At 42.3% G+C, this 69,520-nt stretch overlaps 2 protein-coding genes across 5 annotated transcripts in view; both read right to left on the bottom strand.

The window, feature by feature from the left end:
- LOC111980198 (smoothelin-like protein 2) overlaps nt 1–2,535 on the bottom strand; it is a 17,183-nt gene extending 14,648 nt beyond the window's left edge. For 3 of the 4 annotated variants that reach the window (XM_024010878.2, XM_024010880.2, XM_024010879.2), the window contains exons 1-2: nt 2,377–2,535; nt 1,434–2,295 (exon numbers count right to left, since the gene is read on the bottom strand). In XM_024010878.2, coding sequence (XP_023866646.1) covers nt 1,434–1,931 — 498 coding nt within the window. In that variant the 5' untranslated portion in view covers nt 1,932–2,295; nt 2,377–2,535. Of the gene's footprint in view, nt 1–1,433 lie in introns of all 4 variants that reach the window. The other variant, XM_070449332.1, reaches the window with a different exon arrangement.
- Nucleotides 2,536–19,296: 16,761 nt separating this feature from the next.
- Nucleotides 19,297–62,417, bottom strand: LOC111980169 (ceramide synthase-like). Its single transcript, XM_024010835.2, has 5 exons — nt 61,840–62,417; nt 44,767–44,853; nt 34,563–34,782; nt 30,158–30,253; nt 19,297–27,366 (listed from the first exon to the last, which is right to left on the bottom strand). Exons 1-5 carry the CDS (start codon nt 61,959–61,961, stop codon nt 27,019–27,021), a joined length of 873 nt encoding a protein of 290 aa, XP_023866603.1. The 5' UTR covers nt 61,962–62,417; the 3' UTR covers nt 19,297–27,018.
- Nucleotides 62,418–69,520: the final 7,103 nt, after the last annotated feature.

Here is a 69,520-nt window from a genome sequence, read left to right as displayed (position 1 = left end):
TGTGTGTGGATATTCATGAATATGTGTGTATACATAGACTATTTGAATTCGTTTTTTTTTTGGAGTGTCTCCAAATGCAAAAAGTGACATGTTTATATTATATCATTCAGGTAGAGGATGGGTAGCTTGCCCTTGTCCCATTACTGCCTAATGTAGTTACACGCAATTAGGGGTTCACCGTGAAGCTGCAGAAATGCTGTAAAACCTATTGTTATTCTTAGATAATTTTTCCCTTGACATGGTCAAATAACTCAAGCATAGATTGGTTAACTCTTTTTGTAAACTAAAAGCACGGATTGGCCCATAGGTGGCGTGCTATAAGCATTCTCACTTAAACCGTCAAATCCGCCGCCCCGTTTGATTAAGAGAGTCGAAGCTGTGTATGTACTGTAGGTGTCGTTCCTCATGCTAAACAAATGGTAAGGTGATTTCCCTGCATCATACAACACAATTTTCAGTCACCTTTAATGGCCCATTGTGCTAGACTTATTTTTTTATTTTTGAAAAGTGTGCTAAAAACAACATCCTGTCCTACTTGTTCGAAGGACAAGTGGCTAAAGAAATGCACGCCAAGCCCTGTAGCTGATTCCACTATTAGCAACAACTGGCTAATAGAACTGAACCGATGGACATGGGGCAATGACATGTGGCATGTAAACCTTTTGTATATGTCCTTAGAAGCTGTGTGAATATAAAGTCACTGCAACCTTAGATGACTGCAACAGACCAGTTGGTGGCACTAGAGAGGTCATTGGCACCAGTGGCACCATAGGATACTAGAGCAATAACTAGCAATCAAGTGGACTTTGTCTCACGCAAATGAATGTTAGATGAGATACAAATTATGCAGATTAACAATGTGAAATATTGCGATTAGTATATCTGTATAATCACATATTGTTGCCCTATTATGTGGTCTGAACGTAGTGAAAAGTGGATATTTTATTCTGCAAAATGAGAAACCGGAAGTCCTGCCACTTGCACAGTCAGTGTATTACAGCTGTGAAAGTGTATTGAAGTATTTTGGAACGCTAATGTGGATTGTACCAATTAAGATTCATATCAGCATGGTAATGCTTTCACTGATGCACATACAGGAAGATAGTTCCTACATGATAGAGTGCTTGCTTTGTTATCCAACTGATCTTGTGTCCTTTCTGTATCCTGTAAACCGAATATATTGCTGCTCACAGCTATATTTCATTAGTACCGCACTAAGATGAGAGCTTTAGAGTGAATGACCAGGGGCAACACTTTCCCCACTGAGAGACAATAGATTTACAACTTAGCATTGTCTCAAGCTCTCTTTCTCTCACACACACGCACACACACGAGCGAGAGGCTTTCAGATCTCCCAGATGACATTCCCTTGCATTCTACCAAATTATACTAAAATAGAACAATATCTTCTCCAGTAAAAAGGTAATACTCACATTAGACATGCTGATATCCCCCATTGGCTCCCTGCTGGAGAGAGAGGCTGATGTAGAACTAGAGGCATCAGAACCAAGACCAGAAGAACCAGACTCCGACAGTCCAGAGGGGACCGTGGTGGAGGGGCTCCCCTGGCTTATGTTCCCCGTCCCCTGGGACGAAGTCATGGGGATCCATCCCCTACCGGCCGTCTCCTCGAGGGCGCTTCTGTCCACCACTCTTCCCGTCAGACCCTCCATCAGGCAGGCCAGCACCTCCAGCTGGCTCCGGAGCTGCAGGTTCTCCTGCGTCAGCTGCTGAAGAGCCTCGTACAGGGGTCCCTGTGCCCGGCACACCTCGTCCACTCGCCGCTCCACACCCCGCTTGAAGGCGCTCACGTCCACATGCACCTTGCGCACCGCCGCCGCCAGTGTGGCTTCAAAGCGGCCCAGTGCCTCGCACACCGTCTTGTCACACAATTTGTCCCCGGCAGCCAACACAAGTGTAGAAGTGTCCATGTCCCCACTAGCAACAGGAACCCCCAGATTACAGGAAATTAAGTGGTGGGTAGGTTTAATGGACGGTGGTGCCAGCTCTACTGTTCTTTCCTCCTCTTCTCCGTCTCTCCCACGGTTTCTCCTGCCTGGACTGCTGAAAGGAGGTGGTGAAGGGAGGGATAGATAGGTCTCCCTCTTCCTCTGTTGTTTAGTCCACAGAGAGGTCTAAAAAGGGGGAGTTTTAGGTGTTCTATAACCGTTTCCCAGCACAGTTAGAAGGGTTTTAAAGGAATGTGCTGGAAGATAGATTCCTAAGCAGCCAAGCCATTTAAGCCCAATTAAACTCCATAGAGGACAAGAGCTGTTATTTATAGGCTCCGTGGCTCTGTTCAAAAAGAGAGGAGATGCAAAATGATACCCTGCAAAATCAAGTTATCATTTGAGGAGGTAGACATGTCAAACAAACCTTTTGGAGGGTACTGCTGAGTGAGAGGTCCAGTAGTGGAGCAGTCCTGTCCACACATGTGCATGTTTATATGAGTGTGTGTTTATGTGTTTGTGTGGAGTGCATCCACACACCTCTAATGTAATGTCATGAGACTTGCTCTAATGTGTGTGAGTGTGTTCTGTATGCTGTGCAGCTCTGCTTTAAACCACCAGCCTCGCGAGCAGGTTCATTTTTGTATCAGGGGAATAAGGGGGAGGAGGGAGTAAAAGGGGAGGGTACAGACTTCATGCAGCACCCCGCCCTTCTTCGCACTCTGCTTGAGAAAGTGGTGTGTGTGTGTGTGTGTAGGAAGAAGAGGGAAGTTTACATTGCCTTAATGTGCCCAATATAAAATAAGGGAATGGCAATGCGTGAAAATAAGGGAATGGCAATGCGTTCTGAGGGCACATGACTGTGCCCTCAGAACGCATTCACATACCATTGACTTTTTCCTCATAATAGTGTTTGACATTAATTTTAAATGACTATCATCTCTGTACCCCACACATATAATTATCTGTAAGATCCCTCAGCCGAGCAGTGAATTTCAAACATAGATTCAACCACAAAGACCAGGGACATTTTCCAATGCTTTGCAAAGAAGGGCACCTATTGGTATATGGGTAAAAAAAGCAGACACTGAATATCCCATTGAGCATGGTGAAGTTATTATTTTTATGGTGTATCAATACACCCAGTCACTACAAAGATACAGTTGTCCTTCCTAACTCAGTTGCCGGAGAGGAAGGAAACTGCTCAGGGATTTCACCATGAGGCCAATGGTGACTTTAAATGTTACATAGTTTAATGGCTGTGTTAGGAGAGAACTGAGATTGGATCAATAACATTGTAGCTACTCCACAATACTAACCTAAATGACAGTGTGAAAAGAAGGAAGCCTGTACAGAATAAGCCAAAACATACGTCCTGCTGGCAATAAGGCACTAAAGTCAAACTGCAAACAATTTGGCTGAGAAATGAACTTTTTGTCTTGAATACAAAGTGTTATGTTTGGAGCAAATCCAATACAACCCATTACTGAGTAACACAATCCATATTTTCAAGCATGGTGGTGGCTGCATCATGTTATGGGTCTGCTTATCATCGGCAAGGACTAGGGAGTTTTTGGGGATAAAAAAAAAACGTAGTACAGCTAAGTAGAGGAAAAATCCTAGAGGAAAACCTTGTTCAGTCTGCTTTCCAACAGAGACTGGGGAGACAAAGACACCTTTCAGGAGGACAATAACCTAAAACACAAGGCCAAATATACACTGAAGTTGCTTACAAAAACGACATTTAATGTTCCTGAGTGGCCTAGTTAAAGTTTTTAATTAAATCTGCTTGAAAATCTATGGCAAGACTTGAAAATGGCTGTCTAGCAATGATCAACAATCAACTTGACAGAGCTTGAAGAATTTAAAAAAGTATAATGTGAAAATATTGCACAATCCAGCTGCAATCGCTGCCAAAGTTGATTCTAAAATGTATTGACTCAGAGTTGTGAATACTTATGTAAATGAGATATTTCTGTATTTAATTTTCAAGAAATGTGCAGACATTTCAACAACAAAAAATGACTGTCATTACGGGGTTTTGCGTGTAGATGGGTGAGAGAAAAATATCAATTTCATCCAGGCAGGGATATGAATACTTTCTGAAGGCACGGAATAGATAGCCTCCCATGATTCCTACTCTTATCTGATGGGGCACATAGACATGAGTCAGAAGGAGAGTGCAATCTCACCACTGGGAATGAACAGGCCCCAGATATCACTGATCTCTGTAGGTTCAGCTTCACTGTGAAAGCACAATGGGATGTTATGGAGACAAACATTTTTTTTATAGCTATATCTAATGTTTCATATAGCCCTGATGTCTACCCACCAGGCCATGCCAAGTTCGCATATGATACAAACAAACGTGTATAGACATATCCCACGGGTGCATTAGGAGAATCACACAGTCAGGTAGATACACACTGGAGACACCAAAACACAGCTTCCTTTCATGTGCTGACAAACCGCTATAAAACGTGTCTATCAATGAAGGATTGATATTGGTGTCTGTTCTGTCTCAGCCATTACATAACGGTTGCCATGAGAACTCAAGGTTAAGCTCCTTCTCTGATATAATGAGTGAGATACTTTTGGCCATGTAGTGTATGTGGACACCTGCTCATCGAACATCTCATTCCAAAATCATGGGCATTAATAGTTGGTCTCCCCTTTGCTGCTATAACTGCCTCCAGTAGCGACTTTCCAGTAGATGTTGGAACAATGCTGTGGGGACTTGCTTCCATTCAGCCACAAGAGCATTAGTGATGTTGGGCGATGAGGCCTGGCTAACAGTCGGCGTTCCAATTCATCCCGAAGGTGTTTGATGGGGTTGAGGTCAGGGCTTTGTGCAGGCCAGTCAAGTTCTTCCACACCGATCTCGACAAACCATTTCTGTATTGACCTCGCTTTGTGCACGGGGGCATTGTCTATTATAGGCCTATTTCTATTTTGCCCTGTTTATCAAGTGTTGGATAAACTTGTCAATAATCAACTGACTGGCTTTCTATATTATTCTCTCAGGTATGCAATCTGGTTTCCGCTCAGGTTATGGATGTGTCACTGAAACCTTAAAGGTCCTCAATGATGTCACCATTGCCCTTGATTCTAAGCAATATTGTGATGCTATTTTTATTAACTTGGCCAAAGCTTTTGATACGGTAGACCATTCCATTATTGTGGGCCGACTAAGGAGTATTGGTGTCTCTGAGGGGTCTTTGGCCTGGTTTGCTAACTACCTATCTCAAAGAGTGCAGTGTATAAAGTCAGAAAATCTGCTGTCTCAGCCCACTGCCTGTCACCAAGGGAGTATCACAAGGATCAATCCTAGGCCCCATGCTCTTCTCGATTTGCATCAACAACATAGCTCAGGCAGTAAGAAGCTCTCTCATCCATTTATATGCAGATGATACAGTCTTATATTCAGCTGGCCCCTCCCCGTATTTTGTGTTATAGGCTCTACAAGAAAGCTTTCTTAGTGTCCAACAAGCTTTCTCTACCCTTAACCTTGTTCTGAACACCTCCAAAACAAAAGGTCATGTGGTTTGGTATGAAGAATGCCCCTCTTCCCACAGGTGTGATTACTACCTCTGAGGGTTTAGAGCTTGAGGTAGTCATCTCATACAAGTACTTGGGAGTATGGCTAGACGGTGCACTGTCCTCCTCTCAGCATATATCAAAGCTGCAAGCTAAAGTTAAATCTAGACTTCGTTTCCTCTATCGTAATCGCTCCTCTTCCAACCCAGCTGCCAAACTAACCCTGATTCAGATGACCATCCTACCCATGCTAGATTACGGAGACATAATTTATAGATCGGTAGGTAAGGGTGCTCTCGAGCAGCTAGATGTTCTTTACCATCCTACCATCAGATTTGCCACCAATGATCCTTATAGGACACATCACTGCACTCTATACTCCTCTGTAAACTGGTCATCTCTGTATACCAGTCGCAAGACCCACTGGTTGATGCTTATTTATAAAGCCCTCTTAGGCCTCACTCCCCCCTATCTGAGATACTGCAGCCCTCATCCTCCACATACAACACCCGTTCTGCCAGTCACATTCTGGTAAAAGTTCCCCAAAGCACACACATCCCTGGGTCGCTCCTCTTTTCGGGTGGCTCCTCTTTTCATTTCGCTGCAGCTAGCAACTCAAACTTGCAACAAACACTCAAACTGGACAGTTTTATCTCAATCTCTCATTCAAAGACTCAATCATGGACACTCTACTGACAGTTGTGGCTGCTTTGTGTGATGTATGGTTGTCTCTACCTTCTTGACCTTTGTGCTGTTGACTGGGCCCAATAATGTTTGTACCATGTTGTGTTGCTACCATGTTGTTGTTATGTTGCGTTGCTACCATGCTGTGTTGTCATGTGTTGATACCTTGCTATGTTGTTGTCTTAGGTCTCTCTTTATGTAGTGTTGTGTTGTCTCTCTTGTTGTGATGTGTGTTTTGTCCTATATTTATATTGCATTTATTTATTTATTTTTAATCGCCTGTCCCAGCAGGAGGCCTTTTGCCTTTTGATAGGCCGTCATTGTAAATAAGAATTTGTTCTTAACTGACTAGCCTAAATAAATAAAGGTTAAATTAAAATAAACACAAAATTAAATGGCACCGACCGCCACTGTTCTCATCGCATCAACCCTCAGAGAACCCGACAATGAGGACAGTATGCTCAAAAGAAAGCGGTGACGTCTAGCCGGTAGAACCTCATAAAAGTATCAGGGGACGACCAACAGCCGCATCGCATATCTGCTGTGGTGGAGTGAGCCCTCAGGCCCTCCAGAGGCTGCTATTATAGGTCACAATACAATGTGATAACCATTGACGAGAGAGCGTTCTCCCCTTGCAGGGAAGTGCCCAGCGTGAAATAATTCCCAATCGTTCTGATTGTGTTGTGGTTTGTGACGTCATGTTGTAAAAAATTTGCAGGGTGAAAATGATCCCAGTCAATAATTGCATGCTCATCTGTGTGGATGGCTGAGCTCGTGCAGATGTTTCTCACACCCTCTCACCCTTGATTTAGCTAGCTAACTAGCATAATTAGCTGTAAACTGGTCGAGATGGCTTCTTCTCAAAGGTGTGCAGTTTTAACTTGTTTGTATAGCTAGCTAATTAACTAACAAACCAACAAATATATGCACTGTCATTGTCATTTACGAAAACCTAGGGCCCAAGTCTTTGCAATTGCAAAATATCGCTCCTCACATCAACCCTCAGCACTTTGACGCGTGAGTCCGGGTATTTATATGCTGACCTCACGCCTCAACAAGCTTCTGATTGGTCAGAGTTAATAATCCTGGCCAGAACTGACTGGCAGATGTGTGAAGCAAATGCGGCTGTCCACAGAACAGTTTTTTGAGGTCGAGGGAGGGTGTGAGAGAAACATCCACACGAGCTCAGCCATCCACATAAAGAGATGCGCATGCAATTATTGAACTGGGAATATTTTCACACTGGGAGAAATGGACACAAACAGTGGAGATGCTTTTCTTCTGTAGAAGTGTAGGGTCGTGGGTGGAAAGCCACAATCTCCAAGGTGAGAAAATTGTATTTGTTGCTGAACTTAGGGATAAAGTCGGGGTTAGGCAAAAAGAAAACCTTGGAAAAACCCTGGGCAAACTGTAGGCACGAATGGTGAACTGACAGTGTGCAGCTCACTCATCCACTTTGCAGACGTAAGGGCGACTAGTAAAGCGGTCTTGACGGAGAGTTACTTCATCTGCACGCTCTCCACGCTTTGGTCACTCCGGCAGAGCTCCAGAGTTCCTTTGTGGTGATGGGAAAACCATCCAGAAGGACAACCATCTCTGCAGCACTCCACCCATCAGGCCTTTATGGTAGAGTGGCCAGACGGAAGCCACTCCTCAGTAAAAGGCACATGACAGCCTGCTTGGAGTTTGCCAAAGAGCACCTAAAGGACTCTCAGACCATGAAAAACATGATTTGCTGGTCTGATTAAACCAAGAATGGACTCTTTGGCCTGAAAGCCAAAAGTCACGTCTGGAGGAAACCTGGCACAATCCCTACAGTGAAGCATGGTGGTGGCAGCATCATGCTATGGGGATGTTTTTCAGTGACAGGGAGACGAGTCAGGATCGAGGGTTTTTCTTTATTTGTACTATTTTCTACATTGTAGAATAATAGTGAAGACATCAAAACTATGAAATAACACATAGAATGATGTAGTAACCAAAAAAGTGTTAGATAATATTTAAGATTTTTCAAAGTATCCACCCTATGCCTTGATGACAGCTTTGCACACTCTTGGCATTCTCTCAACCAGCTTCACCTGGAATGCTTTTCCAACAGTCTCGAAGGAGTTCCCACATATGCTGAGCACTTTTTGGCTGCTTTTCCTTCACTCTACGGTCCAACTGATCCAAAACCGCCTGGAGGTGTGTTGGGTCATTGTCCTGTTGAAAAACAAATGACAGTCCGACTAAGCGCAAACCTTATTTCATAGTATTGATGTCTTCACTATTATTCTACAATGTAGAAAATAGTAAAAATAAAGAAAAACCCTTGAATGCGTAGGTGTCAACTTTTTATTGGTACTGTATGTAAATGTGATATTTCAGTTTTGTATTTTATATACATTTGCAAACATTTCAAAAAATCTGATTTTGCCTTCTCATAATTGAGTATTGTGTGTAGATTGATGATGAAAAAAGCTATTTAATGTAACGTAACAAAATGTGGAAAAAGTGAAGGGGTCTGAATACTTTCCGAATGCACTGCATTTGCAAAGTTACCAACAGCAATTATTTCAATTCAACCCAGGGTTTAACTAAAAATAGACAATACATATAGGCCTAGCGTTTCAAGCTTTGGTTGATTTCAATTGTAATCTTCAAGTTAATAATTCATGTCTTCATCTCAACCAAAAATCGAAATGAAAAAATAGGACTAAATCAAATCAAATTGTATTTGACTTGATTTAGTCCAATCCAAGCAGAAGACCTTCAAATGTTGATGCAATTCAATATCCAGTTTGTCTACAAATTAATATTTGATATGCTGGATACCAAAAATCTAAGTTAAAGAATAGTTCCATCTATGCGACTGACTTAGTCTGGCTAATTCCAGTTTGTCTACAAATGAATAATATATATGTTCTATTCACGTCTCCATCTCAACCAAAAATCTAAGTTAAATTACAGGACTAAATCAAATCCAACTTTGAAGTACATTTAAAGTTTGATTTGATTGGATTTAGTCCAATTCTTTCAATTACATTTTTGGTTGAGATGGGGACGTGAATCCAACATATCAAATTTGGAATGAAATCCAAGCTAAGTCAGTGGGACGAAAGATACATCTCCTTCAAATATTTGTATTTGGTTGCATTGACAACCAGTTCACGAAAGCATAAAGATGCTGATGAACAAATACAGTACTGTACAGTATATGCTTTACATTTGGATAATAAAGCATTTAAAGCATTTAAGATAAAAGCCACCTGCATTTGTTTATTAGGCTACTGTGCAGTCTGACAAGTAAACATAGCCTACAATACATACTGTAGTAAACATGGGAAAGTGCCTAATTCCTTAAATAAGGGAGAGCAGGCCATTTCTGTACTAGAATGCGGGCACGTGGGAGACCGGGGTTCAATTCCCAGATGGGGAGGAAGGAGTAGGAAGTCCTTGTAAATAAGAATTTGTTCTTAACTGATTCCATATGTGCTATTTCATAGTTGTGATGTCTTCACTATTATTCTACAATGTAGAAAATAGTAAAAATAAAGACAAATCCTGGAATGAGTAGGTGTGTCCAAACTTTTGACTGGTACTTGCTTAATTCATTTGATTAATATTATGGTGTTTCTATTCCAAGAAACAAAAAACCCTCTGTGTTTTCGTTAGGATGCAATGGAAAATATGGCACTGTACAACGTGATGGTCGGCAGTACAGTACTGGGGTATTTAGCTAAAGAATCCCTGTGCCGTGCAGGCAGGGCACGTGGGGGACCGAGGTTCAATTCCACGACGCGGAGGAAGGAGTTGGCTGTTCATGTAAATAAGAAATTGTTCTTAACTGACTTGCCTAGTTAAATAAAGGTTACACTAAGAGCATAACATTTCTGCACCCTAATTTTCTAATTCTAGTCTAACCAATACCCAAACGGAGATTCAGTGAAAATAAAAATCTCATTGATTTATCAAGACCATTCCCCATGCTTGTCTCAGAGCAGCGCGAAACGGTGCTAAAATAGTTGTAGGCTATTGCTTAAAATCCAATTGCAATAGTTGAACAGTTTAACAAATTTAATTTCTTCAAAATGAAGGAGAAGCACTGTCTATACACCGTAGCGTTACTGCATAATTGTAGCGGGTTTACTAATGCATTAGTTCTATTAGCTATGTTGACTAGGATGTTATTTTAGCTAATATGGGGACTAACTATGTAGGCTGTGTGTAGTGGTTATTACATGGTTTGGCTTCGAAAGGTTTTTTAGCCTGGTAACATAGCTGATGTGTTCATTGAAGTCCACAAACGAAGGGAAAAAGTGAGAGGAGTTAGCAATAACGCTAGCGAACTGCCCCTCTCCCTTATTCAAAGCCTTAGCTCATAAAGGAGTGAGCGGAGACCGAGTTGCCACGATATCTGTGTCTGCCGGGCAGATGGTGGCAAGGCTAGCCTTGACGTGGTAGTTGACCTGGTTGTTTGAGTCTCTTGGACTGGAAAACCTAGTATGTGGAGCCGGTAAAGTCGGTAAGTACAAAAACAGAGCACAATGTAAATCATGCAAGCTAGTTGAGGTAGGCAGCGTGAGCGTTTTGCCCAGCGTAAGTTAACAGTGATGATACAGCCAGCCATGACACATTAGCTAGCCTGTTACAGGCCATCTCGTGGACTGGATCACCGCATGGTGCTTAGTAGGAACAAAGCAATTCAATATTAGGCAAACTAAAAATGAGAGCCAAGCTAGCAATAGATAAATGGTGGTTAGCAAGCTAGCATTCGCCGTGACGGCTAGTAGCGTAGCCAGTTTCCCATGGGGTATGGGGGCCCGTGAGGCTTTTGTGTTAGCCACATTATCCCAAGAAAGGTGCACAAGTAGAGTTTTATTTTCGGTCTAGAGAGTCTCTTATGATCGTCGCAAGGTGCGGTGTAACCGGTCAGTTTAGCCAACGAAACGAGTGAACGTTAGATGTACTAAATGAGAGAGTAAGCTGGAAATTCCCCCATAGGTGGGAGCTAGTAGCAGCCAGCATCGTCGAGCCGCCGGCGCAAGAGCGAGGGGGTTCGAGTGCCTGCCTCGGGCGGGGTAGCAGTGGCCATAATTCATTGAACCGGGGAGTCAGATTGGGCCGCGGGCAAGCCACTGTTACCCTTCCTACGTCCCTATAAAAAAGGCCTGCTAACCCAGTAGCGCCTGCAGTAAATTAGCCTTGACAGACATACGCTAGTTTACTACCTGCCACACGGCTAATGGCTAGCTGGAGTGAGTACTGTGTATAAACGCTATAGCCATGGTGGGCTATTGAAGGCGTTAGCTAGCAAGCAACCAGCACGTAGGCCAAGATTGTTAAAGCTAGCATGGGTGCTTGGTTCCCCTTGGGCAAGGGTAGCAGGCTCCATGGCTCCAAGTAGTAGCTAGTCCGAGAACAAAGTGAAACGTAACTAGCGTTTGCCACGTCGGTTAATTGCCTAGCTAGTTAGAACAGTGCTAGCCGGAGAAAACAAATCCTCTAACAATGTGAACGTAACTAGCGATCGCCTTGTGATCTAGTAGCCTAACTAGTTAGCACAATGTTAGCCGGATCCTGAGGAATCTAGCACTTTGTTAGTCTTGCAATTTAAAAAAAGCGGCACTCGGCCGATAAGCAGTGATAGCTCTCAAAGGATCAGATGGGTATTAGCTGTATTACCTACAACTTACCATGTTAGGTGTCATTATTGCTGTTTTGCTGGCAACATCTGTACACCACAGCCTGACCCAACTCTTTGAACTAACACACAGATTGACGCTTAGTGGTGGGGAGTCGACTCCAAAATAATAGATTCCCGTGTCAACCCTCATTTCTGGGTGTCAAGCTTAGATTCCGCTAGGAATCATCTCCTCGACTCCTAAGATTCAGTATCTTTGCAACGGAGGAAACTTTTCCAACTGTCGCAGATTTCAAAGCAAAGACAAAAAGAGCAAGCGAGGGAGAGGGAGAGAACCCTTTGAATTGAATTTAGAGATGGGAGGGGCACAGCCAGGCATAGCTACTCTTCATAGTGCCAATGAATTGAAATTGAACATGTGTTCATGTCCTATAGCTTATTTAATGACTTTAAACCCAGCTGGCTGTTGATGTCCTAGCTCAGGGCTCTCCAACCCTGTTCCTGTAGGTTTTCGCTCCAACCCTAGTTGTAACTAACCTGATTCAGTTTATCAACCATCTAATTATTTAATCAGATGCGCTAGATTAGGGTTGGAGAAAAAACCTGCAGGATGGTAGCTCTCCACAAACAGGATTGGAGAGCCCTGTCCTAGGCAATAGATTGCAAAGCAGAATCCCCGCTAAACTTTTTGGAAATGGCAAGTTCACTTTCTCATCCATAATCACAGTCAACTGCAAATACGGTTCAGCGGATCAAATCAGCATGATGTGGTGCATGTTACTAGGAAGGACGTCTACCATGGATAGATCGCTAAAATAATGATGATCACACTTCATCAATTTAAAAATGATGGGGAGACCTATACATTTGGTAGCCAAGCACGAGTTATCAGTGTAGCCTATTATCGTCTAGACATGGCGTTGAAATATCTACACGCTTGCAGTTTGGGAAAAATGAATCCTGTGTGAATCGTCCTGTGGAATAATGCACATGCTTGGAAAATAATTACAAAACCTAGTAATACCTGTCCCAATAGCGCTATAACATGGCAAAGAATAGGTTTATCAGTGTAGAGTGTGCCACATCATCCCATGGGATCCATCAAGGCTGCACACTACAGAAATATCACTGAGCAAGAGTCGACTCCAATCACAGCAGTTGGAGCGGACTCCAAAAATCATGGAGTCGTGCACCACTATTGACACGCACCGAGACATAACATAAACATACATCACATAGGTGTCGTTCCACCTCAAAAAGCACAAGGAAAAGGATTCACACCCAACATCTTGGATTGTGCGGAAATCGTTTTTGTAGTTAGAAACAAAATAGATAAGCATTCCTGAAACATTTTGTTTATCTGAGAAATTAAGCTAATTGATTGCACCCAAATTGGCCATTTTAATGTATAAGATTCATATAATCTTCAATAAATATAGTTAACTTACATCCGATTTGGACCATAATTCTTCTTAACAAGGAGTAAGACATTAAGAATCCAATATAAATGGTCAAAAGCCACCCATGGACCCTCCACACCAATCCCACCCCAACAACCAGTATACAGTATTAGTTCTGTGTCTAACAAGTAGTTTGGAGCTGCGGCTTGGAGTATTGCTTCTTTTTTTAAATGTATTTAACCAGGTAGGCTAGTTGAGAACAAGTTCTCATTTGCAACTGCGACCTGGTCAAGATAAAGCATAGCAGTTCAACATATACAACAATACAGAGTTACACATGGAATAAACAAAACATACAGTCAATAATACAGTAGAAAAAATACATTTTAAAAAGTCTATATACAGTGAGTGCAAATGAGGTAAGATAAGGGAGTGAAGGCAATAAATAGGCCATGGTGGCGAAGTAATTACAACATAGCAATTAAACACTGGAATGGTAGATGTGCAGAAGATGAATGTGCAAGTAGAGATACTGGAGTGTAAAGGAGCAAGATAAATAAATAAATACAGTATGGGGATGAGGTAGTTGGATGGGCTGTTTACAGATTGGCTATGTACAGGTGCAGTGTTCTGTGAGCTGCTCTAACAACTGGTGCTTAAAGCTAGTGGGTTTGGCGACGAGAGTGAAGTGACGGCCAGCCAACGAGAGCGTACAGGTCGCAGTGGTGGGTAGTATATGGGGCTTTGGTCCTTGTAATGTATTCCCTGTGAATCTGGTGATGGTTCTCCAACACCCTTTTATCAATTTTGCTGGTCTCTTGTGTTTTTTTTAAATGGATCACAACCTTTTCTTTACAACTTTGGGTTGAAAGCAAACAGCAGTTCTAATGGTTTCAATGTTATGGTCTCTAATAGTATTCAATGGTAAAAGACCCGACACACTGTATAGTGCTTTGCTATGGTAATTGTTTGGGTTTACTGGTAAATGGCACTAATCACACTACATAATGTTTTCTAATAATTGTATTGAAAAACATGACTGACATGCAATGGTATATAAATGTATTATTTTATTAGGGTTGTTACATTTGGAACATTTGTCACTAGCCCAATTCTATCAAAGGTTTGGGCTTCTAGGAAAAATATTGCACCATTTGTATAGCCCTCTCTTAGAGATGTCACTTGTTGGACTATTCATGGAGAGTTGGGTTGAAGCATTAGGCTGCTAAGAGAAGGACAAACTGAATTGCTTTCATGAAGGACTAGCTTGACTTATGAGGATGAGCACACATTTATTTTCATTGTGAGCAAAAGCGATTGGTTTTCTATCCAATGGTGTATGTGCGTGCTTCCTGCGCAAAATTGATAAAAGGGGGTGGCAGAAGCAGGAACAGCTGCATTTAGTGGGCAAAACCTGGTACTTTCACACTAATTTATAATAAATAATGCAAGCGACATCAATGGCTAATTTCTCTGAACAGAGGGGGGGAAAAAACATCAGATACATCACATTGTATGAAGAAGCAATACTTTAAGCCTCCGCTCCATACTAATTGTCAGACAGAGAACTGATGATACCATATACTGTTTTTTGAGTTGGGATTGGCTTGGGGGGGGGGGGGGGGAGGGGGTCCGTGGGTGGCTTTTGACCATTTTATTGGATTTCTCACATCTTAGTCAAAAGTAGGAAGAAGTTTGGTCCAATCGGATACTGGGCACTATATTTGTGGAATATTATGTGAATCCTATGAATAAAAAAAAGGGCCAATTGGGTGCAATCAATTAGCTTAATTTCTCAGATACCAAGCTAAATTAATAATACAACAAGTGTAGCCCTGACCGTGAAAGGCTTACTTACAAGCCCTTAACTAAAAGTGCAGTTCAAGAAGAGTTAAGAAATTTTTTACCAAATAAACTAAAGTAAAAAAGAATAAAAAATTAACAATAACGAGGCTATTAACAGGGGGTACCGGTACCAAGTCAGTGTGCGGGTATCAGGTTAGTTGAGGTAATTTGTACATGTAGGTAGGGGTGAAGTGACTATGCATAGATAATAAACAGCGAGTAGCAGCAGTGTACAAAACAAATGGACTGGGAGGGGGGGGGGGGTGTCAATGTAAATAGTCCGGTGGCCATTTGATTCATTGTTCAGCAGTCTAATGGTTTGGGGTAGAAGCTGTTCAGGAGCCTTTTGGTCCTAGACTTGGCACTCCGGTACCGCTTGCCGTGCGGTAGCAGAGAAAACAGTCTGACTTGGGTGACTGGAGTCTGACAATTTTATGGGCTTTCCTCTGACACCGCCTATTATATAGGTCCTTGATTGCAGGAAGCTTGGCCCCAGTGATGCCGTACACACTACCCTCTGTCATGACATGCACCTTTTTGGGTGAGGATCATAGCCCCCCTCTCTCTCGCGCTCTCCCACTACAGGTTTGTGATGGTCGTAAATACCAAAACTCCTTTCCCCACTCTGCCAAAATGAAAGTTGAGAATCCCTTTGTTACCACAGAGAAAGACTTTGCAGTACGGTAACCTCAAAAGGCTGAATAATGAAACAACATTTCTGTATTCCAAACAGTTGAAATTGTCCGTGGGTATTTAAAGAACAGTCCTGTCGAATTTGTTAATAATTTGTGACGCAACTAAAGATGGTAGGACAACATAACTGTTTATCTTAATGTATATATTTCCCTGTTGTCAGGGTCACATCCAGCTCCGCGGGAACGTATATGATTAAATATGAAACTACTTGTGAGAAGATAAAATGTGATGTTAGTCTTCTAAATGAGAAAATATTTTTTCATGTAAAGTTTATCCAGTTAGTGGTTACGCCCCCATGAGCAGACATTATACCCAAACGTCACGAAACACCCCTTTCCACAGAGTTAATAAAATGACTCATGACAAAATGTACATTTAGTCAAGAGAATGTAGGGACAAAGTCTCCACGTTGGAATGGCTACCACTCTACAGACCAAGCAGACTAAGGCGTGAGCCGGATGTTGCAAAATGGTTTAAACAACAACTCTACCAAAGGACAAGACCAGAGAACGTGGATATCATCCCCACGCTGAAATGGTTAAGAAATCTAGATCGAATGTGTTTACCAATGGTACTCTGAAAGATCCATTCACTATCGAACGACCAAATGATTACACCTGACGTATTCATTATAACAAGCTACAACTACGAAAGACTGATCTCTGGTGGACATCCAGAGACTTTGTCGACAATCTATCCAGCAGATGGACCGGCGACCAGAGAGACAACAAAGGTATACACTTGTAAATATATAAATTGCAATTTATATTCGAATGAGCGGCTGTGCATGTTCAAAGAATTAGCATTTCCATGAGTGTAGTCAACTATATGTCCGTGGGTCCACTCTGAGTTTCCCGCTTTTGAGCTGTCCCCACCTTTCCTTTGTCTACCAAGGCCTCATATCGGTTTCGTCCACTTGGGACATTTTGTGCCATGTTAGTAACCAATGTATGACCTACTGTGTGTGTTTTATGTAATTCTATGATTGATTAGTTAGTTAGTAAATAAATCATTAAGCCAATTTGTATATCGCCGATTCATGATTTATATTAGGGTTCGTGCATAAATCCAAGGGTTTGCGACATTCAGGAATGAGACTGATGAGGTAATAATACATTAATAGAAGACTGTAATCGATAAGATATGAAAATATCTGAAGAGTTAATTTGGGAAATAGACTCTTTAAACTCTACATTTTCCCGTGGTGCCCCGACTTCCTAGTTAATTAAAGTTTACATGATTCGTTTAATCACGTAAGGAATAATTACAGAGAATTGATTTGATAATATAACAGTCTTCACATTTAATGATAGTCACACTGTAGCACAACATCTGTAGCGCCTTATGGTCAGATGCCGAGCAGTTGCCATACCAGGCCGTGATGCAACCGGTCAGGATGCTCTCGATGGTGCAGCTGTAGAACTTTCAGGGGGGACCCATGCCAAAATTTTCAGTCTCCTGACGGGGAAAGGGTTTTGTCGTGCCCTCTTCACYACTGTCTTGGTGTGTTTGGACCATGATAGCTCGTTGGTGATGTGGACACCAAGGAACTTGAAAATCTCGGCCCGCTCCACTACAGCCCCGTTGATGTTAATAGGGGCCAGTTCAGCCTGCCTTTTCCTGTAGTCCACAATCAGCTCCTTTGTCTTGCTCACATTGAGGGAGAGGTTCTTGTCCTGGCACCACACAGTTTAACCTGACTGTGAGAACGAACAGAGCCAGTCCCAAAACTCTTTTCCCCTCCCCCTTGGCCTTGACCCTTCAATGTTTGCAGATATGTAAGGTGGAAGCAATATGGTGGAAGCTTCACCACTACACTGCGCATACCCTCCAGACTTGCAAATAAAGGAATATTTTTTTCTCTATATCAAGGGAAAGCCGCTAAGTGACATTTTAAAAAGGTTCAACTAGATAAGTATAAACCCATTAGTCATCAATCGGGTCAAACTGACAGAGACAGATATGAGGCACATGATAACAAGGGCTTCTTCCTGGCCCAAATAGAGCTGCCTTATAGGCTCCATCTGCTCCCACAACTGTACAGGACATAGAAATAGCATCTCCCATTGCATGGGTAATAAGGATCTGCTCTATCAAACACTGATAATCGCCCGATGAATGGTAGTTTGACTGAAGATCCATGCACGACGCAAGTAAATCATCCATTGATGGCAATTGGAGACCTGCGCCAAAACTTGGAGATCTGAACGTCTCTTTTAAAAAAAGATTTATTGCTAGGGGACGACGACTCATAATACAGGAACAGAGTAAATGTAATGCCGTCAAACATATGGAAAGTATGTGTTTGATACCATTCCACTCAAGCCATTACAACAAGCCTGTCCTCCCCAATTAAAGCGTCACCAACCTCCTGTGGTTCAGTCCAACTCAGGTGCCTCATTGTGTTGCGTGTGATTGCCCTCTGTTGGTCTTGGAGAGAACATTATCCTTTAATTTGCTTAAGGAATGTGGCAGCCTGGTCCCATATCAATTTGTGTGGTCTTTGTTGTTACTCTAGTAGATATGCGACTATAGAAGTTGGCTTTTAAGCACAAACAGATCTGGTATCAGGCTAGGAACGTGGGAGGAAAGAAACATCCGTTTATTGAGATTAACCTTAAGTGGCATCCTCTCCATCCGCACTGATATGAAAAAGACAGGCTAGGTGGAAACTATACAACAAATGATGCCTGCCGGAAACTAGCTTTCACCTGTCCAGTTCTTTCTGATCAGTTACAGACTAGAGATTAGAGTGGGGATGCACCCAGAGAGTGAAACAGATCAGAGGTGCATTCAATTAGGTCAGGGGTGGGAAAGCTACGGCCCAGATCCGGCCCGCAAGCCCATTTAATCATTGGGAGCTTGGAGTGGGGGGGTTATTATTTTGGGACTCCAGGCCACACTTGAACCTCTATAATTTCTACATACTTTCTATAGGGTTTAATGGACCTATATATTTTCAATTCAAATAACTGCCCTTTTTCTGGCCTGCAAATAGGTTTTGGCAAACAAATCAAAGAATCTGTGCAGCCCTCCGTTTAATTTTTACATCCCGATGTGGGCTTCAAGCCCAAAACAATTTGCACCTCTGAGTTAGGTTCAACGTTTGCTACTTTCTTGAAGGTTTGTACTGAATGGCATGTTTCCCCAAAACTGTGCACCGTGTGTTTGCTCCCATTGGGTGGGTGTAGCCTGATCAAAATGGGTGTGACCATTAGAAATCGTAAAACTCATGAAGCACACCATACACAAATCACCCTCTGGGCCACCATAATCACACCGTTCTTCAAAATAGTCGTTCAGACAGTACCTTTTCTGTTAAATTAAACGTTGAACAACGTTCTGTCGTACTGAACGCACCTCTGGGTGGTGTTCATTGGGACACACCATAGCAAAACGGAAAACGAAAGAGTTCTTCTTGGACAACTTCAGATAGTACCTCCCTCTTTTCCGTGATTCCCTCCGTTTGAGAATTTTCTTCAATTTCGTGCCTACTGCAGACACCCCAGGGTTCTCAGAAAATTGAGGCAGAGGCATGTACAGCAATTAACACAGATTCTGGTTTAAAAGGATTCATCAAATCAGTTTTATTTGTCTTTATGGGGTGTCTGATTTTACAAGTTGCAACAAAATAATTCCTCTCAATCAATGTTTAGGTTAGTTAAAGCGCCCATTCGTTTCTCAGATAAGAAATTCCTCAAAAAAGGGCACACTACAAACAAAAAAAACCTTTATATGTATATATCAAAATCAGATATATAAATATGAAAAAAATCAGATGTTATCAAAAATAACAGGAGGCAGGGAGTGTTGAAGGTAGTGAATAAGCTGCATTTAGTAAATTACACAGCCAAAATGGGACATGAGGTGACAGACACTATTGTGATGGAAGTCCGATTCAGGACAGAAAACGTTAACAGTAAACCGTGTACTGTCATAGAGTCTAAATCCACAAAAAAAAAAGCACAGGAAACAAATTCAGAACTTGAGTATATAAAATGTTTAACCAAACTGTGATGATGGAAGAGAGAAGCACATTGGAAGACCCCCCCAATATAAGGCCTCCCGAGTGGCGCAGCAGTCTAAGGCACTGCATCGCAGTGCTTGAGGCGTCACTACAGACTTGGATTTGAACCCAGGCTGTTTCACAACCGTCCGTAACTGGGAGTCCCAATGTGCGATGCCCTATTAGCCCAGCGTCATCCGAGTTAGGGGAGGGTTTAGCCACGGGGGGCTTTACTTGGCTCATCGCGCTCTAGGGACTCCTTGTGGCGGGCCGGGCGCCTACAGGCTGACCTCGGTCGTCAGTTGAACTGTTTCCTACGACACATTGGTGCAGCTGGCTTCCGGGTTAAGCGGGCGCATGTTAAGAAGAGCGGTTTGGCAGGTCACGTTTCAGAGGACGCCTGACCCGACCTTCGCCTCTCCCGAGCCCGTTGGGGAGTTGCAGCGATGACAAGATCGTAATTGGATATCACGAAATTGGGGAGAAAAAGGGGGTAAAGAATTAAGTATGGGGGCTTTTTGAACAGAAGACGTGTACAGTAGTATTGTACTAAGAGAACGGCGGGAATGCATGCAATGGATAAAATGCATATATATATTTTTTTTTATCAGCCCAGTTATATCAGCCCCCTTGTTTTAACCCAATTCAGTTTTAACTTGAATCCAGTGGCCAGCCAGTCAGTGGGCCATACCCTCGACACCTACCAGGCCGATGTGAGTCCCTTGATAAGAGGGACCGGCCCTGTGTGGATGTGTGTGAAATCAAAGCAGCAAAACTACTGGAAAAGTAAGCCTAGGGGGCACTGCCCCCAGCTAAGTGTTCCACCTCTGCACAGCCATTAATCCTGATCACACTGATAATGCACAACTCACGCTTCACTGTGCCGAGGCTCCTACATAGACTGGATATAGATGGATGCTGACCTGGGATAAGGGTTGTGTTAGTGAGAAGGGGAGACACTGCCCCATGCAGTCTGGGGCGGTTGACTAAAGTGCCTGACAATCTTTGGTCTACCAACCCTAAAGGTTGCAATACCACAAGCCATGTCAAAATGCATTTGGAAGAAAGCAAAGAAGAAAACAATGGCACAAGCAGGAGAAGACCGCACGCCATTCCAGGTATTTTCATATTTCAGAATCCATCGTTTTCATCGTAACTCGTTTCACAAATTTTTTAAACAAATCTAAGTTATACAGTTATGTTAACATCTTCATCAAACCCTGAGCAAAGAGAGGAGCCTCCAAGAAGGCCGAACATAAGACTTCATATATTATAACAAAACAAATCTGTCCGGAATAAGAATTAAAATAAAGTTGATTAACAGGATATGTGTTTTGCATGCAGACCCTTGAACCCTATGAACCGCATGATTCGAAGGCTCTGGATTGGATGTCAGGGTAGGGGGCGGGGGATTGCACTTTAGCGACACGTCGAGGTGCCCCGAGTGTCAAAGTGTACGAGACTACTAGCTCTCTATAATCCGCCCCATACCTCACGATGACGTCGACCGTGACCTTGCAACAGACTAAGGGAAATTTCAAAGGTATACCATGGAAATCCCTTAAGCCATCAATGTCACCCTCACCTTTTCAGGCCAAACCCCATCTGTCATGGTCTTACATATCAAATCAATAAAAAAACGCTTCAAGATGGGGGAAAATGTCTCCGACATGTCGATGTCAACCATATAAGGTTCCCAACAGTGGTTGTCCTGTATTGTGAGGCGATTGGTTGCGGCGGTCCTGCATCGTGAGGACATTCGTGGCATTGACTTGTGAGGGCACGCAGATTCTGCTCTGGTCCAAAAATAATAATACATTTTACTTGGGGTACACATTTCAAGATAGTCAAGGACATCTTGCATTAAAAGTAGGCCTACATAAAATCAAGTGCAGTACATAAAATAGGGCTCTGGTAGAATGTAGTGCACTATAAAAGGGAATAGGGTGCCAGTTGGGAGGTAACCCATGTGAACAGATGGAGAGTCTGGCCTTTAGGCGTGTCACTGTGAGCAGCACATCCAGAGAGCCTTTTTAAAGCCATGAAGGCTGATTGGCCTTGTTAGGAAATGGCACTGTAGCCTAATTAACCCTGCGTTCCCTGGACTCTTGAGCTGCTGAGTGGAGAGACTGGACACCTGATGCTAGCAACGGCAACTCATCTAGATCAGTGGTTCCCAAACTGTGGGGCGCACCCCCTGCGGTCGGCATAATTTTTTAAGGAACACAGTCCAGCTTTAAAAACTTACTCTTGAGAGCTGTAATAGTAGAATGCTCGAGGTGCAATTTCGAAATTGGGTAGTGCATCATCAGGTCCTCTTGTCATGTTAGTCATTGCATACCTTAAAGAGCTATTTACAACTTGTTAGAAATGCCCAGATCAACTAGCCCATGTCAGCTAATTTTTTTTTAGCTCATAGATATTGTTGTAATTTTTTTGTCACTCAATATCACATGAACACACATTAGACATGGCAAAATGTATAGAATTGCAAAAACAGTTGCATTAACGGCAAAATTCTTTGCACCCCATGACAACAAAAAATGATAATACAAAATTAAAACAAATAATTAAAATTAAAAATTGGCAGAATTGCAGGAAATTAGCTTTAAACCTGCATTCTCTCCACCAACAAGAGAGGTGTGAACAGTTTGTCATGAACAGTGCTTGTGCCCATAGAAATAGACGGGCGCATGAGCGGGATGTTTCCCAATGCTGGTAAACGTAAAGTAAGGGTACGAGGAGTGAGTGAGAAAGATGGAGACAGGAAGGGAGAGAGAGAAATAGGGAGGACAAGAGAGTGAGAGCGCACAATGAGAAGGCCTGGGATGTTTCTGTATGGAGTTCTGTGGTCGCATCAGTCAGACAGACAGACAAAAGACACTTGAGTCGAGGCATATTGATAAAGCTGGACTCTTTGCCTCTGTCTCTGGGTCCGGGCCAAACCAGACAAACAAGCCCATCATTTAAAAGCAGCAGCACTCAGCTTCCCTCCCTCCATTCCCCAGCCTTCTGCCTGCTCTGCTCTTGCTCCAGCGCCGCCCCGGAAGCACAGTGGCCTGGTTTGGTTTGGTCCCGGACTGGAGTGTTTCTCAGCAGAAAATGGCTGAGTCCCCACAATGCAGGGGTCTACGGAGTACAGCAGTGTCACCACAATGCAACCGTCTGCTAGAGAGGAGCAGAGCCCCCACAATGCCGCAGTCTCCTAAAGAGAGCAGAGTCCCCACAATGCATCATTCAGTCCCCACAATGCAGTAGTCTCCTACAGAGGACAGCAGAATCCCCAAAATGCAACCTAACATGCAGACAGAACTTCAGCGGACAGGGCCACATTGACAAAACTGATGCAAAGGTGCATCCTGACCAGGGCCCAATACTTATTAAAATAGCCTCTAAGACTAGATAACGTTGATTAAATACATGATGATTTGCTCAAGCTAAAATGTGGTCAGGGCATGTAGGTTTGAAGCAAAGTTGTTTTGGTGCTCACACAAACACTTCCCACCATTCTCAAATGTATCCAATTGCCAAGGGCAGCCTTCTTAAGTCTGGTCAGTGTTAAAACTAGAAGAATGTGTTGAGTTTCAGCAGAAATAGTGTGTGTGTACGTGATATAAATGTACCTCTCACGGCTTCAGACTTGTCAAAGTGCTAACAGAATCTACAGAAGCTTCTCATTATCAAGGTTGTCGTCATAAAAAAAAACATGTGCATATGGTAATGCATTCTCTAAAAACAAACATATTTAGTTATTATTATCCTGTATTTACAGCCCTATGATTGGTGCTCCATGCTAGCAGCACTGATGCCACCAAGCGTCTGTTCCTCCTTGCCACTATAAAACACACGCCGTGGATGGGCACTCTGGCTAAAATAACCAGCACTTCAATTTACTGGTAAATTAGTAATAATTATCTACAAGTTAACGGTGTTTAATTTATACAGAACTATTGCCTTCATATTTGAAGGCTAAGGACGAGTAGGTTAAAAGACAACATAAAACTCTGGGAAAGTATTCAAGGCCATATGGGTTGTGTGGACAATATGATAAGATGTATCACATTTAAAGTAACTGGCCAGTGTCCAGATTTCTATGAAATATGACCAATAATGAATTACAATGACTGGAATTGTTTCTTCTCCCCAAAAAAGTAATTATGTTAAAAAGCATATTTTCCGTTTTGGAATGGTGTGGGCGTACCCCAACAGCTGAATGGTGTGGGCGTCGACTAGTCCAAAAATATTAATGCGAGTAGACTGCTGATTGGCCAGCTCATCTTCCTCAAGGAGGATGACATCATCCTCTATGTGGAAATAGCAAGCATTTTTTAAACTGTCTGTAGAGCTGGGCGATATGTCAAGAATCCATATCACGATAATGTAAAAAAAAAAAAATGCGCTAATGATAATTCTGCGATAAATTATTATAAAAAAAATTGGGAGGTGCTAGAGCTGGGCGATATGGACAAAAAGTAGTATTGCAATCAATGTAACAATATTGCTCGATAACAAATACAATGATAAAACATTTTTTTTTTTAAATGGACAGTTACTTTACATTAGCGGCAGGGCTCTAGATTATTTATTTTTCAGTGCCAAGTAATACTTGGCAGCCTGACTCAAAAAGTAAGCCATTTCATCTAACATATTAAAATAGGATCCAATATTAGCAGATTTATTTTTGATGACATCTTTGTGCACATTGGCCTAAAGGCTATATTATTCACCACCTGAGGAAGTGGGAACTCAAAACAGCTAGATTGCTAACTCTAAATAGGATATTGTTGCTATATAGAATAAATAATTAGCCTGCTATCAGTAAACATAGGCGATTGTCCTACAAAAACTTTCCAGCACTAGGCCTAGGCTACTTAATGTAGGCCTATTAACTGCAAATGGCAGGCTCTGCTCATCTCCGCTGCATCAAAACCATACTAACTACAGCCTATTCCGGTTGTAAAGTGTTGCCATGAACTCAATTTTGAGGTGATAAATACATGATATACTCACAGAAAGCTGAGTCTCCTCTCTAACTAGAACAAAAGTAGTTGCTTTGAAAACTGTATTTTCCCCCCAATAGCATTTTGAGCAACGGTCATATGCTTGTGCTTCTCAGAATGCATCTCTCCTCCGCCGTGTGCAGTGGGTGTCAGCAGCCAACAGCGAAACAGGTACAGGCAGGAATCAACATAATGCATAGGCTATTACTGTTGACCAAATAATGATTTTAGGACAAACTACAGAAACATTGTGTAGCAAAATCACAGAAAATTCCTGATGTATGCAAAATGCTTCGGTAAGGGGAAGGTAATGTCGATAATTTTCTGCTTATCGTCCCAGCTCTAGATACAATTGAGGTGTTTTTCCCCCTCCAATTTATGCTTTGGCCACAAATACAACTATAGGATGAGTCAACATTTGGGTACGAGTTAACAGAATATGAACTTTAAAAGTGAGATTTTCACTGGACAGTTATACTGGGGTTATAACTGGGGTTGTTTCCCGCTTGCTGACCTGTCCTAAGAAGCCAACCAAGTCGGGGAAAACTCATAATTCGTCCCCAGAATAGGCAATCATGAGTAAAAGTAGAATACATGAAATGAGTGTATCGCCACCATCAAGCCTTTCTTATTCTATTCGACAATCTTCTGTTTGAAAATAGAGTATAATTTTGGAGCAGGGCCGCATGCAGCTGTGTAATCATCCTGCTCCAGCATCATGCTAGGAACTTTACTGTTTTTATATCTAAACATCAGGTTCATCTCTACTACATGGGGTTTTAAATTGTCCTCGCCGTTTTCAACCCCGTCTGTTTTATTGCTCCAACTGGCACCTAGTGGGCCGGTCCCTGGAGGGCACAATGTGACCTTAAAGGGATGCCCAGTGGTATACAAGCCCCTCCCACGTGGCCCCCAGACCCCGTTGCCAGAGGGCAGCATTGACCTAACAGAATCACCCCACCACTCCCACCCCGCAAACTTGACGTCGAGTGACCGTAAAGTCTTGTCTCCACCCATTAAAAGCAGCTTCAGCTGTTGCAATGGAGCCGAACCCGGGACTAAACGAGCAATCCCATTCCTTCTAATGCTGCTACAGCGCTCCCAGAGAAGTCTTGTGTATGTAAACATACGGACAAAGCTTTTGCTAAGCCACCCCATTTAGGTAGGGAGGACACAGCACATAATATAGAGAGAGGCTCCTAGCTTGTGATGCCCCACCCTGTGTGACAATGAGGGGCGGGGGTTTAGAGAATTCATGTAAACAGACGCAGCAGGGCAGCAGTACAGCACACAGAACCCTGTTGGGCCGTAAACAACAAAGGAGGAAGACGGGAGCGCTGCAGGCACACCGATTGGCCAGCGGCGGCAGCCATGGAGAGCGGTGAATGAGGAAACGGGACAATGGGAGGCGCTGAGGTGGATAAAGGAGGGTGGAGTTCCACAATCCAATCACATTAAATGGGTTTTTGTGTAGCTATGCTGGTGCAAACATTTCTTTCTCATTTTCTCCTTCAAATGTAGATGAGGTGACACCTGTACCTATCTTAGTTTGTAAACACCCCATCCCATCCCTCCACCCCTCGTCCCACCACCCAGCCTTGTGACCATTACAATCTGCATGCCAAGTCCCCTTTCCCGCTTCTCCTCCTCTCCCGCCGGCGGTCTTTTAAAGATGAGGACTAGGTGGGTGGACAAACACTTCATAAAATGTGAATCTTCAGAACTTGACAAAAAAAATCATTGACAAAACAAAATAAATCAACAAATTCTACAGACACATTCATCCACACTAACTGATCTTCCAATCAGCAGAGCAAGTAACAGATGAAGGGGAGGGGCCGGGGGAGTGTCTCAGCACCTCCCCCCCTCCGAAAAAAGCCAGGAGCTCCATTCTGTCTTCTTCATATCTTTTAGGGAAACTCCAGTGTAGCACAACAAATATAACCCCTGTCCAATCACTCTAATCCAAGCACAGGGTAAACCCCCCCCCTCCCAAAAAAATAGAGTAGAGCTTGCACTGGACATGGAGCGATCAGTAGTATCGAAGCAAAAGGGAAACATGGGGGTGGGGGCTCAGGGGGAGGAGGAGCAGTAGCAGTGTAATCATAGTAGTAACGGTTGTAGTTTTGGGGAGACTGTGGTATGTAGCCGAAGTGCTTCTGCAGTAGAAGTAGTAGTCGATGGTGGTTCATTTTTGTGTGACTCGAGCGCATATAGAGTAGAGAGAACCGAGAAAGAACAGAGAGAGCACGATGGTGACGGAGTGAGCTCTCCAGCTCTAATGGTTTCCCTTGGGTTGGTTGTCCGTGAGGGAGGGGGGGCTAGGTGGGGGCAGGGGGGAGGAGTCCTGGCTGCCGGCAGCAGCGGTGGAGTGACACTGGCGCTGGTAGAGCCGCCAGCCCTTGCGGCAGAGCAGCACGAACCAGTAGACCTGCGGCGCCAGGATACACAGGCTGCCCAGGTTGACCGACAGTGTCAGGTGGAAGGGCACGCCGTAGATGGGGATGCCGTAGTGACGGCCGTAGACCCAGTACATGTAGGGAAAGAGGGCGATTCGACACAGGAAGAAGCTGAGCAACACCATGCCCCCATTGGCCTTATGGATCCAGCAGTCCTGCAGACCCAGCTGTGAGAAACAAGAGGAGAGGAGGATGGAGGGAGAGATGTGTTGGGAGAATATTGAAAGGAGACAAAGAGGGAGAAAAAAGGTCATTATATGGTCAAACAGTCTTGAAATTCTAAGTGAGCAAAACTGGGCTGGAATCCCTGGACCTGTTTGAATACTTTGAAAATACATTCTTCCTTCCTCCCTCCATGATGTAATCACTGATCTGAAGACTGGACTGGTGAAAGCTATGAAGTGGTACCCATGCATCATGGTAGATCTGTTGATAGATACACTATTACAGGAAGCGAAGGAGGCATTCTAACAGTGCCCATGTGTGGTCTTGTGTGTTATGACAGTGGCTCTGCAGTACCCGACCAGTCCACCAGAGGACACTAAGTAAGAGAGTAGAGAGTGGCACTACTGAATGAAGAGTCAGAAGTCAGCAGAAAGTGAGCTAGAGACCAAGCAGGCTGCCTGCTCTTTGCTCTTTTAGTGATAAACATATACCAGAAGTGTTTATTTAGTGAGTAGCTGTATGGATACAAGTACAAATAAAGGAAACACCAACATAAAGCGTCTTAATAGGGCGTGGCCACCATGAGCCGCCAGATCAGCTTCAACACGCCTTGGCATAGATTCTACAAGTTTATGGAACTTTATTGGAGGGATGCAACATCATTCTATAATTTGGTGTTTTGTTGATGGAACACGCTGTCTCAGGCGCTGCTGAATCTCAATTGGGTTGAGATCCGATGACACACATACAGAGACCGACACACAGACAGAGGCCGAGACTGACACACAGACACAGACACAGACAGAGACCGAGACCGAGACAGACACAGACGACAGACAGACACAGACACAGACGACAGACAGAGACAGACACAGACAGACACAGACAGAGACAGACACAGACAGACACACAGACAGAGACCGACAGAGACCGACAAGCAGACAGAGACCGACAGAGACCGACACAACAGAGACAGAGAAACCGAGAACCCGCACACAGACAGAGACGCGAGACCGACACACAGACAGAGACCGACACCAGACAGAAAGACCGAGACAAGACACACAGACAGAGACCGAGACAGACACACAGACAGAGACCGAGACAACAGACAGACACACAGACAGAGACCGAGACAGACAGACACACAGACAGACAGAGACCGAGACAGACAGACACACAGAACAGACAGCGAGACGACGAGACAGACAGACACAGAGCCAGACAGACAGAGACCGAGACAGACACACAGACAGAGACCGAGACAGACACACAGACCCACCCTTTGAACCCTCTATGCTCCTTTGAGACCTCTCTTCCAAAGTCAGTTAGATCACTTCTAGCCATAATAGCCAAAATAATGAGCAACTGGGCATTTTTATACATGACCCTATGCATAATGGGATGTTTTAATTGCTTAACTGTTTGGAAACACCTTTCAATATACTTTGTATCCCTCATTTACTCAAGAGTTTCCTTTATTTTGGCAGATACCTATATATACACATTGTTAGGTGGAGATACTGGTGTGTGTGTATCAGGGTTTCCGTAAGGAAAATGTGGCACCGGACATTTGACCGGCAGCATTTTAAATTTACCGGACCCATATCCATAGGGTGGTAACCTGATTAGGGCGTCCACCCATTGGTGCTCAGAATGACAGAAATCACATTTAGATTATGGTCATTCATATTAACAGAACATGCAAGTCGAGGATACAACGACGGGTGATCTTTACCTAATTCTGACGTGCACTTTTGATCATAGAATAACTGTTCACATTTACTTTCCCTCAGCCAACAAGACAAGTAACGAAACAGCAAAATCACTAGCTTATGTCAGTCTACTATCCCCCATAGTAGAAAAGTTAACGTATTCTATTGGTCAGCTTGTCAATAAAGAAAAAGCCTATTCCAAACACTCTGGGAGAGATGTAGGATGATAGATGAACCAGTAGGCCTAGGCTACATAAATATATATATATTTTTAACCAAATGAGTCTGATGCAACAGATCAGAACGTTTAGCTATATACTATTGCTTGTTCACATTATGCGCGCAGCAATGCACACAAGGCAGTAGGCTACCCACAAATGTTCGTTCCATAATGCAATTAGCGGGAAAACACCCTTGTCTAAAGCGGATTGCACATGTGAGAGGTTTCATGAGATTGAAATATACGTAATCTTGAAAGAGGGGAGAGCTAATAGGCAACACCTAGCATGGGTTGCTAATATGACTAGGATTGTGCTTTTGGCTACTGGACAATGTAAGAAAGTTGATTTGAAACACTTGCCTCCACGGATATGGTCCGATTTTGGCGAAGCTACTTTGAAGCAAGGTAAGACATGCCTCATAATATGTAGTAAAAGTTTCAAGTTTCAAACTATTAAGTAGCTTTATGTTTTCAAAATGCATGTTGCCTCCAGCTCAATGGTGTGTGACATGCTGATGAAGCCCGCCTTCCGATTTTCCACACCAAGGCTCTGTATCTGTACGCGTGTGATCAACAAGATTCAGAACAAATATACTGTACACGCGCCAATTTCATTTCACAACATCATGCAAATTTACCTACAGACCGATAGACTGGTATTACCATCAATGAACAGGCTAAAAATCATTATTTCGCAATGGGATTTTTTCTTCTCTCGGCAATTGGCCGGTGCAGATTTTTTTTTATTAGCCTGTAATAACCGGCTTTTGGCCAACGGAAACCTTGGTGTGTATACATGGTTGTTATAAGTGGTGATTAGGGTGTTCTAATGTGTGTGCGCGTGCGCGTCTTTCTCACCTGGATGAGGATCTTCCCTAAGGAGACGAAGGGCGTGCTGAGCTCTGTGAGGAACAGGCAGCCGATGAAGTAATCGCCCTGGTCCATCCTGAAGAACTGAAAGGCACAGGGAGGGAGACGGCACACAGTTACAACAATCTGAAACAAGACTACGCACACACAGAGATACACACACACCCATCCAAAATGGCCCTCGGTACTTTAGGACTTGTATGCAAATTGACTGTCCCTAGGGCTGCACATACAAAAACACAAGTCAGGACACAGCTCAATAACACCAACAAGGCTACAAACCAACTTGGCCAACAGAGGACAAACCAGGCCCAGGGTCATGTTCATCAGGCAACAAACAAAAGAAAATGGACTGAAACTGAGAGGAACTCTGGACTTTTCCAACAAGAAACACTCACATTTCGTGGCAAAAGGTTTCCGTGGCATGCAACAATGAACACGACCCAGACTTATGCCATAAGACCAGACGTTAAGGTAAGGGAATAGATCCCAATGAGTAAATGTATGGAGGAGCATTGATGGAAGCTGCAGACAGAGAGGATGCCCAACAGAGGGCTCTGTGTGTGTTATGTGATGATGAATAAACCAGTAGTGTGTGCGGCCCAGACACCAGCTCTGCCATCTGCCCAATGGAAGAATGACCTGCAGCACAAACTGCTGCCATGTAACACTATACCTACCTACCTGCCTGCTGGACCCAGTGTGTGTGTGACCTGACTTGTGTGGGAGGGGAACGAAGCAGGGAGCAAGGGAGGAGGAGAAGGAGATGAGAGGAGGATCACAGCAGCTGGAGCCTGAATAATGGAGGTGTAGGGTAAGGTGATCTCATATCACCATTGAAAGCCACTGAAAACTAAGATGCCAGGTTTCCAATGCACTTGACCTTCTCTCTACATGAAATGGACACAATTTCTTATTTTACCTTTATTTAACTAGGCAAGTCAGTTATGAACAAATTCTTATTTTCAATGACGGCCTAGGAACAGTGGGTCTTGCTCAGGGGCGAGAACGACATATTTTTACCTTGTCAGCTCGGGGATTCGATCTTGCAACCATTTGGTTACTAGTCCAACACTCTAACCACTAGGCTACCTGCCGCTAATACGACACGTGTGTGTGTGTGTGTGTGTGTGTGTGTGTGTGTGTGAGAGAGTGAGTGAGTGATGGCGCAAGCGAGCGAGATCTCAGGGTTTTCTTTAGCGGGCAATTGCCGGCTTTTGTCCCAAAAAATGTAATGAAAAGCCTATAAATAAAACTGTTGTCGGAAAAACAAATCCCATTGCAAACTAATGCTTTTTATTAATTGATGGAAATACCAGTTGATGTAAATGCATTTGACCTTCAGGCTGATCGGTATATAGGTTAATTTGCATAATTTAGTGGAATTACTTTAGACTGTGTATTTTCGTTAGCCATCACGTATCTTATTTAACCAACAACTATCACACGCGCACAGTGGGATTTCTCCTGCAGCTGGAATAAAACATGTGCTTTTAAAAGCCAATTAATTGCACAATTCTAAATGCAACCACGTGCTGAAAACTGTTTTGGTGCAACATTTTTCAAAAAGGCTATTATTTTTATTTCTCAACTAGTAATTAAAGCTAGCCTCCCATTCAAGTGGAGGCAACAGGCTATCAGCACGTCACCCACCACTTTACAATGTGAGCTGGAGGCAGTACGCATTTTGAAAACAGTTAATTTTTTAAAATCAGAATGTTTTATTTAATATTATGAGGAATGTCTTACTCTGCTTCAAAGTAACCTATTGGCAAAATCTGACCATGGGAGCTTGGACGCAATTATTACTTCATTGGCAGAGCGTGAGTTTCAAGTTTGGGGAAGCTTAGAATTTATCCTACCATTTCTACCATTCTGTGTGCCAGTTATGCATTTCTCAAAATCATTGTCACGTGGTCAATCATAAAATTTGGAACTAATGCGTGATCACCAGCCTTCTGCCATAGGGATACATTGATACGTGATCCATTGGCGGCTAAAGAAATGAGAGCATGGAACTCATAGCCTATAGGCCAATGCAGGCCTAGAACTTCACATTGAGGATTATCGAGAGGGAGATTGTTGGAAAGATTTTTCAAGTAGTATACTTTGGGGAATTATAGTTTTAATATCATTCACATTAGATGTTAACCCATACGAGTCTAAGTCCCTGAGGTTCCACTAAGCCATATGGAATTGTTTTAAAGTTATACCAAGGAGCATTAAGTTAATTGATTTAGAATTTTAAGACCCCTTGAAGTATAAAAAAATATGTACAAAAATGTTTAAATAAATTATTTTTGGCTTTACTGCTATTAGCCCATACAAATGCATTGAATAACAGATTCACTACATGGAACATCATATAGTACCCAAAAAATATCAAAAAGGTTGTTTTGAAGTGTTTCTTCTATATATCTGACAGATATAAGATCAGGAAACATATACACACACTTTTTTTGTCGTCACACATGTATTTAACCCCATTAAGACAAGTCTTCTGACACTTGTGGAGAAAACCATCATGTTCGTGAGAATCTCATCTTTCCATAGCGGGATCATATTAGTCGTTTAGGCCAAACCGTTTGGACGCTACAGACGATTTTGTAAGAAGGCCGATTTTCGGGGTGTTTCATGGTCTGACGAACACCTCTCTAGCTCTGTCACCTTTCACCGCATATGCGGAAGTGCGACATAGAAAAACAGAGATCTTTAGCTTACATTTACGGATTCTCATGGGATTTTTGTATTATGCTAATTAGATTTTCACGCTCCCCCAACATTATCAGGACAGAGAAATACAGACGTGCTCATTGCTCACATGGAGCAATCCAAACGAAAGACAAATCTCGTAAAAGAGGGTTATGAAATAAACCAAATAAACCAAAGCTTGTTTCTCATAAGTGTAGCAAGTTGTAAATTCCGCAAACAATGTTTCCACTCCGAGAATGAGAACATTAAATTACTAATTAACACGCATTAACAGAAATTAATGTAACCAAATGACGGAGATTAATGCTACATTTACAACTGCTGACATATGTAAATGGAGAATTGATTAAAAAAAATAAGGGTAAACAATTCACACAACGAAACAATCAATGCGAAGGAATTGGCAGGAGACAGCCGAGCCATTCTGGAGAGATTCGCCACACACCCCTCCCCTTCTTCTTGTCTCAACATTTTAAATTCTACTCAAGACATTATCTTCACACTTATTTTAGATGCTTTCCACTGACAGCCGCAACTCAATAATCAGTTAGCCCCATTGCCACGCACACTGCCCAAATTTCGGGCTAATGATCCTCAATTCTTTCTGGTGAAGTATTTTGAATAATGCATTTATTTCTGTATGGACAGGAGTAATTATATACTTCCCTATTGGACCCACCACTATGCCATTTCTCTCCTGTTCTATTGGTTGTCACATCAACTTTCTGTCGTCCAGAAGCCAAAGGCACAATTCTAGTCATATTAGCAACCCATCCCATTTGTTGCATCTTTACATTCCCCCTCTTTCAAAGTTCCTAACAGAGATGTTCATCTCTATCACATATGGAACCGCTATCAGGTGCGCTGTTTAGAATGGGGTTTTCCCGCGAATTGCATTTCGGCAAATGTTTGAAAATGATTGGCTGCTTCATTACATGAGTTGAATATTCTGTTAAGGTGCATTACCATAATGGAATTGTGATTTCTGTCATTCTGAGCACCATGGGTGGACGCCTTAATGGGTTATGCACCCAATGCATATGGGTCCGGTTAATTTCTCAAATGGGCGGTAAATTAAAATCTTCCCGGTCACATTACCATAATTGTCCGGCGCCACATTTTCCTAACAGAAACTCTGGTGTGGGTGTGTGTGTTCTCTCTCGATTATTGTCATTATACACTCATCTGTCGTTATGTGGATATTAGATAGTGTTCTTGACCGAAAATGCAGTCGACGGGAAGACAATGTAATGAAAACTAAAAGGAGAGGAAAATATCAGCTAGTCAGGCTACACACAGGTCTCTTTCACACACTCTCTGACCCGTTTCATTTTTTCATTTTCAGTTTCATTTTCAAAACACTTGCCAAATAGAGTTAGTGCCATCTCTCTCTCAATGCCATCCTCCTTCCCCTCTATCCACCCTTCCCTCCCTCTCACTGTCAGGCAGCAGAATGGTCAGCAGGACATCTCTCACCCCCCCTTTCCTCCCACTCTCCGTTCTCTCTCACAAGAGTGAAGGGCAGCATAATGGTCAGAAGGGCCATATCATTTTATCACTCTCCCCTCCTCTCCCTCATCAGTGACAGGCAGTAGAATGGTCAGCAGGGCATCCAAAACCTGACAAGTATCCCTGGTCAATAAGTACTGTGTGTTAAGTACTGGTAGTGTGTGTTACTGACCAGGGTGACGGGCAGCAGGATGGTGAGCAGCGCGATGTGGTGGAGCACCAGCAGGAACTCACGGCGGACAAACGAGTTGACCGTGGTCAACGAGTGCTCCTTATACTCCTCGTGACCCTTGACCCGGAAGCGGTAGTAGTGGCTGAGGTACATGGCGTAGATATCGTACGTCATGTAGGGCACGCCGTACCAGATGACAAAGTAGGTGGCCAGCCAGTACCTGAGGGAAAGGGAGGGTTCATTACTTCACACCATTATGCAATGAAAACAAGAGTTTCTTATTTGACGAGTTCAGTGAGTAGCTAAGTGGGCAAGGTCATGGGTTCAATTCATTCCCACAAGGATCACACACATATACAAAACACTTATACAGCACATTGTACTGGAAGTCACTTGGAATAAAAGTGTCCAGTGTTTTTGGCATACATTTTATAACATTACCTAAACGTGGGAATTAAAAAATGTGGAGAGGGTGAAACGCATGACACACACTCCACCCCAGTCCAATTAGCCCAGTTGATTACAGCACAGTAGTTGGCACACACACGTGTGTGTGTTGCAATGTTACAGGCTGGCAGGCAAGTGGTAACTCATGCACTCTGGCTCTACACTGCGCTGTGGGGGTATTAAGCCCTGGGGGGGGGATTAGCAGAGCACTGATGCTGGGTTAGGTCAGAAGGTAGCCAGGGCATTGCACTGACTGCGGCTGGGCCAGGGTTGGAGGCTGCCCTGAGTCAGTGCAGTCAGTGCTCTGCATCAGACTATGAGCATTAGCGTAAGTATAATGCCAAGCAGCACTGGCCGAGACAAGATAGAGATACAGGGATAAGGATGCTAAACTATGCTAGGTTATGCTATGCTAGGCACTGGCTGAGCAAGGACGCTAATCGAAAACGATGCTGTTAAAAGTCAACTGCCGCTTATAGAACCAACTTCTCCTGATTTAAAACTGCCTATGTGGCATCGATATGAGTCAGAAGTGTAAATAGGGCCTTCCGAGTGGCGCAGTGGTCTAAGGCACTGAATCGCAGTGCTAGCTGTGTTACTAGAGATTCTGGGTTCGAGTCCAGGCTCTGTCGCAGCCGGCTGCGACCGGGAGACCCATGGGGCGGGCGCACAACTGGCCCAGCATCGTCTGGGTTAGGGGAGGGTTTGGTCGGCAGGGATGTCCTTGTCCCATCGCGCACCAGCGACTCCTGTGGCGGGCCGGGCGCAGTACACGCCGACATGGTCGCCAGGTGTACAGTGTTTCCTCCATACATAGGATAATTTTGGTCATAAAGTTTTGTAAGGGAGCTCGTCATGAGTTACTGGATGGTTGGGTATGGATTACTTACATGGCTATTTTTGCGAATAAGGCCCAATTGGCCAGAAACAACACATTGTGGTCCGCACTCAGCTGCCATGTGAACACTTGTCGTCAAGTCTGCAACGCACGCGCATTTCACTCAACAAATAGTGAAAATGGGCTTCCATAAAGATGGTACAAACTTCCAATGCATTTCAACAATATGGAAAGATGGCCAGGAATGGATGTTTGTGAGTATGTTAGCTAAGTAGATAGCTGGTACTAGCTAGCTAATAGCTACTTTTGGTTATACAACATTTGATAGTGCTAGCGAGCCAGGCTAGCTATGATACTTGATGAAAGGGGAATGATACTGTAGCTAGCTAAATACATCAAGTGTAATGTAGCATGTCAGAGGAAGATGTGCATTGCTCACGTTAGCTAGCTACCTTGCTAACAACAGCCAACTGTAGCTCATTGACATTTAGCGTCAATACAGGCACTAAAATACTAGCTTGCTAACGTAAACTCACTCACTTTTGTACATCGCCTTGGTCCGTACAATTGACCTTATTTTAGCGCCCTCAAAACGTAATACTTCCAGATCAACTGTAATGTCAATACCATTGTAAAGCACAATTTCTCCCCTTTCTAACAGAATCAATTACATGACCCCCACGCGGCCCGTTTCTGCATAATACAACAAGGCAATGAGCTCCGTCTGGTCTTTAAAAAAATGGCGGGTGGGGAAGCGAAACTAATGCGTGATAGTGAGAAGGAGAAAAAAAGTGCTTTTTTTCACTCGATCTGTCCAACTTATCACCTTATCGCCTCTAAAATGTAAATAAAACACTATAAAAAGTTTATATAATGGGTCATTACATACCTATTTGAAGGTTTGTGTCGAATTTGAATCGGGTTTTTAGGGCGGTGCTAAAGTGATCTTAGAAATAAACAGCGGCTTTGAGAATGATGATCGCATGCAATGACGATGCAAAAAATGACTAGGTATCCCCCTTACCCCGTCATTGTCCATTTCTTGTTTTTAAACGATGAGAGAAGTGCTACACCTGGTGGAGAGAGATTGTAAGACGGAAATAGTTGTTGTATGCGTGCTGTACGTTACGGCATGACACCTCACGATGTAACGGTAACGGAGGGTCAGTTTTTTAAACTTTTCTCCAATACTATAGAGCCATTACCATGTCGATCAACGCTTGAATAGAAACGTAGTTCACACCCCAGATTTTGAAGTCAACACAGTCGCTACAGTACCATTAGTTTTCTTTGCAGCCTCGTTTGAATGTTGCACACATTTGTACAGAATGGGGTGAGTTTACGTTAATCATAGGATGTAGCCAGCTTGCGTTCAAAAAACGTTTCAACTCAAACTGGCTAGCTAACGTTAGCCAACTCATTTCAACTCGGACAAAGATATGATAACTAAACTGGATTTGCAAAATTATGTAGCTAGCATTCGGCGGCTTCGTCTGTTCACCCAAAACAACATACGTGTTCTCAGTTTGTGTATTTTCTTGTGCAAAAATAAATTAAGGATAGTACTCGTCTACTACAAACACAGCTATGGCTCTGCCAGCAAATAGCAAATTGTATCAGCAAGCATTCAGCGACGTACACAGCTGGTTGCATAGTAATGGCGTCAGCGTCACCGGCCTGAATCTATTCCCTCTATTAGCATAAATTACTTCCAAACTAGAGACAGAAATTTCTCGCTATATGTTTATTGAGTGACAATATTTTATTTCATTTAATTTCATTCCATTCACAGGCTACAAACAAAACATGATGGATTTTTTTATTCAGCAATGTTGTGGGATCCCCTCCCATATCAGGAGCTGTTACAGAAGGCTGAGGCAGTGGCAGTTCTGCTTCAGAGTAAATGGGGAGACACTTGAATCAGGTTGGTCACATTTATGACCCGTTTCAGAAAACTAGGTGTATGTCGCATGCCACTACTTCACAGGAGCAGCATTTGAACGTAAACATGCATCATATTATCAAAATATGTTTTTTTGTCAAAAATGCCTTCTAGAACATGTGCCTTAATAACAAACTTGTATTCCATCCATAAACAGGAATACAATTGTTAAATTACAAGCCTAGTTGGTTTAGCCATGAAAAAAGACAAGAACCTTCCCACTAGCCATGATTGGCTGAGATAATGTTCCACTGTGCAAATGGACTACTCCCTTGGACCGAGTAAGTAATGCCATGCTGGCACGTGTCTCTTGTGAATTCGCTGTAAATCAGGATCTCTGATTGGCTATGTTCAACCTTGCATTTATAGTTGGCTTCCATGGCTGTATGGGTACATAAGCATTTCACAGTTAAGATTTGTTTACACTACAGGCTTAACGCAAAAATCAGTTTGGTTTTTAAAATCCGTTTTGGACTACGGACTGTCCAAATAGCAAGTCACAAGTGACCAAATCAGATGTGTGTGTGATCAAACAGCAGCCATTTGCTGACATGGCTACGCTAGTTGTCGTAGTAATGTCGGGTGTTCACGCAGTGGTGTTGATTGATTCGTGGTGGTGCTCGTGGTTCCTGTCACTCAGAAGCTATATAGCAAGCTACGGTAGTTTGAAATGTGGCTTGAAATATCACATTTCATGTGCTTTTTGGCTGTCCAGACTGCAGGAAAAATAACCAATTAAAATATGCAAATAAATAGGATTGGAGTCACTACAAAACTGCCAATGTGAACAACGCTTTAGTTTACACCTGTTATTTATTTATTTTTAATATCAAATTTAAAAAAGGGGTGGATCAGCTTAATATTGCGGATAGATTGTTGCTTCCATCAATGTAATTGTCTGCATCATTTCCAATCGCCCATATATTTTTGGGGTAAATATATATATCCATATACATACATGCAAGCATACATATACAGATATATACATACACATACCTATATAGACATACTTTAAGAATATACCTTTATTATTCCCCGCAAACTCTACCACCCCTCCCCCAATTGGAGTAAACTAATAAACACTTAGGCTTCTACCTTCAGTTTATACATCTTACACATTTTACAGACAATCTATTCTAAGTTATATTTTGTTTGTTTTTAGTCCTTCCTTCCTTCCTTCCTTCTGATGTCCATCCAGTTTGATTTCTATTTGTAACTGTGCTATTTACATTTCTGAACCTATATTCGTTTTACATTGTTTATCTTGTTATTAGTCCCACCCTTCAGCTCCATTCAACCCCTCCCATCTATCTCTTAACATCATCCATTTTGGATTTCCATTTGCCATATATTTTTCAACTGTGCTGTGATGCTTCACAAAAGTACTGAACCTTTCTATTCTCATAGCTTCTACAGATAGTAAAATAAAAATAAACATTTTTAAAATAATTATTATATTATTGATTGATTGACTATGGCTTTTCAAATCACCCAGTATTGCTATCTGCAGCGTTAGTTCTAGGCAAATGTTGCAATTCTTAAACCACTTTTACACCTGTTGTTTACGAAGCATGCAATACATAACATTTGATAAGGCGATTACTAATAAGACAGTACATACACGTGTTTAGTAATATGACCCTTCAATAAATGTCACTCATCAAACTCCTCCTCGCTTTTCTACAGATGGGCTGAAGAGACCCTTTGTATTCTTCAAACATGTCAGGGAGCTAACTCCTGGCTACTATTTGCATTTTACTCCTTTTTTTGTTTTTTGACTCTATGCACACTCACTACCCATACAGGCATTCAGAAAGTATTCAAACATGCCAACACACACACAGCTTCTCTGTTTATCATCTATCCTGATTTCCTAGTCACTTTTAACCCTACCTACATATACAGTTGAAGTCAGAAGTTTACATAAACTGAGTTTAAATGTATTTGGTGTTTCACAATTCCTGACATTTAATCCTAGTAAAAATTCCATGTCTTAGGTCATTTAGGATCAACACTTTATTTTAGGAATGTGAAATGTCAGAATAATAGTAGAGAGAATTATTTATTTCAGCTTTTATTTTTCATCACATTCCCAGTGGGTCAGATGTTAACATACACTCAATTAGTATTTGGTAGCATTGCCTTAATTGTTTAACTTGGGTCAAACATTTCAGGAAGCCTTCCACAAGCTTCCCACAATAAGTTGGGTGAATTTTGGCCCATTCCTCCTGACAGAGCTGGTGTAACTGAGTCAGGTTTGTAGGCCTCCTTGCTCGCACACACCTATTTAGGTCTGCCCACAAATTTTCTATATGATTGAGGTCAGGGCTTTGTGATGGCCACTCCAATACCTTGACTTTGTTGTCCTTAAGCCATTTTGCCACAACTTTGAAAGTATGCTTGGGCTCATTGTCCATTTGGAAGACCCATTTGTGACCAAGCTTTAACTTCCTGACTGACTTGAGATGTTGCTTCAATATATCCACATAATAGATGGCATCATGAGGTAGGAAAATGTTGAAGTGCACCAGTCCCTCCTGCAGCAAAGCACCCCCACAACATGATGCTGCCACCCCCATGCTTCACGGTTGGGATGGTGTTCTTCGGCTTGCAAGCCACCCCCTTTGTCCTCCAAACATAACGATGGTCATTATGGCCAAACAGTTCTATTTTTGTTTCATCAGACCGGAGGACATTTCTCCAAAAAGTACGATCTTTGTCCCAATGTGCAGTTGCAAACCGTAGTCTGGCTTTTTTATGACGGTTTTGGAGCAGTGGCTTCTTCCTTGCTGAGCGGCCTTTCAGGTCATGTCGATATAGGACTCGTTTTACTGTGGATATAGATACTTTTGTACCCGTTTCCTCCAGCATTTTCACAAGGTCCTTTGCTGTGTCTTTGCACTTTTCGCACCAAAGTACGTTCATCTCTAGGAGACAGAATACATCTCCTTCCTGAGCGGTATGATGGCTGCGTGGTCCCATGGTGTTTATACTTACGTACTGTTGTTTGTATAGATGAACGTGGTACCTTCAGGCATTTGGAAATTGCTCCCAAGGATGAACCAGACTTGTGGAGGTCTACAATATATTTTCTGAGGTGTTGTCTGATTTCTTTTGATTTTCCCATGATGTCAAGCAAAGAGGCACTGAGTTTGAAGGTAGGCCTTGAAATACATCCACAGGTACACCTCCAATTGACTCAAATGATGTAAATTAGCCTATCAGAAGCTTCTAATGCCATGACATAATTTTCTGGAATTTTCCAAGCTGTTTAAAGGCACAGTCAACTTAGTGTTTGTTAACCTCTGACCCACTGGAATTGTGATACAGTGAATTATAAGTGAAATAATCTGTCTGTAAACAATTGTTGGAAAAATGACTTGTGTCAAAGTAGATGTCCTAACCGACTTGCCAAAACTATAGTTTGTTAACAAGAAATTTGTGGAGTGGTTGAAAAACTAGTTTTAAATGACTCCAACATAAGTGTATGTAAACTTCCGACTTCAACTGTACAGTCAGTGCCTTCAAAAAGTATTCATACCCCTTACTAAAATTGATTACATGTTTTTTTCCATCAATCGACACATAATATCCCATATTGAAAAAGCAAAAGCAATTTGTTGTGTTAGTCAATTCAAAATGGATTAAAAATGTTTTTCGCACCCATCTACACACAATACCCCATAATGACAAAGTGAAAACATGTTTTTATAAATGTTAGCAAATGTATTAAATTGAACACAGAAATATCTTATTTACATAAGTATTCACACCCCTAAGTCAATATTTTGTAGGAGCACCTTTGGCAGCGATTACAGGTAAGTTTAAGAGCACACCTGGATTGTACAATTTGCACATTCAAATTCTTCAAGCTCTCAAGTTGTTTGTTGATCATTGCCAGACAGCCATTTAAGTCTTGCCATAGATTTTCAATGCGATTTAAGTCAAAACTGTAACTAGGCCATTCAGGAACATTCAATGTCTTGGTAAGCAACTCCAGTGTATGAAAGGTGAATTTGTCTCTCAATCTCTGTTGGAAAGCAGACTGAACCAGGTTTTCCTCTTGGATTTGCCTGTGCTTAGCTCCATTCCATTTATTTTTATCCCAAAAACACTCCATAGTCCTTGCCGATGACAAGCATAACCATAACATGATGCAGCCACCATGCTCAGAAATATGAAGTGTGGTTATGGTGGATTTGCCCTAAACATAACGCTGTGTATTCAGGACATAAAGTTCATTTCTTTGTCTAATTTTTTGCTACTTTACTTTAGTGCCTTATTATAAAACAGGATGCATGTTTTGGAGAAAAACAATTATGTACATGCTTCCTTTTCACACTGTTATTTAGTTTTTATTTTACTAGGCAAGTCAGTTAAGAACAAATTCTCATTGACAATGATTGCCTACCCCGGCCAAACCTGGACGACGCTTGGCCAATTGTGTGCCGCCCTTTGGGACTCCCAATCATGGCCGGATGTGATACAGCAACAGAGTTAGGAAGGATGCCTGTGTTTTAAGTGACTGGGTATATTAATACACCATCCAAAGTGTAATTAATAACCATGCTCAAATGGATATTCAATGTCTGCTTAAAAAAAAAAAAATGTACCAATAGATGTCCTTCTTTGCGAGGTACTGGTACTCCTTGTATATAGCCTTGTTATTTTATTACCGTTTTTATGTACGTATTTTATGTATTCGTTCGGTTTCACAGTGTGGACCGAACAGAGGTCACCATACTGAACGGTTTGGTACGAATGTGTACCATTACAACTAATATTTGCACATTGTTATATTAGCATAACACCGCTTCCACATTATTATGTGAAGTATAGTTTATTCTACATAGAACTGTTACACTTTAAAGTTATCAAAACACTTAGTTTAGAATATCTACATAAGTTCAGCAATTGCACTTGTCTCAAATGACTCTTTAGGCTACTGACCGATGCAAAGCTTCCTCCTGAGTGGTATGAGAAGAGTGCCATCCTCCTGCATCTCACATCTGCTTGTAGTTATTGAACTCTGCTGGGTTGAGGCAAAGTCTGTCATATCCGGGATGGAGTGTCATGCATTTCATCTCCCTGCCATGTAACGACACCATTCTATAACCTGTAATACATTACATAGATGGAAGGGACTTCATCACCCACTTGACTTGAAGACAGAACCACACCCAGAGAACTGTGCATGTCAGTGTGTGCTTAGACAGCCAAATCCTTAGATTCGGCCAAATAGACTAATAGAATGCCATTCTAGTTCTGGTTAGACAGCTGAAGTTGTGCTCTACACACAACTGATTTTTATTTGCTCGGTAAGTGTAGGCATACTGGTCTTTATAGACATCAATATGATAGTTACAGCATAAAAATGTGTCTTCGTAACAAACACGCATACATTTTTAGTCGATATATGGATCTACACTCAAGCTAGGCGATGTTTGTAGGCGATGTAGACTACACCTGTAGGGATATTAGTTCTGGGATTTCTCCCCCGGGAAAGATCTAACAGCGGACATAAGGAGAGATGAGACAAAACTAGCCAGTTATAGAACATTGTGATATAGGACAGCGGAGCCGACTCAAGACTGGGCATTCAACTCACAGTTGACACGGTTTCAACGGTAACATGTATTTACATGACGAAACGTTAAAACTAAGTTGCAAGCTACTTTCATAGCAAGGTGTTGTAGAACAAGTGTCTTATGAAACACATTCCAGACACTGGCTCCTGCCATAACTGATTTGACAAAAATATCAGCTAGATAAGATAGCGTGGTGATATCTGTAGCTGGCTATGCTAGCTAGCTGCTGTCAGCTTGGCTAAACACAAGGTAAGTGCAGGCTTTAGCTGAATTAGCTGACCATCTTGAAAATGACGAGTCAGCTGAGTACACAACCTGGTAATCCATTTGGCTCTGCGGACTCTTTGAATGTTAACCTATTTAAAAAGACGGAGAGCATGATCACAGTCATCTAGAACAGCTGGTGCTCTCACGCATGGTTCAGTGCTGCTTGCCTCGAAGCGAGCATGGAAAGCATTTAGCTCGTCTGGTAGGCTTGCGTCACTGGGCAGCTCGCAGCTGGGTTTCCCTTTGTAATCCGTGATAGTTTGCAAGCCCTGCAACATCCAACGAGCGTCAGAGCCGGTGATGTAGGATTCGAGCTTACTCCAGTATTGACGCTTTGCCTGTTTGATGGCGTTAGAAGTCATGGGGGGATTTCTTATAAGCGTCTGGATTAGAGTCCCGCTCCTTGAATGCGGCAGCTCTAGCCTTTAGCTCAGTGCGGATACTTCCTTGGCTTATGGTTGGGATATGTATGTACGACGTCATCGATGCACTTACTAATGAAGCCGGTGACTAATGTGGTAAACTCTTCAATGCCATCAGATGAGTCCCAAAACATATTCCAGTCTGTGCTAGCAACACAGTCCTGTAGTTAGCATCAGCTTTTTCATTGACCACTGGTACTTTCTGTTTAGGTTTTAGCTTGTAATCAGGAGGATAAGATTTATGGTCAGATTTGCCAAATGGAGAACTTTGTATGAGTCTCTGTGTGTGGATTAAAGATGATCTAGAGTTTTGCCTCTAGTTGCACAGGTGGCATGCTGGTAGAAATGAGGTCAAATGGATTTCAGTTTTCCTGCATTAAAATAACTTAACCACTAGGTGGTATATAGACCACTATGAAAAATATAAATGAAAACTCTCGGTAAATAGTATGTCCTACAGTTTATCATTAGGTATGAAGAAACGGACAGATGATAAGAGAGGGAGATCAGGGGTGCGTTCATTAGGCACTTGTCCAATAAGAAACTCTTACTTTTATGGTCCTGAAACTGCTTGCATGAAGCATTGCGGTGTAGCGTAAAAAAAACTATGCAGACAAAGAAAACATGACTTCTTCGGCCACACTGATTGGGCCACCTGAGTCAAGGAACTCATCCCCCTGTTTGTTACTGGCTGACCTACCTGTCAGTCATGATGTTACCTCTGCACGCCAACACGACGATGACTCCCGCCGTGGTGGCCATAATGGCGTGGATGGAGGACACGAGCCTGAGAAAGAAGGATAAGAAATTTTTCAAAATAGAAAGTTACACATTTTAGGAGAAGCTTTAGATGCACTACCGTAATTAACAGCTTGTTCATCAAATCAAATTTTATTGGTCACATACACATGGTTAGCAGATGTTAATGCGAGTGTAGCGAAATGCTTATGCTTCTAGTTCAGACAGTGCAGTAATATCTAACAAGTAATATAATATTCACAACGACTACATTATACACACAAATGTAAAGAGATGAATAAGAATATGTACATATAAAATATTGATGAGCGATGGCCGTACGGCATAGGCAAGATGGTATAGAATACAGTATATACATATGAGATGAGTAATGTAGGATATGTAGAAATTATTTAAGTGGCGTTATTTAAAGTGACTAGTGATACCTTTATTAAATACATTTATTAAAGTGGCTAGAGATTTGAGCCAGTATGTTGGCAGCAGCCACTCAATGTCAGTGATGGCTGTTTAACAGTCTGATGGCCTTGAGACTGAAAAACAGCTTCTGGCTCTCGGTCCCAGCTTTGATGCAACTCTAATGACCTCGCCCCTGGATGATAGCGGGAAGAACAGGTAGTGGCTCGGGTGGTTGTTGTCCTTGATGATCTTTTTGGCCTTCCTGTGACATCGGGTGCTGTATGTAGGTGTCCTGGAGAGCAGGTAGTTTGTTTCCGGTGATGCATTGCGCAGACAGCACTACCCTAAAGAGAGCCTTGCGGTTGAAGGCCGTGCAGTTGCCGTACCAGGAGGTGATACAGCTCGACAGGATGCTCTCGATTGTGCGTCAGTAAAAGTTGAGTGTTTTAGGTGACAAGACAAATTTCTTCAGCCTCCTGTGGATGAAGAGACGCTTTTGCGCTCTCTTCACCATGCTGTCTGAATGGGTGGACCATTTCAGTTAGTCCGTGATGTGTACGCCGAGGAACTTAAAACTTTCAACCTTCTCCACTACTGTCCCGTCGATGTGGATGGGGGGGGGGGGGGGGGTGCTCCCTCTGCCGTTTTCTGAAGTCCACGATCATCTTCTTTATTTTGTTGATGTTGAGTGAGAGGTTATTTTCCTGACACCACACTCCGAGGGCCCTCACCTCCTCCCTGTAGGCCGTCTCGTCGTTGTTGGTAATCAAGCCTACCACTGTAGTGTTGTCTGCAAACTTGATGATTGAGTTGGAGGCGTGCATGGCCACACAGTCATGGGTGAAAAGCGAGTACAGGAGAGGGCTGAGAACGCACCCTTGTGGGGCCCCAGTGATGAGGATCAGCGGGGTGGAGATGTTTCCTACCTTCACCACCTGGGGACGGCCCGTCAGAAAGTCCAGGACCCAGTTGCACAGGGCGGGGTCGAGACCCAGGGTCTTGAGCTTAATGACGAGTTTGGAGGGTACTATGGTGTTAAATGCTGAACTGTAGTCAATGAACAGCATTCTTACATAGGTATTCCTCTTGTCCAGATGGGATAGGGCAGTGTGCATGCGATTGCGTCATCTGTGGACCTATTGGGGCGGTAAGCAAATTGGAGTGGGTCTAGGGTGTCAGGTAGGCTGGAGGTGATATGATCCTTGACTAGTCTCTCAAAGCACTTCATGATGATAGAGGTGAGTGCTACAGGGCGAAAGTCATTTAGTTCAGTTACCTCTGCTTTCTTGGGAACAAGAACAATGGTGGCCAGCATGTGGGGACAGAAGACTGGGACAGGGATTGATTGAATATGTCTGTTAAACACACCAGCCAGCTAGTCTGCACATGCTCTGAGGACGCGGCTAATGGATGCCGTCTGGGCCGGCAGTCTTGCGATGGTTAACAGGAGCAAGATGTCCGCGACAAGACTGGTTTTCTTTTTGTAATCTGATTGACTGTGGACCCTGCCACATACGTCTCGTGTCTGAGCCGTTGAATTGCGACTTTACTTTTACTCTATACTGACGCTTTGCTTGTTTGATTTCCTTACGGAGGGAATAACTACACTGTTTGTATTCGGTCATGTTTCCAGTCGCCTCGCCATTATTAAAAGCGGTGGTTAGCGCTTTCAGTTTTGAGCGAATGCTGCCATCAATCCACGGTTTCAGGTTAGAGAAGGTTTCAATAGTCACAGTGGGTACAACATATCCGATGCACTTGCTAATAAACCCACTCATCGAGTCAGCGTATACGTCAATGTTATTGTCTGAGGCTACCTGGAAAATCTCCCAGTCCACTTGATCGAAGCAATCTTGAAGCGTGGAATCCGATTGGTCAGACCAGCATTGGATAGACCTGAAGACGGGCATTTCCTGTTTTAATTTTTGCCTATAGGATGGGGTAATATATAGGTGGCAGTATTTTCACGTCCGGATGAAAAGCGTGTCCAAAGTAAACTGCCTGCAACTCAGGCCCAGAAGCTAAGATATGCATATTATTAGTAGATTTGGATATAAAACACTCTAAAACTGTTTGAATCATGTCTGAGTTTGGCAGGCGAAACCCTGAGGACAAACCATTCAGATTTTTTGTTGTTGTTGAGGTCACTCTCTTTTCAATGGGTTTTCATTGGGAATCCAGATTTCTAAGGGACCTTCTTGCAGTTCCTATCGCTTCCACTGGATGTCAACAGTCTTTAGAAATTGGTTGAGGTTTTTCCTTTGAGAAATGAAGAAGTAGCACTGTTCAGAATGAGGCTCGAGGGAAGTGTACTTTTTGTTAGAGGCGAGTGACCTGAAAGCTAGCTACAATTTGTTTTCCTCCGGTATTGAACACAGATCATCCCGTCTTAAATTTGATCGATTATTTACGTTAAAAAATACCTAAAGTTGTATTCCAAAAGTAGTTTGAAATGTTTGGACAAAGCTTACAGGTAACTTATGAGATATTTTGTAGTCACGTTGCGCAAGTTGGAACCGGTGTTTTTCTGGATCAAACGCGCCAAAAAAAATGGACATTTTGGATATATATATATAGACGGAATTAATCGAACAAAAGGACCATTTGTGATGTTTATGGGACATATTGGAGTGCCAACAAAAGAAGCTCGTCAAAGGTAAGGCATGAATTATATCTTTATTTCTGCGATTTGTGTCGCGCCTGGAGGGTTGAAATAGGATTGTCTGTGTTTGTTTACTGGGGTGCTGTCCTCAGATAATAGCATCGTTTGCCTTTTTGAAATCTGACATGTTGGCTGGATTCACAACAAGCGTAGCTTTAATTTGGTGTATTGCATGTGTGATTTCATGAAAGTTGAATTTTTATAGTAATTCATTTGAATTTGGCACTCTGCATTTTCACTGGATGCTAGCGTCCCACATATCCCAGAGAGGTTAAAACTCGTTTTTCAACCACCACAAATTTCTTGTTAACAAACTATAGTTTTGGCAAGTCGGTTAGGACATTTACTTTGTGGATGACAAGTCATTTTTCCCAACAATTGTTTACAGACACATTATTTCACATCTAATTCACTGTATCACAATTCCAGTGGGTCAGAAGTTTACATACACTAAGTTGACTGTGCCTTTAAACAGCTTGGAAAATTCCAGAAAATGATGTCATGGCTTTAGAAGCTTCTGATAGGCTAATTTACATCATTTGAGTCAATTGGAGGTGTACCTGTGGATGTATTTCAAGGCCTACCTTCAAACTCAGTGCCTCTTTGCTTGACATCATGGGAAAATTAAAAAAAATCAGCCAAGACCTCAGAAAACAATTGTAGACCTCCACAAGTCTGGTTCATCCTTGGGAGCAATTTCCAAATTCCTGAAGGTACCACGTTCATCTGTACAAACAATAGTACGCAAGTATAAACACCATGGGATCACGCAGCCGTCATAACCGCTCAGGAAGGAGACGCGTTCTGTCTCCTAGAGATGAACGTACTTTGGTGCGAAAGGTGCAAATCAATCCCAGAACAGCAAATGACCATGTGAAGATGCTGGAGGAAACAGGTACAGAAGTATCTATATCCACAGTAAAACGAGTACTATATCAACATAACCTGAAAGGCCGCTCAGCAAGGAAGCCACTGCTCCAAAACCGCCATAAAAAAGCCAGACTACGTTTTGCACATGGGGACAAAGATCGTACTTTTGTCGAAATGTCCTCTGGTCTGATGAATCAAAATGACCATAGTTATCTTTGGGGGAAAAATGGGGAGGCTTGCAAGCCGAAGAACACCATCCCAACCGTGAAGCACGGGGGTGGCAGCATCATGTTGTGAAGGGGTGCTTTGCTGTAGGAGGGACTGGTGCACTTCACAAAATAGATGGCATCAGGAGGCTGGAAAATTATGTGGATATATTGAAGCAACATCAAGACAATTGGACAATGAGCCCAAGCATACTTCCAAAGTTGTGGCAAAATGGCCTGTTGAGGATAGGGGGTGCTGTTTTCACTTTGGGGGAAAATCGTTCCCAATTTAAACGGCCTCGTACTCAATTCTTGCTCGTACAATATGCATATTATTATTACTATTGGATAGAAAACACTCTCTAGTTTCTAAAACCGTTTGAATTTTGTCTGTGGGTAAAACACAACTCATTTGGCAGCACACTTTGTGACCAGGAAGTGGAAAGTCTGAAATCGGTGCTGTGTTCAAGTGGCTGCCTATAAATGGGCATGATACGTATGACTATACGTGCACGTCATACACCTTCCCCTGGATGTCAAGAGGAAGTGAGAGGAAAAAGGAGTTGATTATCTCTGTCTGACGTTGAATGAGCCCTCTTGGAACAACGTGTCCCCCATTTTCTGTTTTCTGCAAGGCGCGTGTTGGACCTGTTATTGCCTACTGGAAACCTGTCGTTATGGGCCAATATGATCTCCGGCTTTGATTTTATTTGATACATGTTACAATATCATCCTAAAGTATGTTTTTTCAATATAGTTTCATTAGATTATTGAACTTTATTCGGGACGTTCGGCGTGTTACGTTGTTTGACTTTGTTGACGTTGGAGAGCTTAGCGCTGCATGGCCAGTGTGCTTGCTAATTCAAGAGGGAAAGAGGACGTTCTGAATCCAAAACAACGACAATTCTGGACAAAGGACCCCTTATACAACATTCTGATGGAAGATCAGCAAAAGTAGGAACCATTTTGTGATGCTATTTCATATATCTGTCGAACTGTGTACTAGTAGCTTTGCGCTCAGGTTTTGGTTATTCCCTTACCATAACTAAGTCTTATGTCGTAATGAAGATATTTTTAGAATTSTAACACTGCGATTGCATTAAGAACTAATGGATRTATCYTTTCCTATACAACATGTATTTTTTTGTAARGTTTATGAATAGCTATTTGGTCAGAATAGGTGAGAGTCTAATAGAAATATCCGCACATTCTGGGAAAAAGATYCTACGTTAGCATGTTATGCTACGTTATGCTACGTTGTATAACCACGGATTTCAGCTCTAAATATGCACATTTTCGAACAAAACATAAGTGTATGTATAACCTGATGTTATAGGACTGTCATCTGAGGAAGGTTTATGAAGGTTAGTGAAATTTAATATATTTTGCTGGTTCATTCGGTAACGCTAACGTGCCTATTGCTATCGCTAACGTGCCTTGATGAATGAATGCGGTAGTGTGGTAGGCTATTGTAGTAAGCTAATATAATGCTATATTGTGTTTTCGCTGTAAAACACTTAAAAAAATCGGAAATATGGTCTGTATTCACAAGATCTTTGTCTTTCATTTGCTATACACCATGTATTTTTCAGAAATGTTTTATGATGAGTATTTCGGTATGTCACGTTGGTGTCTGTAATTATTCTGGCTGCTTTCGGTGCAATTTCTGATTGTAGCCGCAATGTAAACTATGATTTATACCTGAAATATGCACATTTTTTTAACAAAACATAGATTTATTGTATAACATGTTATAAGACTGTCATCTGATTAAGTTGTTTCTTGGTTTCGTTGGTTTGTTCTAGGTTAGTTTGGTTGATTTTGTGCATGCTACCTGTGCTGTGAAAAATGTCTGTGCTTTTTTCTATTTGTTGGTGAGCTAACATAAATATATATTGTGTTTTCCCTGTAAAACATTTTAAAAAATCGGACATGTTGGCTGGATTCACAAGATGTGTATCTTTCATTAGCTGTATTGGACTTGTTAATGTGTTAAAGTTAAATATTTCTAAAAAAATATTTTTTGAATTTCGCGCTCTGCCTTTTCAGTGGAATGTGGGAGGAGTTCCGCTAGCGGAACCCCTTTCCTAGACAGGTTAAGGACAACAAAGTCAAGGTATTGGAGTGGCCATCACAAAGCCCTGACCTCAATCCTATAGAAAATTTGTGGGCAGACCTGAAAAAGCGTGTGCGAGCAAGGAGGCCTACATAACTTGACTCAGTTACACCAGCTCTGTCAGGAGGAATGGGCCAACATTCACCCAACTTATTGTGGGAAGCTTGTGGAAGGCTACCCGAAACGTTTGACCCAAGTTAAACAATTTAAAGTCAATGCTACCAAATACTAATTGAGTGTATGTAAACTTCTGACCCCCTGGGAATGTGATGAAAGCAATAAAAGCTGAAATAAATCATTCTCTCTACTATTATTCTGACATTTCACATTCTTAAAATAAAGTGGTGATCCTAACTGACCTAAGACAGGGAATTCTTACTAGGATTAAATGTCAGGAATTGTGAAAAATGTATTTGGCTAAGGTGTATGTAAACTTCTGACTTCAACTGCATATGGTTTGCAGTTTACATATAGTCCAGTGAAGTTCTTTCAGGACTGTCGGAGTGTCTGCTTGGGGGGGATATATACGGCTGTGACTATAATCGAAGAGAATTCTCTTGGGAGATAATGCGGTCGGCATTTTATTTTAAGGAATTCCAGGTCAGTTGAACAAATGGACTTGAGGTCCTGTTTGTTATGATTACACCATGAGTCGTTAATCATAAGGCATAAACCCCCACCCTTCTTCTTACCAGAGAGATGTTTGTTTCTGTCGGCGCGATGCATGAAGAAACCGGGTGGCTGTACTGACTCTGACAAAATATCCCGAGTGAGCCATGTTTCCATGAAACAGAGAATGTTACAATCTGATGTCTCTCTGGAAGGCAACTCATGCCCTAATTTCGCCCACCTTGTTATCTAGAGATTGGACATTGGTGAGTAATATGCTCAGAAGCGGTGGCTGGTGTGCTCGCCTTCTAAGAACTGACCAGTAGGCCTCCATCAGCCTCTCCTGCGCTGACCGCGTTGTTTTGGGTCGGCCTCTGGGATCAGATCCCATGGCCAGGGTGGAGGTCCGAACAAAGGATCCGCTTCGGGAAAGTTGTATTCCTGGTCATAATGTTGGTAAGTTGACGTATCTTTTATATCCAATAGTTCTTCCTGGCTGTATGTAATAACACTTGAGATTTTCTGGGCCAACAATGTAAGAAATAATACATAAAAAACTGCATAGTTTCCTAAGGACCTGAAGCGAGGCGACCATCTCTGTCGGCGCCATCTTGCCACCTCATGAATACAAGTTGAAGTAGAAATATGTTAATAAACAGAAACAGTACTTACAGGCAATAGTGAAATGAAAAGTGGTCAACTTTGCCAATGTATGTTAGATTCCGATGAGAGACAAGCAAATCATAGGGAGAACAGCATCCTCATACTCTCCGTTTTCTAAAGTAAGGATGTCACTACACAAGTTGCAAATGGACAGAGTATAATTTTTCTTCGGGGAAATTAAGAATGTAAGCATTTTACCAAGGGTAGCGTACTCCACATCCAGCCTCACAAGCAATTGTGGCAGGCTAATAGATACGCACCCATTTCATCAGTTTGCCGTTCCATTTGGTATTTCCTTTGGTCTTGGTCTGCAAACTTCTATTAACTATATTTCTGAGAGGTGCAATTCACATATAAGAGAATGGAATACTCCGTTTCACTTCTCCCTTTCATTCGGGGCCTGCCTTTATTGAAAACATTTGCGCCCAATATCTGTAATGTGAGATGTTATGCAAATTGTCAGCGATTGGATCATCTTCACAAAGGTTGCAATAATACCCAATCCTGCGTTTTTCCACACAGGAAAGGAATATATAACTTTTTTATAGTCAGCATTTTGAAAATACATATTTCTGAAAGCTAATGGGACCTCTGCTTTAACCAGGGTTAAAGGGTTATAACCAGGGTTATTAATAATAATAATATGAGTCAGTCAATTCAGATAGGGAAAGGGGGATACCTAGTCAGTTGTGCAACTGAATGCATTCAACTGAAATGTGTCTTCAGTTGGAATTCAGGAAGTGGCCTGAAATTCCAATTAATCATAAGAGGCATTTACTTTTCAATGACTTCTGAATAAACTGAAAAGGAGAAGCTATATATTTCAAACGTTTTTCCAATTAAATGAATTGCTGAATTGGGTGACCTTAATTCGAATAGACCCCAACCCTGTCTCTCTTTTGACTAAAGCTAAACCAGCACATCGTTTCTTAGAGGACAACGATTGGACCGGTTACTTTCTAGACTGTCCAAGTGCACCCCTATTGGAGCAGCTCTAGACTTAATCCTTATAGTGAAGGAAATAAAATGCTAGTAAAACATAGCGACATTCAGTTTGGACTCCGGGCCAATTCAATGGGAACATAACAGACATGTGTGACTGACAGACACCGCAGAGACTTGATATGGATCGCCCATCACAAATCTAACCACCACTCATTCTGCACAGATTCAAAGACCAAAACACCAAATAATTATATTTCATATGGGCTGCGACCAAAATGGCACCACTATGGGCCCTGGTAAAAAGTAGTACACTAAAGGGAATAGGGTGCTATTTCAGACACAACCAAGGAGTTCGCCTTAAAATTGTGGACGAAGGGCTTGTTCAACCAGGCACTCAACTTCCGGCTTAGTTTGACAGATCTTGGCATCTCTGGCAATATGCAGCTTGAAATCACATTCCTTCACCCTTACCCACAGCCATTCGCTATTCACGCCTTTTATGAATCACTCAATTTCCAAATTATTAAAGGTGATTGTATTTAGCAGTACAGTAGTCTCACTCCAGGCTAGGTCAAAGGAGGGAGAAGGCACACCGAGCCATTTCCTGTTGAGACCTGCTGCTCTGGAGGCTGGCACCCTTCTCCACAGACCTTTGTTTCATATTGCAGCTTTAATAGGCCTATCATTTCTTTCCTATGGACAATAAAGTATCTATCCATCTATCTAGTATTTATTAGTGTTGTCACAATACCAACATTTTGACACCATCACGATACTAGAGGTCGACCGATTGTGATTTTTCAACGCCGATACCGATTATTGGAGGACCAAAAAAAGCCGATACCGATTAAATCTGCCATTTTATTTTATTTATTTGTAATCATGACAATTACAACAATACTGAATGAACACTTATTTTAACTTAATATAATACATCAATAAAATCAATTTAGCCTTAAATAAATAATGAAACATGTTCAATTTGGTTTAAATAATGCAAAAACAAAGTGTTGGAGAAGAAAGTAAAAGTGCAATATGTGCCATGTAAGAAAGCTAACGTTTAAGTTCCTTGCTCAGAACATGAGAACATATGAAAGCTGGTGGTTCCTTTTAACATGAGTCTTTAATATTCCCAGGTAAGAAGTTTTAGGTTGTAGTTATTATAGGAATTATAGGACTATTTCTCTCTATACCATTTGTATTTCATATACCTTTGACTATTGGAAGTTCTTATAGGCACTTTAGTATTGCCAGTGTAACAGTATAGCTTCCGCCCCGCTCCTCGCTCCTACCTGGGCTCGAACCAGGAACACATCGACAACAACCACCCTCGAAGCAGCGCTACCCATGCAGAGCAAGGGGAACAACTACTCCAAGTCTCAGAGCGAGTGACGTTTGAAACGCTATTAGCGCGCACCCCGCTAACTAGCTAGCCATTTCACATCGGTTACACCAGCCTAATCTCGGGAGTTGATAGGCTTGAAGTCATAAACAGTGCAATGCTTGAAGCATTGCGAAGAGCTGCTGACAAAATACACGAAAGTGCTGTTTGAATGAATGCTTACGAGCCTGCTGCTGCCTACCACCGCTCAGTCAGACTGCTCTATCAAATCATAGACTTAATTAAAACATAACACACAGAAATACGAGCCTTATGTCATTAATATGGTCGAATCCGGAAACTATCATCTCGAAAACAAAACGTTTATTCTTTCAGTGAAATACGGAACCGTTCCGTATTTTATCTAACGGGTGGCATCCATAAGTCTAAATATTCCTGTTACATTGCACAACCTTCAATGTTATGTCATAATTACGTAAAATTCTGGCAAATTAGTTCGCAACGAGCCAGGTGGCCCAAACTGTTGCATATACCCTGACTCTGCGTGCAATGAACGCAAGAGAAGTGACACAATTTCACCTGGTTAATATTTCCTGCTAACCTGGATTTGTTTTAGCTAAATATGCAGTTTAAAATAATATATTTCTGTGTATTGATTTTAAGAAAGGCATTGATGTTAATGGTTAGGTACAGTCGTGCAACTATTGTGCTTTTTTCGTAAATGCGCTTTTGTTAAATCATCCCGTTTGGCGAAGTTGGCTGTCTTTGTTAGGAAGAAATAGTCTTCACACAGTTCGCAACGAGCCAGGCGGCCAAAACTGCTGCATATACCCTGACTCTGTTGCATGAGAAGTGACAAAGAAATTCATGTTAGCAGGCAATATTAACTAAATATGCAGGTTTAAAAATATATACTTGTGTATTGATTTTAAGAAAGGCATTGATGTTTATGGTTAGGTACCTTTTTCGCATATGCGCACCGCATCGATTATATGCAACGCAGGACACGCTAGATAAACTAGTAATATCATCAACCATGTGTAGTTAACTAGTGATTATGATTGATTGATTGATTGTTTTTTATAAGATAAGTTTAACACTAGCTAGCAAATTACCTTGGCTTCTTACTGCATGCTCGTGGAGTGCAATGAGAGGCAGGTGGTTAGAGCGTTGGACTAGTTAACCGTAAGGTTGCAAGATTGAATCCCCGAGCTGACAAGGTAAAAATCTGTCGTTCTGCCCCTGAACAAGGCAGTTAACCCACCGTTCCTAGGCAGTCATTGAAAATAAGAATGTGTTCTTAACTGACTTGCCTAGTTAAATAAAGGTGTAAAAAATATATATATATATAACGATTTCCGATTGTTATGAAAACTTGAAATCGGCCCTAATTAAATCGGCCATTCCGATTAATCGGTCGACCTCTATTCGATACTGCGATTTGATGTTCCAAACATATTGCTTACTACGCTGAAAAAATATATAAAGCGCAACATGTAAAGTGTTGTTCACATGTTTCATGAGCTGAAATAAAAAAAATCCCTGAAATTTTCCATACAAAAAGCTTATCTCTATTTTTTCACAAATTTGTTTACATCCATATTGGTGAGCATTTCTCCTTTTCCAAGATAATCCATCCACCTGACAGGTGTGGCATATCAAGAAGCTAATTAAACAGTATGATCATTACACAGGTGCATCTTGTGCTGGGGACAATAAAAGTCCACTTTAAATACGCCGTTTTGTCACACAACACAATGACACAGATGTCTCAAGTGTTGAGGAAGCATGCAATTGGCATGCTGACTGCAGGAATGTCTACCAGAGCTGTTGCCAGATAATTTAATGTTAATTTCTCTATCATAAGCTGCCTCCAACGTTGTTTTTAATAATTTGGCAGAATGTCCAACCGGCCTCACAACCGCAGACCACGTGTTTCCACGCCAGCCGAGGACCTCCACATCAAGCTACTTCACCTGTGGGATCGTCTTGATGGGGGGGTGCTGTAACTCAGTAAAATCTTTTGTTGCATGTTGCGTTTAATTTTTGTTCAGTATGTGTCTGCTGGAGATACACTCTTGTCTAACAAGGTTGGTTGTTTCTACTTGCCACTACATAAATCTATTTCAACGTTTATGTATTTATATTGGTTAATTGAGATTACATATCAATAAGGTGTTATGCGATTGGTCTTGCTACAGACAGGAGGGTAATACAGTTGTCCTCCACAGCTAAATGTTCTTGTCTATTTTCAGGTATTTACACCTATTGTATATTATTTTTGTAATTGTTGTCTTTGATTACAAAAGCTCAGTCTGATTATTCAATACAAGCGAATAAACACCAATCAACTGGGACTGCTGGATGAGCATTCCTTTCTTTAAAAAAACAATGCAAGGGAGTTAAGAAGTACGATCACATCTGTTACAAGAGCATAAGAAAATGAGTTTTGATCAGTCATGGAAATAAAAGCGCTGAAAACATGTTGGCTCACTATTTAAAAAAGGAAGCTGGAGAACCAGCTAGATTATGAAAATATCAATATGGTATCAATATAATATAAAATAATAGTGTGATATGCAACTATCGATTTCTTCCCCCATCACTACCACATATAGCCTACTGAATACGTCTTAACTATGTTTCATTGGATACAAGTGTTCACAAAAGGACCATGTTATTAGGCCTATATTATTCCTGCATTGGCCAATAGCCACATATTGCGGGGCAGGAGCTCCAAGTGTGTGATAATGTTTAGATTTTATAGATAGTTGTACAAAAGGACCTATAATGGAGCGAGCAGGTTGCATCTATGGTAACTAAGTGCAGCAAAACACTTTTTTCCCCTCCTCTACCTTAAAAGATTCAATGCGCCACAAGACCTGATGAACATTAACACCGGCTACATATGCCCCACCCTGGAATATGCCGCAGCTCATGGACCCAGGCCTAGTCTGATGACCCGGAGCGTATTCAGAAGAGAGCATGCATGCCGCATCATCCTAGGAGGATACTCCAGTTATACTGAGGCACTACTGACCCTGTCCCTACCCAGGCTTCTTGAAAAGGAGGACACAGCTCTGTAGACTTCGCTGTCAGCCTCCTCAACTCTCCATTCAGAGACCATCTACCCCCTGACCGAAAAACAGCAACAGGTAGGAACACCCGCAGCCAAAATCAACTGACAACCCCAAAGTCAACAATACAGAAGGTCACCAATCCCATACCTCTGTTCATTAATTAGTCACTAAGATTGCTGGACCTCTTGATTCATAATTGTATAATTTCTATACATTTTTGTATTTTGGCAACCTCTTAAATCATACATATTTTGTATGCGCAATGATTTCAGTTTGTATTGACTGCTATGAGCGTACATTTGTTTTACTTTAATGAACACACTCACACGGCCAAATGTATGTGGACACCCCTACACCGTTGCTGACAGGTGTATAAAAATCTTGCACACAGCCCTGCAATTTCCATAGACAAACATTGGTAGTAGAATGGCGTTACTGAGCCCAGTGACTTTCAACATGGCACCGTCACAGGATGCCATCTTTCCAACAAGTCCGTTCGTCAAATTTCTGCCCTGCTCGAGCTGCCCGGTCAACTGTAAGTGCTGTCATTGTGAAGTGGAAATGACTAGGAGCAAAAACGGCTCAGCCGCGAAGTGGTAGGCCACACAAGCTCACAGAAACGGGACCAACGAGTGCTGAAGCGTGTAAAAATCAACTGTCCTCGGTTACAACACTAGCTAACAAGTTCCAAATGGCCTCTGGAAGCAACGTCAGCATAACGCCCATAATTTTGGAATGAGATGTTCGACGAGCAGGTGTCCACATACTTTTGGTCAGTATGGATCTATCTTTAACTGTATGTTTCATTGGATAAGCATGTTGACAAAATGACCATATTATAATTCATATGAGGCCTATATTATTATGTTAGGCATGGCTACGAACAGTGTGGCTACATGGGTGATCTTATGTTCTTCCATGATGGAAAGACCTGGGCTTATCCTGCCTGAACCCATCAATAGGAGGAGGCCTTCACATCAGTCCCATACACATGGTGCACTGCAGGTGGAGATAAGGTCCTTTCCATGTAAAGGGACCCATGAGCACCAACATGTGAAATTGGGTTTCAAATGAAAGCTATATAGAAAGTCTACATCTCCTTTAACTTATTTTTTTAAAACATTTCGTTGCATTACAAAGTGGGATTGAACGATTTAATTGTATTGTTTGTCATCGATCTACACAAAATACTCCATAATGTACATAATCTATAACTTTTTACAAATTAATACTAATTTAATAACTAAAATAGTAGTTGCATAAGTATTCACCCATTTTGCTTAGGCAAAGCTAAATTAGTTCTGAAATAAACTTTGTCATAACAAATCACATAAGTTAAGTTACACTGTGTGAAATAATAGGACATTCTTTTTTTATGTCCCCCATACATACAACAACTGTAAGGTCCCCCAGTCAAGTACCGAATTTAAAGCACATATTCAACTACAAAAGACCAGGGAGCTTTTCGAAAGCCTCGAAGAAGGGCAGTGATGGGTAGATGGGTAACAATAACAAATCAGACACTGACTATATATTTAAGCATGGTCAAGTTAATAATTACATTGTGGATTATGTATTAAGTCACCCAGACACATCCAAGATGCTGTCGTTCTTCTGAACTGAGCTACAGGACAGGAACGAAACTGCTTATGGATGTCACCATGAGGTCATTGGTGATATAAAAATGTCTAGAGTTCAATGGCTGTGATGTGAGAAAGCGGAGGACGGATCAACAACATTGTAAATGTTGTTTTTTTTGGCATTGATTTTTCACTTAAAATGTTTCTCACCACAATGGAATTGTCCATAAGACACCACTTTACCCACATGTCACAAAACCCCCGACGAATGCTGTTCACAACCGTCTCGAGGGGAGTTGGGAAAATTGAATTGTTTATTGTTCATTACAAATGTCAATACCTTTCTTCTATTTTAACAATATAGAGGGGATATATATACTACATGATCAAAAGCATGTGGACACCTGCTCGTCGAACATCTCATTCCAAAATCATTGGCATTAATATGGAGTTGGTCCCCCCCTTTTCTGCTATAACAGCCTCCACTCTTCTGGGAAGGCTTTCCACTGGATGATGGAACATTGCTGCAGGGACTTGCTTCCATTCAGCCACGAGCATTAGTGAGGTCGGGCACTGATGTTGGGCGATTAGACCTTGCTCGCAGTCGGCATTCCAATTCATTGCAAAGGTGTTCGATGGGGTTGAGGTCAGGGTTCTGTGCAGGCCAGTCAAGTTCTTCCACACCGATCTTGACAAACCATTTCTGTATGGACCTTGCTTTGTGCACGGGGGCATTGTCATGCCGAAACAAGAAAGGCCTTTCCCCAAACTTTTGCCACAAAGTTGGAAGCAGAGAATCATCTAGAATGTCATTGTATGTTGTAGCTTAAGATTTCCCTTCACTGGAACTAAGGGGCCTAGCCCGAACCATGAAAAACAGCCCCAGACCATTATTCCTCCTCCACCAAACTTGACAGTTGGCATCATGCATTGGGGCAAGTAGCGTTCTCTTGGCATCTGCCAAACCCAGATTAGTCCGTCGGACTGCCAGATGGTGAAGCATGCTCGAGTCCAATGGCGTCAAGCTTTACACCCCTCCAGCCGACGTTTAGTATTGTGCATGGTGATCTTAGGCTTGTGTGCGGCTGCTCGGCCATGAAAACCCATTTTGTGAAGCTCCTGACGAACAGTTATTGTGCCGACGTTGTTTCCAGAGGCAGTTTGGAATACAGTAGTGAGTGTTGCAACCGAGGACAGATGATTTTAACTCGCTACGTGCTTCAGCACTCCCAATCTGTGAGCTTGTGTAGCCTACCCCTTCACAGCTGAGCCGTTGTTCCTCCTAGACGTTTCCACTTCACAATAACAGCACGCACAGCTGACCGGGGCAGCTCTAGCAGGGCAGAAATTTGATGAACTGACTTGTTGGAAAGGTGGCATCCTATGACCGTGCCACGTTGAAAGTCACTAGGCTCTTCAGTAAGGCCATCATATTGACATGGCTGTGTGCTCAATTTTATACACCTGTCAGCAACAGGTGTGGCTGAAATAGACAAATCCAATCATTTGAAGGGGTGTCCACATACTTTCATATATATATAGTGTATGTGGCACGCGAAATGGTCTGGTCTAATCTTGTTATAGAATCTGTATAAAAAAAAAATGTCACTGCCTAAAATACCGCCAGAGCGAGAAAAGCTCGGGCAGCACACTGCAGCTTATCCAGATGCTCACTGGCACTTTAACAGGCAGGTAAAACAAATGCAACACCTACAGTAGCAGGCCAAGAGATCGTAAAACAAACGTATATGAATTAACTATTAATTACGTTGCTGATGGGCATTCAACATGATAACATTAGTTGTCTTTTTTTGTAACCTAGCCTACGTTATTGCAGCCAGATAATGCCCGATAGCTTCTCCCGCTTTATATCGGGATATGTGACATAATCAAACTGGTGAGGCATTCAAGGCTGACTTGACAGGGTTACTGAGCTAGCTATTTAGCTATGTATCCCCCGAGGCATCAACACATGCGTCTAAGAAATGCATTTTCCGTTTGATGAGCATTAGCGAATTAATAGGAGCGTGATTAAGGCCAAGCGATCGGCTCAGTATACTGTAGTTCAGCACTTTACATTGCATAACTCAGTAGCCACCACAGCGATCGAGTTTGATGGGGAATTATCAACTAGCTAGAGAGTGACAGAGTACAAATGAGCATCGAACTCACCCCTGCGCATGTGATTGTGTAATTTTGACCAAGACGCAGCAATATTCCCATGGTATTACTATGTTGTAATTCACAGGGCTAGCCACCACCGTTGTGATAACGCAGCCTACAATAACATTATCGGGTACGACATAATGGCCATGACGACATATGAAATGTATAAAAGCATAATTTCTAATATCTTCCAGCACTGTTTGAAATAGCAACTGTGGCTAATTCGGTTAAAACCCATGCCAAGCTCGAGACTCAGCAATTTGTTGTATCAGCTTACATGGCCGTAATAGCTAGCATAGCCTCCTAGGGCCAGCTACTGCTTGACCAGCTATGTCCAGGATTAAATGTTTACCATCTGAAAAATATATATAATAATTACCTCTCGCTGACCAGTACAACGTCTGCATCGGTCCACTGTTTGAAAATGGACGGGAGTACCCTCCGAAAGACGAAGAAGAGTCCGGGAAAAACTACGACGCCGCAAGCCAGCACTTGCAACATCCTTGCGTTTCGCTTCTCCCGCTATCGACCTATCTATTTTTATAATATGGGTCGAGGGCTGCAAGATGTATTTTACACACCGCGTTTTACACCGGCGACTGGGATTCGCCGTGTTTGCTAGACAGCATTAGTGCTCACGCCACAAGATCCAGTCACCGGTGACCGCTGCGTTTTTTCCCTTGCCTCAGCAACACCACACTGTACACACAACCTAGCTAGCGAAGGTACCCGTTGATTGATTGGTCTTCACTCCTGGCGCAAAGCCGGTAACGTTAGACAGCACGCTAACTACATGCCGCGGAATACAATTTAATATCGAGGTTTGAGAATATTCTACCAGAAAAAGAAATTGGGGAAAAAATAATACATATGTGAATTAAACCGAGGCAAGGTTCGACCTACGCGTCGGTTTCTCCGAGTTGGGGTACCTTGCTATGCGAACCATCTACGACTCGACAAGCGCTCTCTTATCAAAGATGAATATAACTTAACCAAGATAGACCACAGCCTGTCGTTTCAAATGAGTCATAGAGGGCAGAACAAGCAAGGAGGTGGGCAGAGTCAAGCACGAGCTAGCAAGATCCTATTGGCGCGTTTTAGCTGTATTTGCATATTTCCGATAGGAAACGCCTTCTATATGCGCGTGTGCAATAACTAAATTCCTTTTGCACATCTAAACAACGCAATTTTCAAAAACTTTAGCAATGGGTAAAGTCTAGAAAACTTAGTCCACTCTGTTTGTAACAAATGATAGTTTTGGGATCAGAAAACTGTATTGAGATCAAAGGTTTCATCAATGACAAAATGTGCTATGTCAGCCAAAATCCGTCTTGTTACATCTTCTCCCACTGCTGGCCACTGGACTTCCTCTCACTAACATTTTTGGTAGTGTGTGGAAACGCCAAGCGGATGCTTCACATTTACACATCCGGTGAAATATCTGTCTCATTGTTCCATCTGTGCTCTTATTCATGACGGTGCAGAGACCCTACAAACAATGTGGACAAGAAGCATTCCGCAAGACAGCGCCATCTAGGCAGTAGCGGAACTGTGCTGCCCATACAGGCATAGTTCACCCTGATCATTTTTAATTTACTGTAATTTTCTGTTTTAGAAGCTTACTCTTACTGTACACATAATTAGGCTATGCATTGTTGCAAAATTATTCATTTTTGCAAAAACACACTATTTATAGAGGACAAGTACAAGAGGACAAGTACGTTAGAGTGTCTAGTTTGAGAAACAGATGCCTCACAAGTCCTCAACTGGCAGCTTCATTAAATAGTACCCGCAAAACACCAGCCTCAACGTCAACAGTGAAGAGGAGACTCCGGGATGCTGGCCTTTGGCCCATCTTAATCTTTTCTTTTTATAGTCCAGTCTGAGATATGGCTTTTTCTTTGCAACTCTGCCTAGAAATCCAGCATCCCGGAGTCGCCTCTTCACCGTTGATGTTGAGACTGGTGTTTTGCGGGTACTATTTAATGAAGCTGCCAGTTGAGGACTTGTGAGGCGTCTGTTTCTCAACCTAGGCACTCTAATGTACTTGTCCTCTTGCTCAGTTGTGCACCGGGGCCTCCCACTCCTCTTTCTATTCTGGTTAGGGCCAGTTTGCGCTGTTCTGTGAAGGGAGTAGTACACAGTGTTGTACGAGATCTTCAGTTTCTTGGCAATTTCTCGCATGGAATAGCCTTCATTTCTCAGAACAATAATAGACTGACGAGTTTCAGAAGAAAGAACTTTGTTTCTGGCCATTTTGAGCCTGTAATCGAGCCCACAAATGCTGATGCTCCATATACTCAACTAGTCTAAAGAAGGCCAGTTTTATTGCTTCTTTAATCAGAACAACAGTTTTCAGCTGTGTTAGCATAATTGCAAAATAGTTTTCTAATGATCAACTAGCCTTTTAAAATGATAAACTTGGATTAGCTAACAAAACGTACCATTGGAACATAGAGTGATGGTTGCTGATAATGGGCCTCTGTACGCCTGTGTAGATATTCCATAAAAAACTAGCCGTTTCCAGCTACAATAGTCATTTACAACATTAACAATGTCTATGTTCTTTTAATGGACAAAAAAATGAGTTTTTCTTTCAAAAAAAAGTGACCTCAAACTTTTCAATGGTAGTGTATATATCACAAAAGGGAATTAGAAAATACAAATATTCACATGCTTCCTTCTTTTTATATATTTTCAGAATATTTATTGATGTAATGTGCACAATATTTCTAATCACATTTGAGACTGTACAAAACATGATATATGTATCAGAAGAGCTTTGTCAATATTATTATTTGCTCCAATTCCTATGTATAGCAGCCTCACGAGGCTGAAGAAATTTGTCTTGTCACCCAAAACCCCGACAAACTTTTACAGATGCACAATCGAGAGCATCCTGTTGGGCTGTATCACAGCCTGGTACGGCAACTGCACCGCCCTCAACTGCAAGGCTCTCCAGAGGGTGGTGCGGTCTGCACAACGCATCACCGGTGGCAATCTACCTGCCCTCAATGACACTTACAGCACCCGATGTCACAGGAAAGCCAGAAAGATAATCAAGCCACTTTAATAATTAAACATTGGATGTAATAAATGTCACTATGATAATGTTTACATACAGTTGAAGTCGGAAGTTTACATACACCTTAGCCAATTAACGTTTAAACTCAGTTTTTCACCATTCCTGACATTTAATCCGAGTAGAAATTCCCTGTCTTAGGTCAGTTAGGATCACCACCTTATTTCAAGAATGTGAAATATCAGAATAATAGTAGAGAGAATGATTTACTTCAGCTTTTATTTCTTTCATCACATTCCCAGTGGGTCAGAAGTTTACATATCATCAAATCTGTAGCTAAATGGAAGAAAGGTCCCCCTCAGAATGTCCACAAAATCTAGTGAAAAGCTTCAACCGAAGAGGGTGGGAAGGCTGGTTATAAGAGCAGGCAAAGGGGGGGGACAACTCATATTATTTAATGTCCATTGATTTGGATGAAATGGTTCGCAGCAAGGTGGTCTCCATGACTTCTTGGTCAATGTAGGAATATCTGTTGATCTAAAAATGCATTGTATGTTATCTTAGGTCGAATGTGAAATCCACAGATTAGGCTTGTCAATTCTTTAGTATTGGGGTTACCTTGGCCTTTTAACATTGGGTCTTAAACACTTGGGTGGTACATACAGATATAACGGGGTATAGGCTATACCATTCTCTATAGAAATTCTACACAATAAGTTAGGTGAATTTTAGTCCAATTCTCCTGACAGAGATGGTGTAACTGGGTCAGGTTTGTAGGCCTCTCTTGCTCGACATGCTTTTTCAGTTCTGCCCACAAATTTTCTATAGGATTGAGGTTAGGGCTTTGTGATGGCCACTCAATACCTCGACTTTGTTTGTCCTTAAGCCATTTTGGCACAACTTTGGGAAGTATGCTTGGGGGTTATTGTCCATTATATGGAATGACCCATTTGCGACCAAGCTTTAACATCCTGTGTTGCTTGAGATGTTGCTTCAATATATCCACATATTTTTTTCCTCTGCCTCATGATGCTCATCTATTTTGTGAAGTGCACCAGTCCCTCCTGCAGCAAAGCACCAACACAACATGATGCTGCCACCTTGATCTTCATGGTTGGGATGTGTGTTCTTCTTGCAAGCCTCCCCTTTTTCCTCCAAACATATCAAATCAATTTATTTATATAGCCCTTCTTACATCAGCTGATATCTAAAGTGCTGTACAGAAGCCCAGCCTAAACCCGCGAAACAGCAGCAATGCAGGTGTAGAAGCACGGTGGTAGGAAAAATCCCTAGAAAGGCCAAAACTAGGAAGAAACCTAGAGAGGACCAGGCTATGAGGAGTGGCCAGTCCTCTCTGCTGGCTGTGCCGGGTGGAGATTATAACAGAACTTGGCCAAGATGTTCAAATGTTTCATAAATGACCAGCATGGTCAAATAATAATAATCACAGTAGTTTCGAGGGTGGCAAGTCAGCACCTCAGGAGTAAATGTCAGTTGGCTTTCATAGCGACTATTAAGAGTATCTCTACCGCTCTGCTGTCTCTAGAGACTTGAAAAGCAGGTCTGGGCGTAGCACGTCCGGTGAACAGGTCAGGGTTATAGGCGCGGGCAGAACAGTTGAAACTGGAGTAGCAGCACGGCCAGGTGACACTGGGAGACAGCAAGGAGTCATCATGCAGGTAGTCCTGGGCATGGAGGGCTCAGGTCTCGCTGAGAGAGAGAAAGAAAGAGAGAAGAGAGAATTAGAGAGAGCATACTTAAATTACCAGGAAACCGGATAAGACAGGAGAAGTACTCAAGTATAACAAAACTGACCCTAGCCCCGACAATAAACTAATGCAGCATAAATACTGGAGGCTGAGACAGGAGGGGTCAGGAGACACTGTGGCCCATACATCCGATGATACCTGGACAGGGCCAAACAAGAAGGATATAACCCCACCCACTTTCGCAAAAGCACAGCCACACGACTAAGAGTGGAGGATATTTCTAAACCATCATCCATTTTTAGGCCCATCGCTGAGGACATAGGCCTGAGTATCGCCACCAAGATCTCCGCCACAGCACAACCCAAGGGGGGGCGCCAACCCAGACAGGAAGATCACGTCAGTGACTCAACCCACTCAAGTGACGCACCCCTCCTAGGGACGGCATGAAAGAGCACCAGTAAGCCAGTGACTCAGCCCCTGTAATAGGGTTAGAGGCAGAGAATACCAGTGGAGAGAGGGGAACCGACCAGGCAGAGACAGCAAGGGCGGTTCGTTGCTCCACAGCCTTTCCGTTCACCTTCACACTCCTGGGCCAGACTACACTCAATCATATGACCCAGGAGGCCTGCGTCTTGTGAGGCCTGCGTCTTGTGACCGTAGCGTACGTGTAGGTATGTATGGCAGGACCAAATCGGAAAGATAGGTAGGAGCAAGCCCATGTAATGCTTTGTAGGTTAGCAGTAAAACCTTGAAATCAGCCCTTGCCTTAACAGGAAGCTAGTGTAGGGAGGCTAGTACTGGAGTAATATGACCAAATTTTTTGGTTCTAGTCAGGATTATAGTGCTAAATACGGCTGCTATCTGAAGTTTATTTAGTGCTTTATCCGGGTAGCCGGAAAGTAGAGTATTGCAGTAGTCTAACCTAGAAGTAACAAAAGCACGATGGTCATTATGGCCAAACAGTTCTATTTTTGTTTCATCAGACCAGAGGACATTTCTCCAAAAAGTACGATCTTTGTCCCCATGTGCAGTTGCAAACTGTAGTGTGGCTTTTTTATGGCGGTTTTGGAGCAGTGGCTTCTTCCTTGCTGAGCGGCCTTTCAGGTTATGTCGATATAGGACTCGTTTTACTGTGGATATAGATACTTTGTACCTGTTTCCTCCAGCATCTTCACAAGGTCCTTTGCTGTTGTTCTGGGATAAATATGCACTTTTTCGCACCAAAGTACGTTCATCTCTAGGAGACAGAACGCGTCTCCTTCCTGAGCAATATGACGGTTGCATGGTCCCACTGTGTTTATACTTGCGTACTATTGTTTGTACAGTTGAATGTGGTACCATCAGGCATTTAGAATTTGCTCCCAAGGATGAACCAGTCTTGTGGAGGTCTACAATTGTTTTCTGAGGTCTTGGCTGATTTATTTTGATTTTCCCATGATGTCAAGCAAAGAGGCACTGAGTTTGAAGGTAGGCCTTGAAATACATCCACAGGTACACCTCCAATTGACTCAAATGATGTCAATTAGCCTATCAGAATCTTCTAAAGCCATGGAATTTTCCAAGCTGTGTAAAGGCACTGTCAACTTAGTGTATGTAAACTTCTGACCCATTTGAATTGTGATACAGTGAATTCTAAGTGAAATAATCTGTCTGTAAACAATTGTTGGAAAAATTACTTGTGTCATGCACAAAGTAGATGTCCTAACCGACTTGCCAAAACTATAGTTTGTTAACAACACATTTGTGGAGTGGTTGAAAAATGAGTTTTAGTGATTCCAAGCTAAGTGTATGTAAACTTCCGACTTCAACTGTATATACTAGGCGGTGTCAGTGGAAGGCCCAAAAAATTGTCAAAGACTTCAGTCACCCAAGGTATAGCTACCGCATGGCAAGTGGTGCCGGATCACCAAGTCTAGGTCCAAAAGGCTCCTTAAAACTACTTCTCCTTCCAAGCCAGAAGACTGCTGAACAATGAATCAAATGGCCACCCAGACTATTTACTTCGACCCCCCCCCCCCCCCTTTGTTTTTACACTGCTGCTACTCGCTGTTTAGTTTCTATGCATAGTCACTTTATCCCTACCTACATGTCCAACTACCTCGACTAACCTCTACCCCCACACATTGACTCGGTACCGGTACCCCCTGTCTATAGCCTCGTTATTGTTATTTTGTGTTACTTTTTATTTTATTTTTTACTTTAGTGTATTTACTAAATATTTTCTGAACTCTATTTCCTGAACTGCATTGTTGGTTAAGGGTTTGTAAGTAAGAATTTCACGGTAAGGTCTACACCTGTTGTATTCGGCGCATGTGACAACTAAAAAGTAATTTTATTTGAATTGAGGCTGTTCTGAGAGCAAAAGTGGTTGCAACTCAATATTAGAAAGACATACCTAATTTTTTTGCACACTCGGTGTATAAAAACAATTGAGCAGTGAGTAATGAATTTTATGTGATTTATTTGAAGGTGCTTATATGGTAGGTGTGTGCAATGGTGACTGTTAACTCTTTCCTCTTCTTTTATCGTCAGCCATTCTCTATGCATACATTTCTCCTGCACCTGCGGAAAAAACACCCACCCCAACAACACCACCTACAAACCCAGAGGCTACTACTACCGATGTGTTCACCTTCGCATCTTCCACTGCTGATACTTACACCTCTACTCCAGTGACCAACCCAACATCTAACCCCACAGAGGCCACCCCCACATCCACTCAGGCCAATGAGGGAGCCCCAGAGCCAGTATTGTCAACTGGCCAGACAGTGAGTGTAATGCACACACAAACACACACAAACACACACCTATCTATCTATTCATTAACAGAACAGAGGAAGGGGAAACTCAATATTGAACCATGAAAGTGATACCACACTGGTTTATTGGCCATCATGTTTGTGTGTAACCAAATTAATTCAAATGCTACTATTCAAATTACTCTATTAGGCGGGAGCAGCAGTCCCAACTGCCAAAGTAGGTAAATAGATACAAAATGACGTAAAAACGAAATAAAGTACCAAAAAAACAGACAAACAAGGACACATACATCTGTCAATGAAAATGCCTGCTCCAGGCTACTCTGGCAACTGCAATCTTTTTTCTTTTTTTTAATAAACAAGTCCAAGTAGTCCTCCCTCTTTCAGACGTTTTCTTCCATTTGGTTCTTAATTGATATGACCTGGTTGTACTGTAGGTACAGTGCATTTGGAAAGTATTCAGACCCCTTGACTTTTTCCACATTTTGTTATGTTACAGCCTTATACTGAAATTGATTAAATCGTTTTTTCCCTCAATCTACACACAATGCCCCATAATGACAAAGCAAA

This window comes from Salvelinus sp. IW2-2015, linkage group LG20, assembly GCF_002910315.2.
Source record: "Salvelinus sp. IW2-2015 linkage group LG20, ASM291031v2, whole genome shotgun sequence".
In the NCBI taxonomy this organism is placed as follows: Eukaryota; Metazoa; Chordata; class Actinopteri; order Salmoniformes; family Salmonidae; genus Salvelinus; species Salvelinus sp. IW2-2015.
Note: the sequence above shows the minus strand (reverse complement) of the source record. Positions and strands in the feature narration are given on the sequence as shown.

Coding starts and splice junctions, on each gene's coding strand:
- LOC111980169 (XM_024010835.2), bottom strand. CDS start 61,961: ATGTTGCAAGTGCTGGCTTGCGGCGTCGTAGTTTTTCCCGGACTCTTC. Junction 34,783..44,766: donor GGTAACATCATGACTGACAG/GTAGGTCAGCCA, acceptor CCTTTCCCTCAG/GTACTGGCTGGCCACCTACT. Junction 30,254..34,562: donor TCCTGCTGCCCGTCACCCTG/GTCAGTAACACA, acceptor TGTGCCTTTCAG/TTCTTCAGGATGGACCAGGG.